Source organism: Oratosquilla oratoria, chromosome 28 (genome assembly GCF_046742065.1).
Source record: "Oratosquilla oratoria isolate Oo_2021 chromosome 28, ASM4674206v1, whole genome shotgun sequence".
NCBI lineage: Eukaryota > Metazoa > Arthropoda > Malacostraca > Stomatopoda > Squillidae > Oratosquilla > Oratosquilla oratoria.
In genome coordinates, this window is record NC_134804.1 from 2,205,208 (window position 1) to 2,277,296 (window position 72,089).

At 40.9% G+C, this 72,089-nt stretch overlaps 1 protein-coding gene across 2 annotated transcripts; it reads right to left on the reverse strand.

Moving 5' to 3' along the window:
- Positions 1 to 27,769: 27,769 nt before the first annotated feature.
- On the reverse strand, positions 27,770 to 60,332 carry pit (probable ATP-dependent RNA helicase pitchoune). 2 transcript variants are annotated; one of them, XM_076210903.1, is made up of 12 exons: positions 60,083 to 60,332; positions 52,805 to 52,895; positions 52,331 to 52,642; positions 50,865 to 51,125; positions 48,073 to 48,222; positions 46,812 to 46,976; positions 46,187 to 46,327; positions 33,925 to 34,085; positions 32,051 to 32,202; positions 29,196 to 29,364; positions 28,266 to 28,397; positions 27,770 to 28,078 (listed from the first exon to the last, which is right to left on the reverse strand). In XM_076210903.1, the coding sequence occupies exons 1-12, from the start codon at positions 60,191 to 60,193 to the stop codon at positions 27,920 to 27,922; spliced, it is 2,004 nt and encodes a 667-aa protein (XP_076067018.1). In that variant the 5' UTR covers positions 60,194 to 60,332; the 3' UTR covers positions 27,770 to 27,919. The 2 variants fall into 2 exon arrangements, with proteins under 2 accessions (XP_076067018.1, XP_076067017.1); XM_076210902.1 differs by having other exon boundaries at positions 52,805 to 52,891; positions 60,073 to 60,206.
- Positions 60,333 to 72,089: the final 11,757 nt, after the last annotated feature.

Consider the following 72,089-nt stretch of genomic DNA (forward strand, 5'->3'; position numbering starts at 1 on the left):
AAAGCAGGGAGCAGCAAGCCAGGCTCACGTATGCTGCTCCGAGGTTATCTGAATCCTTGAGTGTTGGTCCATCCTTATATACACGAGCAGGTCATGACCCGTGCTCCTAATTGGCGTGAGGTCACGTGTGCTGCGTGGTAAGTCGGAGGCAAAATGTTCTGACGCCAGTGACTCACAAAGAGAGGGTAGATGTTCCTCAATGAATCCAGTGTTATGTCACGTGGCTGGTGGAGGTAGTCATCGCTGAGGCTGGTGAGCTGCACGTGTCATCCGGAAGGAGGCTTTATTCCCACCCGTGGGCCTCAAGGAAGCTCTAGGTCACGTCTTAGCTGGGTAGACGCTAGCGTGTCCCATGAGCCCACTTGGGGGTAAGGTGAGACGCCGAGGTGAGGCGAAGGAGTGGGGACCGGAGTGAAGACTGGTGAGTGAGGATTACTCCTAACACTATGTAACCCCATGTGTGTGATTCATACATAGACTGAAACTTTAGATATTTCTTCCAAAGTCGTATATTTGTAAATAGTACAGGTTGTGAGAGTGACTGGTCAGAAGCACTCTCTGGAAGATTGCTGGTCCTAGGACCAGCCTGGGCATCCCAGGTCAAATTGATGACCTGGCATTTCTAACTTCATAGAATAAATATGTATGGTTGTGTTGGATATGCAACCATGCACATATACACACTTTCATTTGGAATAGAGTGGGTTGGTAAGTAATAGGCGATATCAGGCATCTGCCCCAATTGTCTATCATGAGATCATCACATGACAGAATCTTTTTCCGTGCATGTACACATGATGGTATGACCACCTTGTGGGGGTGTCATGGTGCGTAAGGATACAACAGAACAAAATGTAATAGAATATATAACAAGAACAAACAGAACAGAACTTAACAAAAAAGAACTGAAAATAACAGAATACAAGACAACAGAACATAACAATATAACATAGCAGAATAGAACAGGACGAGGAGGACCCAGGCTTACCCATGATGGAGCATTCCTGACTATGGTGATATACCGAGTGCTCGGTCACAACTTGAAAGTTGCTGGCTGGCCAGCAATGTGGTGGAGCACTCCCGACTATGCTAAGTGATAGAGACAGTGCTCATTCACAACTCAAAAGTTGCTGGGAGGACGGTAATGTTGTGGAGGTCTCCCAACCATGCTAAGTTATATAGACTGAGTCATACTGGCGGGCACAATTTGGAAATTGCTGGGAGGCCAGACATGTGGTGGAGCAGAACAAAGCTGATTTAACCCTCGTTTCGAAGTGAGCCACATAGGGTCAGATTGAGGCACCTTTAAACAAGGCGCTACACGGAGGCCTGTTTAAGCCCAACTTCTCAGCATGACAGAAGACGAAGTGAAGGCGAATTTTATTTAGAAATGAGGTGGCAATAGAAACCTGGGACCAAATTTCCACAACTCTGGGATCTCCCGTAAAACATGGAGGGGGAGGATATCCCAGGCTGAGGGGCTGGATGCCACCCACCCCTGCCCAACCCCAATGTTGCCCAGGAGTAGGAAGAGGAGCCCAAAGGTGCAGGCACTAGAGGTGGAAAGGCAAAAATTCAACCATAGCCTCAACTTTGGCTGTGCCCACACACAAGTCTTTGGGTCCAGGTTCCTCACATGTACCTCAAAATGCTCTGTGTATGTTTCTCTTTCTCTGGGGCAAGATTAGGCCAAATCAGCTTTACTGAAGATTTCGGTGAAAAATCCCTGGGTCCCTGCGGATATTACTTGGAGACCACTCAGGCCAAAGGTGCAGGCGCTAGAAACAGAGAGGCAAAAATCCAATCATAGCCCCAACTTTGGTTGGGCCCCACACATGTCCCTGTGTCCAAGTTCCTCACAGGTACTTCAAAGTGCTTTGTGCATGACTCTCTTACTCTAGTCTAGGGCAAGATTGGGCTCAATCGGCCGACCTGAAAATTTCAGTTTAAAATCCCCGAGTCCTTTGTGAGATTTTTGGGTTATCTTAGTCAATGGGTCTGATTGGGCCACTATCTCACCCATAGGTCAAGTCAAGGGCCACTTGCATTCCTGTGGATATCACTTGGAGACCACTCAGGCCAAAGGTGAGGGCGCTATAGACGGAAGGGCAAAATCCAACTAGAGCCTCAAACTTGGCTGGGGCCCCACACACATGTTCTTGAGTCCAGGTTTTTCACATGTACCTCAAAGTGGGATGGTTTGGACACATGGAAAGAATGAATGAAGAAAGATTAGTAAAAGAGTTGTGGAAAGCAGAAGTGGAAGGAGTGAATATGAGGAGGCGTCCTAGGATGAGATGGATGGATGGATGGGGTAAAAGGGGCATTGGGAAAGAGGGGAATGTCTGTTGAGGAAGGACAGGAGAGGGCAGGAGATAGGGGTGAATGGAGAATGGTTGTGTATGGATGATGCTGTGATGCATGAGGGGGAGTGGGTGGGGGATGGGGGTGAGGGAGTATGTATGAGAAATAAACTGACGCAGCCCAAAGGGATTTCTCCCCGTCTTCTCCTTTTCTACATGGGGGGGGATGGAGAGGGGGGTCGCCAATTTAATGAAGCAGCCTTGCTGTGGATGTGCTGTGTCTTGCAACACTGCTCCTGACCCAATGCAGTGGACAAGATGCAATGATGACCTGTCATCCAGGAGGTGCCAAGATAAGAGGGGGGGGGGAGAGGGTGAAGGGAGGTGGAGTACACTGTGGGTAAGTGTAGGGTTTCCTCCTCTTCAACATGGTGGAGCACTCCCAACCAAGGTAAAACGAATACTATAAGGTACGTTGAGCACCCCCCCCTCCGCGCACCTCCACCGTGACGTCATAGGAAATCCAGAGGGGGAGACAGTGAGTGGTGAAAGAAAATGTAATTTTTAAAGAAAATCGCCTGTATGTATGGTAAACTTTAAAATTACACTATGATGTTCACGTAATACTGAAATTACTCAGCATCACTTTATCCTCAAATTATCAGTATCTGAGATATGACCCCCAGAAAAGTTATAAAAAAAAAAATTCCATGCTTTCACATTAGGTGGATTATATTAATATGACGAGTTATTAGATGGGATGACATGTCAATTTATATGTTGATCAGGTAGATGAGGAAGATATTATACTGTTGATACACACCAACTAGCTGAATATAAACCCAGTAGTAATGACACATAAAAGCATCATATGGTTTTTATATTACATTTTGGATTTGCGTGGGTTTCCATGTCCTCTCAAGCGTGGATTTTATATATAGACTTTTATCTCCACCAAGCTCAGTTATGTTTGAACCGGATTCTTTAGTCTGTTTATTTGCAATTGAATGAAAATTTCAGAAAATGTTGCTAATAGTTACTTTCAAAATGACGGCTGCATACACATCCAGATGACCGAGTATTGTGTGTGCCACATAATTCAATCTATTTCTTTCTAAGTTCTTTATTTTTGGGTAGTGAAAAGAAATGTATATTTTTATCACCTTTCAGTCTAACGGCATTGCAGTTCTGCACTATACAAACTGTTGGCATTTTTATATGTTATTTGTCTGCCTTAGCTACCCCTTTAATCAGAGGATGGAACTTCGCTCCACACACCGGTGTGTGAGTGACTGACAGCTCTCGACACGCGGAATCCTGGTCTCGATATTTCCGTTGACGTCATCATCTACCTGCGCAGTGGAGAGGTTTTCTGTCTCTCCCCCCACCCCCGCTAACTTACCTTATAGTATTCGTTTTACCTTGTTCCCAACTATGCTAAGTGATATAGACCGAATGCTTGGTCACAGTGGCAGGCACAACTTGAAAGTTGCTGGGGTGCCAGTAATGTGGTGGAGTACTTCTGACTATGCCATGTATTTACCTACCTAGTTGTATCTTACAGGAAGGGGAGCTATGCTCATGGTGTCCCACCTTTGTATCTCGCAGTGTCTAGTTTGCTCTTAAATTCGTGAATGGTTTTTGCACACACTATTGTTTTGTCCAGCTTGTTCCAAGTGTCCACTACTCTGTGGAAAACTGTTTTCCTTCAGATCTCTTTCCATACTTCGTGTTTCTCATCCCAATTTAGCGAGTCCTCTTTATCAAGTATTTCCATGCCTTTCATGATTCTATAGTCAGTAGGTCGCCTCTCTCTCTCTTCTTTGTTCCAAAGACGGTAACTTCAATTTAGCCAGTCTCACTTCATATGACAAGTTTAAAAGTGCTGGGGCCATTTTCGTGGTTGCTCTTTGGATTCTTTCAATTTTCTTTATATTCCTTTTGGTACTGTGTGACCATAATGTCACAGCATACTCCAGTCTAGACCTTATTAATGAGACTAATATTCTTTTAATAATATCTTCGTCCAAATAAGTGAATACCACTTAGCAAGTTATAGGACTCTCCGACAATTATCTATTTGTTTACCAGAGGACAAGTTGTTTGAGATAATTACTCCCAGGTCTTTTTCAAATCCCACTTTCTTTACCTCCTTAGTTTCAATTGTATATTGTCCTGATTTTTTTTTTTTTTTTTTTTTTTTTTTTTTTTTTTTTTTTTTTTTTTTTTTTTTTTTGTTTTTTTTTTTTACTTTTACCAAACTCCGTTATGCTACATTTCTTAATGTTGAAGTCCACTTCCCACTTCTGACTCCATTTCCAAACCTTGTTAATGTGATACAGACCGAGTGCTTGGAAATCCACCCAGCAATGTGGTGCACTCCCAACTATGCTAAGTGATATAGACCAAATGCTCGGTCACAGTGGCAGGCACAACTTGAAAGTTGCTGGGATGCCGGTAATGTGGTGGAGTACTTCTGACTATGCTAAGTGAAATAGACCGAGTGTTTGGTGACAGTGGTGGGCACAACTCGGAAGTTGCTAGGAGGTGGGCAATGTTGTGGAGAAAGGGTATATGCCTTATGAATTGGCTACCTCCCTTGTTGAAGAGATAGGTAGTGTGTTTGTGAGAAGATGGATGTGTTGGCTTTGAGTGAAACTAAGCTGAAAGGGAAGGGCAAGTGTAAGTTTGGGAGTGTAAGTAGGAGGTTATCAGGAGTGAAGAGAGGGTGAGGGAGGGAAGGGGTGGCTATACTAGTAAGTGAAGAGATAGGTAAACATGTAGTGGAGTGGAAGGAGGTTTCCTCAAGGATAATGTGGATGAAGGTGAAACTGGGAAAGGAGATGTGGGTTTTTGTAAGTGCATATGGGCCTGGCATTGAGAAAAGCGTAGAAGAAAGGGAGGCCTTTTGGATAGATTTAAATGAATGCATAGAGGATTTAGGGAGAAATGTCAATGCAATAGTACTGGGAGACCTTAATGCTAGGGTGGGAAATGATCCAATTGATGGAGTGGTTGGGAAATGTGGAGTTCCGGGAAAAAATCGTAGTGGAGAGTTGATGGTGGAAATGTGTCTAGAGAGTTGATGATGGCAAATACAGTGTTTCGGAAGAAAGTCAAGCATAAGTACACATGGGAGAGGGTGGTGGAGGGAAGGGTGGTAGATAGAGCGTTGATGGACTATGTAGTGGTAAATGGGATTATGTTGGGAAGAGTTAAGGATGTACATGTGCTAAGGGGAGAGGGTGGGGGAATATCAGATAATTTTTTGGTGGAAGATAAGCTGAGAGTGGAGGATAGATGGAGAAAGAGGAAAGGGACAAAAGATAGGGAGGTGCTTAGAGTGGTGAATTCTTTAAAGGAAAAGGAAAAGAAGAAGGAGTACAAGAAGAAGCTGAAGGAGTGGGAGGGAGTGAAGGATAGAGTAGAGCTAGGTGTGGAGGAGGAATGGGGATGGTTTAAGGAGGGAGTCACAAAAGTGTGCAAGGATGGTGTGTGGAACAAGAAGGACAGGAGGAAATAGAAGGAAGGGTAGTGAATGGTGGGATGAGGAAACAAAGAAGGTTGTAGAAGAGAAGAAGCGAGCTTTCACAGATTGGTTACAAAATAGGACGAGGGAGTCATATGAGAGGTAGAAAGAAAAGAGAAGTAAAGCAAAAGGTAAAGGAGACAAAGAGGAGAGCAGATGTGAAATGGGGTAAGAGTATGACAGAAAATTTTGAAAGTAATAAAAAGATGTTTTGGAAAGAAATTAAGAGAGGAAGAGGAGGCGAATCAAGTAGAGAAGAAAAGGTAAAAGGTGCAGATGGAGAGATGATAATGGAAGACAAGGCAGCATGGGGAAGATGGGCAGAATATTTTAGGGAGTTGCTAAATGTGAAGGAGGATAGGGAGGGATGGATAGCTGCAGTGGGAAATGCTAAGAAAATGTGAGTGATGAGTGAGGAAAATGGAGGAGAAATAAGGAAGGATGAAGTGAAGGCAGTTGTTAAGATGATGAAAGCAGGTAAGGCACCTGGTCTGGATGGATGCCATGCAGAATGTCTAAAAAAAAAAAAGGAGGTACAGTGATGGTGGACTGGCTGGTGAGATTATTTAATGTTTGCTGGAGAGAGGGTAGAGTGCCGGAGGACTGGAGGAGTGCCTATATAGATCCTCTTTACAAGGGAAAAGGGGACAAGTGTGAATGTAGATGTTTCAGAGGGATTAGCTTGTTAAGTGTAGTTGGGAAGGCTTATGGAAGGGTCTTGATTGAGAGGATTAGGAGAGGAAGAGAGGGAGTAATTGGTGAGGAACAGTGTGGATTTAGGACGGGTAGAGGTTGTGTAGATCGGATTTTTGTGGTAAGACAGATATGTGAGAAAGCTATAGGAAAGGGGAAGGATGTTTTTTTGGCTTTTATGGATCTGGAAAAGGCTAATGACAGGGTAGATAGAAAGGCACAGTGGGAGGTTTTGCGGATATACGGGATAGGAGGAAAGCTTCTAGGAGCTGTCAAGAGTTTTTATGAGATTAGTAGAGCTTGTGTCAGGATTAGAAATGGAGAGAGTGAGTGGTTCGAGGTAAAGGTGGGACTTCGTCAATGATGCGTTATGTCGCCCTGGCTGTTCAACTACATGGATGGAGTAGTGTGAGAGGTAAATGCAAGGGTAGTGGGTCAGGGATTGGAGATGGTTAAAGAAAATGGGGAAAAGTGGGAGGGGAGACAGCTGTTGTTTGCGGACGACACTGCGCTTGTGGCAGGATCGGAGGAGGGATTGAAGAAGCTGGTGACAGAGTTTGTGAGAGTGTGTGATAGAAAGCTGAAGATAAATATGGGTAAAAGTAAGGTGATGAGATGTACAAGGGGTGAAAGTGGCAGTAGACTGGAAGTGAACATTAAGGGAGAGCGACTGGAGGAAGTGGATAGTTTTAGATACTTGGGTGCAAATGTGGCAGAAAGGTGGAGTGAAGGTGGAGGTAGAATGCAGATTGAGAGAAGCGAGTAAATGCCTTGGTGGATTAAAAAGTGTACTGAGGAATAGACATTTGGGAATGGATGCTAAGAGGAGACTGTATGAAGGAGTGATTGTGCCAACAGCACTGTATGGGGCAGAAACATGGAACATAGGAGAGGAAGAGAGAAGGAGTTTGAATGTGTTTGAGATGAGGTGTCTGAGAAGTATGATGGGGATTACTAGGTTGGATATAGTGAGAAATGAGGAGCTGAGGAGGAGAACAGAGGTGGAAAGGGGGTTGGGAGATAGGGTTGATGAAAGAGTATTAGGATGGTTTGGACACATGGAAAGAATGAGTGAAGAAAGACTAGTAAAAAAGGTATGGAAAGCAGATGTGGAAGGAGTGAACATGAAGGGACGTCCTAGGATGAGGTGGATGGATGGGGTGAAGGGGGCTTTGGGGAAGAGAGGAATGTCTGTTGAGGAAGGACGGGAGAGGACGGAAGACAGGGGTGAATGGAGAATGTTTGTAAATGGATGATGTTGTGATGCATGAGGTGGAATGGGAGGTGAGGTAGTATGTGTGAGCAAAATTTGACGCAGCCCAAAGGGATTTCTTCCCGTCTTCTCCTTTATATGGGGGTCGCCGATTTAATGAAGCGGCCTTGCTGTGGATGTGCTGTCTTGCGACACTGCTTCTGACCCAGGGCAGTGACAAGGTGCAGGTGTAAGGACAGGAATTTTGAAGGGATATTATTTTTGGAATTTCGTTTTATTTATCTGTTTATTTATTTGAGTGTTGACTTGAGAGACGGTTTTACTCAACCAAGAAGCAAAGTAGAAAATAGAGCCTTAATAGACCATGAATTTATTCTATTCTATGTCTGCCTATCAAGATGTGTTGGCAAAGATCCTTACTATAATCATTGAAGAAAAACATACAATAGGAGATAGCTACAAATATATTTCAGCTGATTTTGGTTCAACTGAGTTTCGAGACGACATTAGAATGTTCTCGAACATAGCGGGCGCACCGTAGCTCCGCCCACCCGTGACGTCACTAACACGTTCGGACAGAGGCGTAAACTAAGGCCATTAATTTTAAGAGTAATAGGAAAAATTCCCAACTTTCAGTTCAGGATTCCACTAGAGAAATAGTTTAGGGAGAGATTGTAGCAGCTAGGGGCTCTGTTGAGAAGCGAAATGAAGTTTTAAGAAATAATACAACAGTGAGGTTAGTAGTTTACCCATAGATACGAACACATAGCCGTCTAGTTCTTTTTGTGCGCAGCTAAAATTTTAATCTGATACCAAAAACGATTCCGATAACAGGTATGGATACGTTCTGTAAGATTAATGAAAACAAATGTCAATATGTGAGTTAAATGATATAGTGCAGATATAGTAGGTAGATAGTTATTATTATTATTAAGTTTTGAATCTGATGCCAAAAACGATTCCGATAACAGGAATTAAAAGGGTTTAAGGGAGTGTACTTCACAAACACTTTGCGTATATACATTAGCTATGAGGGTGTAATCCTTAGAGTACGATTCTGCCTGTGATCGTTCTCTAATAAGAATACGGGGTTGAAGGTAGACACAGTGCTGGAAGTAGACACAATATTGTAAGTAGACTTATACAGTGACCGGAAGGTTGTAGCGTAAATAACTACGTTTTTCCACGTGCCTGTGACCTTACTTATGATGCCCATAAGCAAAAAAAAAACTGTGTTATTAAATGTCTCGCATACCCATATATTTTTCATATTGTAAGGATCAATAGATTAGTTGGAGAAAACCACAATATACTTTTGTATTTCCTTACTATATTTTTGCTTCAGTGTAATAATTAACACATAGCAGACCTTCACTTATATTCTTTTACTACCCCCACTTGGGCATAGGCCTTTTCGCTACCCAGAACCAACCCCGAACGACCTGAGGAAAGGGGACGGAGTCAGACGTGAATGACAAGGAGCAGTTTCCATTTATAGTCAGATATATCCATATAGACGATTGGGTGGTGGCAGCGTTTACCTTGATTTTTTTATTTCCCAAATCGTTCTTATGTGGGTATCTCTGATCACTCCCATTGGAGGTGCTCTTGGTTAAACACTAATCAATCGACGGCACCACATTATTGGTGGCCGAGCGGTGGGATTTACGCTATTAACCAACCTGAAGCTCACTTATCTGTGTGTCGACTTAGACAAAGCTTGTGTACCCTGTGGATTGGCAGTACAGTCATCAGAGACAGAATAGATCCTCGGCATTCACTAAGAGTATAGAAATAGGGGATGAGATTGTGTGGGGAAGTGACGTGTTAAGGTGGAACTACACATAATTAAAGGCAGTCAGGTAAAAAATGAACAATAAAACGGAATGGGAATCCAATTCGGGAGAGGAAGAAGAGACGAGAACGAGGGTGGAAGATAGACCTGAATGGGAATCTAACCCAGGAGGAGGCAAAGAAACAGGTGCTACAAATGAACAGAGAGTCAGTGGAGAGCTATTAGAGATAATAGGTACGTTGAGGAACGTAATAGACATACAGGCACAGAATGCCCAATGCACACCCAAAACCCCAATAAAGGAGGAAAAACCAAGGATACTCGCAGACCCAAACGGCATTCCCATAGTAAAGTTGGAAGAGTTACGGGGACTTGATGCCATAGCCAAGTTCCAATTGTTCATTGAGTTGGTGGAGCGATGTAGCGACGATGACCAGGAAAGAATCCTGATTGCAAAGAGTAGGGCCAGCCCGGAATTAGCCGTAGTCATATACAACAATCAAAAGAGGGGAACCATCCACTCATGGGAGTCTTTTAAGACGGGGCTACAGAAGGAATTCGGCATCGAAGTTAACCTAGATCGAGCATGGCAGGACTTAGAGAACATGAGATATGACTGGATAGAGTCACCAGAAACATTCATACATAAGTTTAAGTACCATCATGCAGTACTCGAGACGAGAATCCCAAGTGAAAGCTTACCAAACCGGGACCAGACCATCAAAAGGAAGCTGTGGAATGGGTTACCCACAGGATCAAAGGAAAGGATTGAGGGATTCTTAAATGATGGGTACCCACTTAATCACTTCCTAAATAGATTAGAGAACGAGAGGCAGTTCTTGATGATTCAAAGGGACTCGCCGGTGAACGTGTTACATGCCAAGGAGAGGAAAAACAGCTGTACTCGAGGTGATGTCGATGTCGATGAACTCATGTATAGGATCCGCAAACTAGAGGTTCAGTTAGAGCAGGAGAAGGGGAGGAATGCACAAGAAGGTAGCGACCGTATCAGATACTGTCAGTACTGTCAAACAGCCTCCCATTGGTTAAAAGACTGTTGGAGGAAACCACCCCCTAGCCATTGTTTTGATTGTGGAAAGCTAAGTTGCAGGAGGGGAGACCCGAATTGCCCAGCCTCGATGAAGAGCCAATACCGCTCAAACTCCAAAGGTTCAAAATGACTGGATAACAGAAAATCAACCCCGGTGATCACTACAGAAGTAGGGGGCCAGCAACTAAGGGCATTAGTAGACACAGGGAGTGATCACACATTGGTGTCGGAGAAAGCATCTAAGAGGATTGAAGGAGAACTCAACTTGCGGAGGAATCCTCCAAGATTACAAGGGGTCACAGGGAACCCGCTTAGGATAATTGGAATGATAAAAACAAAGGTTAATGTGGGTAATGCAAAGGTAGTTACACAATGGATTCCTATAGTACCAGACTCATACCTAGCTACTGACATACTATTGGGATGTGACATCTTGAATCAAGCAGATTATCATTGGAACGCCAGGAAGAGAACTCTATGCTGGGGTAGGGTATCGTATCCATTTAACACCGTCAAGAGTCAACGGGGGGAGGTCCGACAGGTACGAGAGAGCCCCATTACGCTAAATGGAAATCCGAAGCATCACTTACAAGTAGGTTTGGAGGCTCCAGTATTCTTAGAGCCATATCAGACTAGATTTATAATAGTCCCAGTGAGAGAAAAACCGGGCACAAGTCTTATAGTGTATCCCCAAGCAAGTTACAGCCATAACGGTCACCCATATTTAGTAGATGTTAGCGAAGGGAGTTCAATATACGTACCACTGGTTAACAATTCTAAGAAAAGGCTGAAGTACCTGAAAGGGACTATAATAGGTTCATATGAGCTGACTAGGAACATACCCCCTCTTAGAATTAATGTGACCAGGGAAATACACAATGATCTACTACCTAATTATGAGTCAGCAAAGTTAGAAGGTACTAGGGTAGAGAAGTTGGAAGAGAAAATAAGGGAACAAAACTGGGACCATCTTACTAACAGGGAGCAGAGAGAGCTGAACGAACTGATCCTAGAGCACGAACGGCTATTTATACTGGGAAGCTATGATCTGGGGTTAATTGAAGGTCCACCCGCTCATATACAGGTAAATAACCCTCAGCCCAATAGAGCTCCTATATACCGTTATCCTGAACAGGCAAAGACAATTATCTCAGATATGCTAACGGATATGGAGAAAAAGGGGATTATTGAGAAATCAACGGCAGCCTGGTTATCTCCAATAGTCCTGGTGAACAAACCCGATGGCAGCAAAAGGATGTGCCTGGACTATAGGCGTGTGAATGAAAAACTGACAGCAGATGTCTACCCTTTGCCAAGACTAGATGAATTAGTAGAACAAGCCAGTGGTCATGAATATTATGTAACATTAGATATGAAGGATGCGTACTTCCAAGTCATGTTAGACAAGGAAAGCAGAGACCTCACTACCTTCAGTGATGGTGTATCATTATATAGATTTAGAAGATTGCCTTTCGGACTGAATTATGCTCCTGCTATATTTTCGAGGCGCATGACTGAGGTATTGAAGCCCCTGTTACGGAAAGGTTGGGTCAGGAATTATCTGGATGACCTTATTCTATGGACACCCACCTTCACAGAACTAGTGAAACGACTAGGTGAATTATTCTCAGTACTGGAACAAAATGGAGTCAAATTAAATTTAAGCAAATGTCTCTTCGGATTAAAACAGGTTACATTTCTAGGACATGTAGTATCAGCAAAAGGTAGTAAGCCATTACCGAAAAACGTGGATGGCATACTAATGATTAAAGCACCAAAGAATGTAAAGGAAGTGAGGAGATTCCTAGGGATGTGTGGATTTTATAGGAAGTACATACCAGATTTCGCAAAAATCGCGGTACCACTCACTAATCTTACAAAGTCAGATTCTGAATATGTATGGAACAGCAATCGCCAGGAGGCATTTGAGCACCTGAAGGAGAAGCTAACCAGTGCACCCATACTAGCGAAAGTACGGAATGACCAATCATTCCTACTAACTACTGATGCCAGCAACACACACGTGGGGGCAGTACTGAGCCAAGTGCAGCCAGAAGGGGGCATTAAACCCATAGGATATTTCTCAAAGAAGTTAAACCCATGCGAAACGAGGTACGCGATTACAGATAAGGAGGCACTTGCAATAGTGCTAGCTTGCAGAAATTTTCACCATCACTTATGGGGGACGAAGTTCACCATTATAACATATCACCAGCCCCTAACCAGTGTATTCAAAAGAAAGACCAAGTCTCCACGCATGAATAGGTGGATCCTAGAGATGAGAGAATACCAGTATGAGATCCAGTATGTAAAAGGGAAAGAAAACGTTGTAGCCGACCAACTGTCAAGGCCAGTTAGAATTATCACGAGAGTACCAGAAGCCACTTGGCTGGGATACGATAGACCCACTTTCAAGGATAAACAGAGAGAGAGTTCCACATGGTTAGAGTTAGTCAACTACTTAGAGGGAGGCACATTACCAAGTAGACGCTTAAGGAAGACGACCCTAGATCAGTTTGCATTGATAGACGACATCTTATATTATGCTAGAGAGAAATCAGATGGAAGCGTTCACTACGCACTCATAATCCCTCACAATTTGATTTAGGAAGCAATAAAACATGCACATGAGTTAACAGGTCATTTAGGGCAAAAGAAAACAATTAAACAAGCCGAGGAGCTGTTCTATTGGCCAAATTTAAAGGTAGATGTATGTAATTTTGTAAAGAAATGCATTACTTGTCAGAGGTTCAAGGGTACACAAGGGTTGTCACAGCAATACAAAGAGGTTCCCCCTGCTACAAAGGCAATGGAGAGAATAGGCATAGACCTAACGGATATGGTATCCAGGTCGCAGGGATATAGGTATGTTTTGACCATAATCGATCACTACAGTAGGTTCGTTAGGTTTTTCCCATTGAGAACAAAACACCACCAACACATACTACACTCCCTAACCCAGTTCTTCGCAGATTACGGCACCCCAGAGAGCATCGTAGCAGACAATGGAGCAGAATTCACCAACATGGCTTTCAAGAAGCTGTGTGGAGAACAGCAAATCACCCTACTCTACACCACCCCATACCACCCACAAGCAAACGGTGTAATAGAACGGATGCATCGAACGTTGAAGAGCATCCTGGCAACACTATGCCAGGGACACCCAAACAAATGGCCGGATCTACTACAAGCCTGTCAGAGGAAGATGAATGGAGCCACACACACCTCCACCGGACATACTCCCTATTTCGGCTTCTTCGGAAGACACCCACCCCGATTGGCCGGTCACAGAATCCCAGGTGTAGAGGGAACGGAAGATGAAACAGAGGTCGCTCATCAAATCATCCGAGAAACCCACCGTAAGATGACAACGGAGTATCGGAGTGTGGCGAACCGCAGGAGAGGCGAGCAGAAGGTTGAAGTGGGATCTTTAGTATGGATCCGGAAGGAAACTGCTATACCAGGTACCTGCCGCAAGCTGAACCCCAAGTGGGAAGGACCCTATACAGTGGTAGAGGTGGTAGCAGGACATAGTGTATATGGACTAAGAAATCCCTTCACAGGAAAGGAGACAAGGAGAGCTGCTGCTCAAGTGAAACCTTACTTTGGTTCCGAAGAGTGGTTGGTGGAGCCTGTTGAAAAAGAGTTCCACCCAGACCCGGAAGTGGAAATACTACCACCAAGGATGCGTCGTTCACCAAGACGGCTCATCGAGGAATGCTGAAGAAATCAACTGGAGCAACCCGACCAGTTGGTGCCATATCTAGTGATTTAAGGTGCTAAGATGACAGTAGTTAACTGCAATAGGAAATGTAGGGATCATATCGTGCCAGTATATGTCCAAAGAAAAACGAATGCTCGTGCAAATTAATGCAAAGATGCCCTCAATGTTCCTATATATTGGACCATAAGGCTTAAATGTAACCCACCTATACTTTTGTACATGTGTAAGGTTGAGATGTCCTAGGATTAAGGATGCATATATTTCATATGTTGTAAAAGGAAATTTCAGCAACAGCCAGGTGAAGGAACTAAATGTCAACTTAGGGGGGAGGATAAATAAGTCAATATTAGCCTAGGAGAGGGACTACAAACGATGGTTAGCGAGCACTTTCATTCGGAGTAGTATTGGAAAATGGGAAAATTCTTTAGCTCGAGTTGGGGTCATGAACCCAACTCAAATTCACAATTGCCCGCTTGACAGGGGTGTAGGACTTCAGGACCTGGTGGACAATCGCCGATTGCCCAGAGGTGAGCCCACAGAAGGGGAAGTAGTGTGCCACCCATGGGGCGAATCCACAAGAGAGAGTCGTGGCTTAGCTCGGTCGTAGCGGCTATGCATGTCCAGTCAAGTATTAGGTAAGAGGTTAATTGGGGAATCCAGCCAATACGAAGGCTGATGGAAAAGTCCACGGAGACATCCACAGTAAATTGGTGTACCCCCGGGTCACCTGAGATTCGTACACCTACGAGTGTGCTCAGGGGAGAGTGCCTCGTCAAGCTATCAAAAGGATAATCGCTCTCTGATGCAGGATGGATCTTTTTTTTTTTTTTTTCTTTTGCAGAGGGATTTGGACCACACCAAATAGAATCCTTCACGTGATGTTGCGGAATTTTTCTTACGGGGGGGCGTAGGGCCATGTAAGGACAGGAATTTTGAAGGGATTTATTTTTGGAATTTCGTTTTATTTATCTGTTTATTTATTTGAGTGTTGACTTGAGAGACGGTTTTACTCAACCAAGAAGCAAAGTAGAAAATAGAGCCTTAATAGACCATGAATTTATTCTATTCTATGTCTGCCTATCAAGATGTGTTGGCAAAGATCCTTACTATAATCATTGAAGAAAAACATACAATAGGAGATAGCTACAAATATATTTCAGCTGATTTTGGTTCAACTGAGTTTCGAGACGACATTAGAATGTTCTCGAACATAGCGGGCGCACCGTAGCTCCGCCCACCCGTGACGTCACTAACACGTTCGGACAGAGGCGTAAACTAAGGCCATTAATTTTAAGAGTAATAGGAAAAATTCCCAACTTTCAGTTCAGGATTCCACTAGAGAAATAGTTTAGGGAGAGATTGTAGCAGCTAGGGGCTCTGTTGAGAAGCGAAATGAAGTTTTAAGAAATAATACAACAGTGAGGTTAGTAGTTTACCCATAGATACGAACACATAGCCGTCTCGTTCTTTTTGTGCGCAGCTAAAATTTTAATCTGATGCCAAAAACGATTCCGATAACAGGTATGGATACGTTCTGTAAGATTAATGAAAACAAATGTCAATATGTGAGTTAAATGATATAGTGCAGATATAGTAGGTAGATAGTTATTATTATTATTAAGTTTTGAATCTGATGCCAAAAACGATTCCGATAACAGGAATTAAAAGGGTTTAAGGGAGTGTACTTCACAAACACTTTGCGTATATACATTAGCTATGAGGGTGTAATCCTTAGAGTACAATTCTGTCTGTGATCGTTCTCTAATAAGAATACGGGGTTGAAGGTAGACACAGTGCTGGAAGTAGACACAATATTGTAAGTAGACTTATACAGTGACCGGAAGGTTGGAGCATAAATAACTACGTTTTTCCACGTGCCTGTGACCTTACTTATGATGTCCATAAGCAAAAAATAAAACTGTGTTATTAAATGTCTCGCATACCCATATATTTTTCATATTGTAAGGATCAATAGATTAGTTGGAGAAAACCACAATATACTTTTGTATTTCCTTGCTATATTTTTGCTTCAGTGTAATAATTAACACATAGCAGACCTTCACTTATATTCTTTTACTACCCCCACTTGGGCATAGGCCTTTTCGCTACCCAGAACCAACCCCGAACGACCTGAGGAAAGGGGACGGAGTCAGACGTGAATGACAAGGAGCAGTTTCCATTTATAGTCAGATATATCCATATAGACGATTGGGTGGTGGCAGCGTTTACCTTGATTTTTTTATTTCCCAAATCGTTCTTATGTGGGTATCTCTGATCACTCCCATTGGAGGTGCTCTTGGTTAAACACTAATCAATCGACGGCACCACACAGGGATGATCCGTCATCCAGGAGGTGCTAAGATAGGAGGGAGGGTGGAGGGGTGTGGAGTGTATTCAGGGATGGAGTGGGTGGGAGTGATTTTATGCCTTTTCCTTTTTGGCTACCTCCCTGGTAAGGGGGAAAAAGCCTTGGTATATGTATGTATGTACCTTCCTTGTATAGAGGTAAGAGCCCTTGGTATATGAATAGATATACCAAAAGGCTTCTTTCCCCTCATAAGGAAGTTAGCCAACTAAAGAATGCACCCATTACCCACCCATCCCAGTGAGGCACTCTATGAAGGCACAAAGTTAACTTCAGTCATCATCTTTACCCCTGCATGTTGTGGGGTTAAGAGCTGCTCAGTAACATTGTAACCATTACTAACCATCACCTACCACGCATGTGATACACATGCTTGCAACATGACACTACCTCCCCCTCTAGCTGACCTTGCTTTCCCAGAACCTCCTTACCACAGAAAACATCTAACGCAGCACAAATCAGACAAACAAGATATAGATGCCCAATGTCACCAGAGAAACCCATTAAACCCCCTTTATTATACCTATCCCTATCATATTGCCCATAAGCTAACATATAACATACATAGATATACCAAGGCTTTTTCCCCCTTACAAGGGTGGTAGCCAAAAAGGAAAAGGCATAAAATCATTCCTACCCATTCCATCCCTGAATACACTCCACACCCCTTCTTATCTTAGCATCTCCTGGATGACGGGTCATCACTGCACCTTGTCCACTGCCCTGGGTCAGAAGCAGTGTCGCAAGACACAGCACATCCACAGCAAGGCCGCTTCATTAAATCGGCGACCTCCCCTCTCCATCCCCCCATAGCATAAAAGGAGAAGACGGGGAGAAATCCCTTCGGGCTGTGTCAAATTTTGCTCACACATACTATCTCACCCCCCATTCACCCGCCCATTCCACCTCATGCATCACATCGTCATCCATATACAACCATTCTCCATTCACCCGTTTTCTGTCCTCTCCCGTCCTTCCTCAACAGACATTCCCCTTTTCCCCAAAGCCCCCTTCACCCCATCCATCCACCTCATCCTAGGACGTCCCCTCATGTTCACTCCCTCCACATCTGCCTTCCATACCTCTTTTACTAGTCTTTCTTCACTCATTCTTTCCATGTCTCCAAACCATCCTAATACTCTTTCATCAACCCTATCTCCCAACCCCCTTTCCACCCCTGTTTTCCTCCTCACCTCCTCATTTCTCACTCTATCCAGCCTAGTAACCCCCATCATACTTCTCAGACACCTCATCTCAAACACATTCAAACTCCTTCTCTCTTCCTCTCCTATGTTCCATGTTTCTGCCCCATACAGTGCTGTTGGCACAATCACTCCTTCATACAGTCTCCTCTTAGCATCCATTCCCAAATGTCTATTCCTCAGTACACTTTTTAATCCACCAAGGTATTTACTCGCTTCTCTCAATCTACATTCTACCTCCACCTTTTCCTGCCACATTTGCACCCTAGTATCTAAAACTATCCACTTCCTCCAGTCGCTCTCCCTTTATGCTCACTTCCAGACTACTGCCACTTTCACCCCTTGTACATCTCATCACATTACTTTTACCCACATTTATATTCAGCTTTCTTCTATCAGACACTCTCCCAAACTCTGTCACCAACTTCCTCAATCCCTCCTCCGATCCTGCCACAAGCGCAGTGTCGTCTGCAAACAACAGCTGGCTCACCTCCCACTTTACTCCATTTTCTTTAACCATCTCCAATCCCTGACCCACTACCCTTGCATTTACCTCTTGCACTACCCCATCCATGTATAAGTTGAACAGCCAGGGCGACATAACGCATCCTTGACGAAGTCCCACCTTTACCTCGAACCACTCACTCTCTCCATTTCTAATCCTGACACAAGCTCTACTACTCTCATAAAAACTCTTGACAGCTCCCAGAAGCTTTCCTCCTATCCCGTATATCCGCAAAATCTCCCACTGTGCCTTTCCATCTACCCTGTCATAAGCCTTTTCCAGGTCCATACAGGCCAAAAAAACATCCTTCCCCTTTCCTATAGCTTTCTCACATATCTGTCTTACCACAAAAATCCGATCTACACAACCTGTACCCGTCCTAAATCCACACTGTTCCTCACCAATTACTCCCTCTCTTCCTCTCCTAATCCTCTCAATCAAGATCCTCCCATAAGCCTTCCCAACTACACTTAACAAGTCTAATCTCATTGGTCCAATATTATCTGCTGACGGTCAACTTGAATATTCAAATGAAGGAATGTGTAATATCTTAAACAATTATTTTAGCTCGGTATTCGTAAACGAAACACCTCAAAGTGAATTCCAAACTGAAACCTGTGAAAAGTCTGGGGTAAACTTACTCACTACGGTAAATATAACATAAGAAAAAATTAAAAGGTGTATAGACAAACTCAAAGTTAATAAAACACCAGGGCCTGACGGTTGGCATCCAAGAATCTTAAAGGAAATGAAAAATGAGATTGTTCTTCCATTAGAAATTATTTTCAAGAAATCCATCATATCCGGAGATGTCCCAAGAGAATGGAAGCTAGCTAACGTTACTCCCATATTCAAAAAAGGTGACAAAAAGAAACCAAATAACTATAGGCCTATAAGTTTGACTTCAATCGTAGGAAAAATAATGGAAACTATCATCAGAGATGCTATCGAATATCATTTAGAAGGTAACCGTTTGATAAATGATAGACAGCATGGTTTCAGACGGAAACGTTCTTGCGTGACTAACTTACTCGAATTCTACAACACAGTTATCTCGAATTATGACAAAAGAAACAATATAGATTTAATATATCTAGACTTTGCAAAAGCTTTTGATACCGTCCCACACGAAAGACTACTTACTAAATTAGCTTTGCATGGAATAAGTGGTAGCCTATTAGGTTGGACTAGTAATTGGTTGAAAGGTCGAAAACAGAGAGTTGTTTTAAATGGAAAAACTTCTGGATGGAAAAATGTTGCAAGTGGAGTTCCTCAGGGTTCCGTTCTTGGGCCACTTCTATTCACAATATATATAAATGATATAGACCATGGACTAAAATCTACTGTTTCCAAATTTGCTGATGATACAAAACTGTGCGGAGTGGCAAATGATCACTCAAACCAATTAGATATTCAAGAAGATTTAGATCAATTACAGCAATGGTCTGAAAAGTGGCTAATGAAATTTAACACAAGTAAATGCAAGGTAATGCACATAGGTAAAAATAACAGTACGATTACAAGTTATTTGGAAATTCGTTTACAAAAGTGGATAGTGAAAAAGATCTCGGCGTAATTATCAGTAACGACCTCAAATCATCCAAGCAGTGTATTTCAGCCTCTGAGAAAGCAAATAAGATTCTGGGATTGATTGCGCGATCTTTTGATTTCAAAAGTCCATCACTCATTAACAAGCTATATAAATCGTTAGTTCGTCCACATTTGGAATATGCTGTTTCCGTATGGTCACCAAATCTCATTAAAGACATTGACAGATTGGAAAAAGTACAATGGCGAGCCACAAAACTGATTCCAAATATCAAAAATAAATCATACGAAAATCGACTTAAGCACATGAATCTGTTTTCCCCAAAAAAGCGTAGACTCAGAGGTGACTTGATACAGGTCTTTAAGATTTTAAAGGGAATTGACATCAAAAGTGACCAAATTTTCACATTGAATGAGAATCAGACAAGAAACAATGGTCTCAAACTGTCCGGAAATAGATTCAATTTGGAAGTAGGTAGAAACAACTTTGCCAACCGTGTAGTTAATGAATGGAATAAACTTCCTGCACAGGTAGTGCAATGTAGTTCAGTTCGAAGCTTTAAGAATCATTTAGATAAATACCTAAGTAAGATGCTGTAATGATTATAATTTATGTTCTATTATTTGTTTTTGTTTTGTTATAATTTGTCTGTCTGATTTTCATTTAATATTAGTTATATGTCAATTTATTATCATTTACTATTTACCTGTTTATTTGTTATTCAACTATACCTATGCATTTATTTATGTATTTTATTTGTTATTTACATTATTATATTTTTTAGTTATTATTAACCACTTCAGTACGGGACTTAAATCTCGCGGGCAGCAGCCAATGCCAGCCGTATGACGTAACGTAATAATATTCGCATCATAAAATATAGTCACCGCTTATATCGATCGTTCTCTCTTTCACCCGCGAATTTTGAAAACCACAGAGAATGGGATTCAGGGCGCATTTGGGAGAGTGTAAAAACACAGGGGCGACTACAATAAATATAATCAAGACGCCGATATGGCAGCGTCGCGAATCCACTTGCTCCTCATGACGCCTATGTGTGCGGCACCGTATGGAAGTTTTTTTTTTTTTTTTTTTTTTTCATCCGACCTAGATATGGATCAAAAGGTCTCCTGTCGGCATGCCCCGCCTTTGTAATCCTATGTAATCTCTGAAAATACTACATTCACACTTGTCCCCTTTTCCCTCGTAAAGTGGAACTATACAGGCACTCCTCCAGTCCTCCGGCACTCTACCCTCTCTCCAGCACACATTAAATAACCTCACCAGCCAGTCCGCCATCACTGTACCTCCTTTTTTTTTTTAGACATTCTGCATGGCATCCATCCAGACCAGGTGCCTTACCTGCTTTCATCATCTTAACAACTGCCTTCACTTCATCCTTCCTTATTTCTCCTCCATTTTCCTCACTCATGACTCTCATTTTCTTAGCATTTCCCACTGCAGCTATCCTTCCCTCCCCATCCTCCTTCACATTTAACAACTCCCTAAAATATTCTGCCCATCTTCCCCATGCTGCCTTCTCTTCCATTATCCTCTCTCCATCTGCACCTTTTACCTTTTCTTCTCTACTTGATTTGCCTCCTCTTCCTCTCTTAATTTCTTTCCAAAACATCTTTTTATTACTTTCAAAATTTTCTGTCATACTCTTACCCCATTTCACATCTGCTCTCCTCTTTGTCTCCTTTACCTTTTGCTTTACTTCTCTTTTCTTTCTACCTCTCATATGACTCCCTCGTCCTATTTTGTAACCAATCTGTGAAAGCTCGCTTCTTCTCTTCTACAACCTTCTTTGTTTCCTCATCCCACCAATCACTACCCTTCCTTCTATTTCCTCCTGTCCTTCTTGTTCCACACACCATCTTTGCACACTTTTGTGACTCCCTCCTTAAACCATCCCCATTCCTCCTCCACACCTAGCTCTACTCTATCCTTCATACCCTCCCACTCCTCCTTTTCCTTTTCATTTAAAGAGTTCACTCGAAGTAGCTCCCTACCTTTTGTCCTTTTCCTCTTCCTCCATCTATCCTCCACTCTCAGCTTACTTGCCACCAAAAAATTATCTGATATTCCCCCACTCTCTCCCCTTAGCACATGTATATCCTTAACTCTTCCTATCATAAACCTATTTACCACTACATAGTCCATTAACGCTCTATCTACCACCCTCTCCCATGTATACTTATGCTTGGCTTTCTTCCGAAACACTGTATTTGCTATCATCAAATCTCTTTCTAGACACATTTCCGCCATCAACTTTCCACTACAATTCTTTCCTGGAACTCCACATTTCCCAACCACTCCATCAAGTGGATCATTTCCTACCCTAGTATTAAGGTCTCCCAGTACTATTGCATTGATATTTCTCCCTAAATCCTCTATGAACTCATTTAAATCTATCCAAAAAGCTTCCCTTTCTTCTACGCTCTTCTCACTGCCAGGTCCATATGCACTTACAAAAACCCACATCTCCTTTCCCAGTTTCACCTTCATCCACATTATCCTTGAGGAAACCTCCTTCCACTCCACTACACGTTTACCTATCTCTTCACTTACTAGTATAGCCACCCCTTCACTCCTGATAACCTCCCACTTACACTCGCCCTTCCCTTTCAGCTTAGTTTCACTCAAAGCCAACACATCCATCTTTCTTCTCACAAACATACTACCTATATTCCCTTTTATTCTCATCTGTACCACATCCACACACATTAAAAGACCCAAACCTTGGGGTGCTGGTCGAAAAACTCCCAGACCCTCTTATGCCTTTGTTTTTTCTTTTAGGAATGTCCCCTGTGGGGCTACAAGGAGAAGGATGCCTAGTCCCAATTCCCGTCCCTTTCTTCTCGCCTCCTACGATCCAAGTGGAAATACTTGGTGGCAGTATTCTTTTCTCCCACCACAGGAAAGGTAGGCAAAAAAGGAAATGAATATTCAGAGAAATTGTACAGGACAGTAACAAGGGGTTGGGGGACAGCATAACGGAGGGACAGTCATAGTATAAAAGTGTCATCATTTCTCTATGAACAGTTTTCCTCTATCACAGCCAAAATGATGTGTGGCTCTGGTCCGTAGGGGCGCCCCATATAGACCCTAAAGTATCAACTGCATGCCCCCTACATTAACCAACGATAATGTAACCACCAGGAGAGCTGGGCAGGTCAAGAGCCTACCAGCAGGAGTGCTGAGCAGGTCAAGAGCCTGCCAACTGCAGGTGTGCCTGTGGTCAAGGCACTTTACTGTACAGAAGTCCCTCAATTAACACGGATTTTATTTCAAAACCATCTCAAATGTAGAGAACCGTTTTAAAATTAGCGCAGAGTTGGGCACGCATACGCACACACGCAGCAACATCGCAAACATTTGTGGTGACTGCTTTCTATTTTACCATATACAGTCGATCCTCAGATAACGCAGTCATTATGTACTGGGAACTGCTCAAACAAGGGTGTGGGGCGAGGGGATAGCCGTGGGTGCCTGCGGTCACGTGTCAACCTCCGGGTACTGATGCTGGATGGAGGGAGGGGAGGAGAGGGGGAGTAGGGGGGTAGCCAACAAGCTTTAGCTTGTTGCTTCCACCACCCGCGCCGTGCTATAGTTTTTACCGCCCTAACCTGTTGAGGGGCTTTGCTTCCACCACTCACACCGTGTTATCGGAATTTTACCGCTTTAACGTGTTTAGTGTTTCTTGAAATTTTTACCGCGTTATCCAAAATTTGCGTACGTAATTTTTATTTTTATATGCTTAGTAGCCCATGAGTGTTGAATTCTAAGAGTTGTTTGGGTGTATATTTCATAGAATTCGAGTGATGGTGGCCAGTGACACAGGCGTCAGGACAAGCTAGCTAACGGGACGAGGGAGGGAAGACGGGAGGGGACCAGGAGGCGGCAGGGGTGTAGCTGATCAACTCGCAGTGCCTCTCAGGCGCAGACTACAATATATTTACATTGTTTTGTATATTACATAGGATACATAATAAATATTATATTTGTACAATTGCGTTTGCATTATTCTTTTTAAAAATTAATTTGTATGATGTTATAAATGAACTTGTACAGTGGATATTAGCTGTGATGTAAAGTGTTCTGAAGCTTAGGTCTACATTACCATCCTGCAAGCTGCAAAAACTACCTGGGGTACAGTATATACCGGTATTTAATATGGAATGTCAGCATACGCAGATTTGGTCATACACAGTAATTTCAGGAACCTAACCCCCGCGTTATTTGAGGGACTCCTGTATTTTGCCCACAGGGCCCATATGTAGTTTGTTATATTTACAACCAGATTCTCGTTACAAATAAATAGAAGAAACTCCGGTTTTGGTGTTTATCTCGCCCACATTAAGTCCACCTTATGAAACCTACAACAATCACCAACCAAAAATGGGGTTACAACATGCAGCCGATACTTTTTGGTTTATATGGGGTGCCTCTATGGACCTGAGCCACATATTTTATGAGGAAATATCTATTCATAGAAAAATTATAATACTTTATTATACTGCGACTGTCCCTCTGTTCTGCTGTCCCCCCATTTAAATACTCTCCTGTACCATTTCTTTGAATGTATTTTTTTTTGCTGAACCCTGTTGTGGGGGAGAATACTGCCAGTGTTCCCACTCGAGCCACTAAAGGCGACAAAATAGGGACAGGGATAGGCCTAGGCATCCTATTCTCTGTAGCCACAAAGGGGACATTTCCAAAAGTGAAGGCATAAGAGGGTCTGGGAGTTTTCCGGCCAGAACTCTAAGGTTTGGGTCTTTTAATGTGCAGTTGAGAGCAATAGGGAAGAGATAGGCAGTATGTTATTGAGAAGAAATATGGATATGTTGGCACTGAGTGAAACAAAGTTGAAAGGGAGGGATGAGTTTGAATTTGGAAGTGTAATTGGGTGTCACAAGTGAAGACAGGATGAGGGAGAGAAGGGGGTGCCTATACTAGTAAGTGAAGAGATAGGTAAACATGTGGTGGAGTAGGAGGTTTTCTCAAGGTTAATGGAGATGGTGAAACTGGGGAGATGTGGGTTTTTGTAAATGCTTATGGGTCTGGTAGTGAGAAGAGTGTAGAGGAAAGGGAGGATTTTTGGATAGATTTAAATGAGTGCACAGAAGATTTAGGGAAAAATATCAATGCAGTGGTATTGGGAAATCTTAATGCTAGGGTAGGAAATGAACCAATAGACATAGCGGTTGGTAAATGTGGAGTTTCAGGAACAAATTGTAGTGGAGAGTTGATGGTGATGCGTCTTAGAAAGTTGATGATAGCAAATACAGTGTTTAGGAAGAAAGTCAAGCAAGTACACATGAGAGAGTGTGGTGGATGGAAGGGTGGTAAATAGGGCTTTAATGGACTACATAGTGCTAACCAGAAGAATAGGAGTTTTGGATGTACATGTTCTAAGGTGTACAAAGTTGGTGTGTGGAACAAGGAGGATGGGAGGAATTAGAAGGAAGGGTAGTGAGAGGTGGGATGATGAAGCAAAGAAGGTTGTACAAGAGAGGAAATGAGCATTCACTGATTGGTTATAAAATAGGACAAGAGAATCATATGAGAGATACAAAGAAGTGAATTAAAGCATAAGATAGAAGCAAAGAGGAGAGAGGATGTGAAATTGGTTAAGATTATAACAGAAAATTTTGAAAGTAATTCAAGGATGTTTTGGAAGGAAATTAAGAGAGGAAGAGGCGGCGAATCAAATAGAGAAGAAAAAGTAATAGGTGCAGATGGAGAGATGATAATGGAAGAGGAAGATGGGCAGAGTATTTTAGGGAGTTGGTAAATATGAAAAGTAGGGAAGGAAAGGTAGTTGCAGTGGGAAACATTAAGAAAATGACAGTGATGAATGAGGAAAATGGAGAAATAAGGAAAGACGAGGTGAAAGCAGTTATTAAAATAGAGCAGGTAAGGCATCTGGATTGGCTGGGTGTCATGCCGAGTGTCTAAAAAAAAAGTAGGTACAGTGATGGTGGACTGGCTGGTGCCATTGTTTATTGTCTAAAAGAGGGTAGTGCTGGAGGACTGAAGTGGCTGTATAGTTCCACTTTACAAGGGAAAAGGGGACAAGTGTGAATGTAGTAGTTTCAGAGGGATCAGTTTGTTGAATGTAGTTGGAAGGGCTTATGGAAGGGTTTTGATTGAGATTAAAAGAGGAACAGGAGTAATTGGTGAGGAACATTGTGGGTTTAGGACAGGTAGGGGTTGCATGGATCAGACTTTTGTGGTAAGGCTGGTATGTGAGAAAGCTTTCGGAAAGTTAAGGATGTTTTTTGGGCCTTTATAAATTTAGAAAAGGCTTATGACAGGGTAGATTGAAAGGCACTGTGCGGTGGGAGGTATTGCAGATATATGGGATACGAGGAAAGCTGTTAAGAGTAGTCATGAGTTTTTACAAGTGTAGGTGAGCATGTGTTAGAATTAGAAATGGAGTGTGGTTTGAGGTAAAGGTGAGACTTCACCATGGATGTGTTACATCACCTTGGCTATTCAATTTATACATGGATGAGGTGGTGCAAGAGGGCAAGGGTGATGGGCCAGGGATTGGAGATGGTTAAAGAAAATGGTGAAAAATGGGAAAGCCAGTTGTTGTTTGCTGTCAACATTGCACTTGTGGCAGGATCAGAGGAGGGATTAAGGAAGTTAGTGACACAATTTGGGAAGGTGTGCAAAAGAAGGTAGTTGAGGATACATGTGGGTAAAGTAAGGTCATGAAATATACAAGAGAATGTGGCAGCAAATTTGAAGTGAATATTGAGGGAGAGAGACCGGAGGAAACGGAGAGCTTTAGATACTTGGGTGCAAATGCGGCAGGAAAGGGAGGAGTGGAGGTAGAATCTAGATTGAGAGAAGCGAGTAAATGCCTTGGGGATTAAAAAGTGTAATGAGAAGTAGACATTTGGGAATGGGTGCTAAGAGATTGTATACAGGAGTGATTGTACTGACAGTGCTGTATGGGGCAGAAACATGGAACATAAGAGAGGAGTTTGAATGTGTTTGAGATGAAATGCCTGAGAAGTATGGTAGGAGTTACTAGGCTGGATAGAGTGAGAAGTGAGAAGGTGAGGAGGAGAGTAGGGGTGGAGAGTTGGGAGACAGCATTGATGAAAGAGTACTGGGATGGATTGGACACATGGAAAGAATAAGTGAAGAAAGATTAGTAAAAGAGGTGTGGAAGACAGAAGTGGAAGGAGTGAACATGTGGGGGCAACCAAGGATGAGATGGATGGATGGGGGAAGAAGGGAATGTCTGTTAAGGAAGGGAGAAGACAGGGGGTAAGTGGAGAATCGTTGTGTATAGATGATGTTGAGATACATGGGAGTGGGTGGGGGATGGAGTATGTTTGAATGATATTTTTGACACAGACCAAAGGGATTTCTCCCCATCTATTTTTCTGCATGAGGGGACGGTAAGGGTAGTTGCCAATTAAATGAAGTGGCCTTGCTGTGGATGTGCCATGTCTTGCTACATTGCCTCTAACCCAGGCAGCGGGCAAAATGCAGGGATAACCCGTTATCCAGGAAGAGCCAAGATAAGAGGGAGGGAGGGGTGGTGAATAGGAGTGGAGTACATGGGGATGGAATGAGTGGGAGTAGATTTAATGCCTTTGTTTTTTGGCTACCTCCCTTGTAAGGGGGAAAAAGCCACTGGTATGTGTATTATCTTTACTTCACGTGGTTGAACTAGATATGTAGCAGTTACTGGTAACCACAGGATTGAAATCTAGGTCCACACTGTTTCAAGTAATACTGAAACTAACAAGTCAGTGCATATGAATTAGTTAACATTTCAAAATCTTTGTTGGAATATAATGTAAACACAAGATGGAACAATAGATTTATTATGATGTTTATTCATTCATTCTTTTTTTTTACAGATTCAAATCTAAGACTGACAGAACAATGAAACCTAGTAAAAATAACCAATCTACCTCAAAATGCACCTAAGTCACCTCATTTTTCTCTGTGTATCTTGTTATTTACCCACTTTTCTGAATATTTTAGTTTTTTTAATCAACTTTTTATTATGATTGTTGCCATATCCACCGCCTCCTCCTCGTTTCTGTGGTCGTTTTCCTGCAGATACTCCAAGGTCAACAAAAGGAGGAACAGGAAATCCAAAACATTTGGCAACCTGTTGGTAAAAACACTTCTCATATCAGGAATTCATTATCCAGTTTCAAAGAGATTCAAAATAATAACTACAGTAATAAATATAACATAACTGTAGAATCTACAGACAATTTGGGAAATGTGACACTAGACACAAGAGTAAGAAATTTTCTTATGAAATTAGAAAACCTAGTGGCAGACATACTAACCTGTTTAAGATTTAAAGTATTTACATTAAAAACTTCTTTCTCCTGGTGTGAATTGTATGCTCTTACATACCCCTTGAAAGCTTCCTTAGCACTTGCATGAAGGAAGTAATTCTGGGATATCAGCTTCTCCAACTACAAAGTGGAACAAAAAATTTAAGTTAAAGTTTTTGATCACCATTTCTCATATCAATCATAATGTTATTAGTTAATACTGATCTAATAAATCATTAATTAGGTTTAATGCAACTATATTACTCTATCCACATATGTGAGGGATGCATGTGATTCACCTTGGTCTTTGGATCACGGGTTGGACTCGTGATCAACAGTTATTTCCCTCCCGGAAGAGAGCTCAGAGCTCATATGACCAATCTATGGGTAATGCTCAAAGCACACACACCCCCAACTCCCCGCCCACGAGAGTTGGAGTAACAACTCAAGCACAGCGATACTGAAATTGTTTCAGCCCTGGGCAGGATTCGAACCCGGAGTGCCGTAGTGACCGACGGAGACTCTACCAACCGCACCACAGGGGTGAGTGGGTGGGTGGTTGGGTATGTGTGTGTGTGTGGGGGGGGGGGGGGTTTGATAGAGAGAGAGAAAGAGAGATTGGAGAGGGGGTTATTTTGTCAGCAAGAAACAATATTGCACTACAGAGGTGGTGAAGGAGAAATAGGAGGGTAACAAACAGGAGAGACAGAAGTTAAAGGTGACTAGCATTCTTATTTGTGGGCATTGTCTCCAAGCATAATGGAATACGGAGTGATTTCGTCTGTAGGGATGTAACTGAAGTATCTAAAATACTAACATAATATAATAAAATACACAGTCAATACACAATACAGGGGAGGGAGATGAAGAGAGTGCTCATTCCTGAAGCACTAATTTACCCCTTCTGTTACATTGTAGTCATAAATTATGATGTCCTACCTGTGGCTGAATGTTTGCAACTTTGCTCCAAGTAATGTCCATGGGATCAACCTTCACCCGGTGAGCTTTTAAGTATCTAATGAATCCTATCTCTTCGTCACGAAGGAAAAGTAATGCATTTCCTTGACCTCCTGCTCGTGCAGTTCTGCCTACACGATGAATATATTCCCTAAAAGTTTTCAAACAAATCTCATAAGTACTTACAATATATAAAGTATCCAGTGTATTTACAATTTGCAAGACAATATTTGTTAGATTATCTTTACTCACTAGCTAAGTGGGTTAGAGCAATACTATTTGTGGTGGAGATTGAAGTGATGGCATTCAAACCCTGTCTTAGCCTCCTGATAAGGGGTTTGCAATGTTAAAATAAATCTTTACTCTATTAAAAAGGACTACAAAGGTGGAGCACGCTGACAGGAGACCTTTTGGTCCATAACTAGGTTGGATGCAAAAAAATATAATAATGATAAATAATTTTTTTTTATAATAATATAGATAGTAATAAATAAAATAAACAAATGCATAGGTATAGTTAAATAATAAACAAACAGGTAAATAATAATAGACATATAACTAATACATACATATACCAAGTTTTTTTCCCCCTTACAAGGGTGGTAGCCAAAAAGGAAAAGGGATAAAATCATTCCCACCCATTCCATCCCTGAATACACTCCACACCTCTCCACCCTCCCTCTTATCTTAGCATCTCCTGAATGACAGGTCATCCCTGCACCTTGTCCACTGCCCTGGGTCAGAAGCAGTGTCGCAAGACACAGCACATCCACAGCAAGGCCGCTTCATTAAATTGGCGACCCCCTCTCCGTCCCCCCATGCATAAAAGGAGAAGACGGGGAGAAATCCCTTCGGGCTGCGTCAAATTTTGCTCACACATACTACCTCACCCCCCATCCCCCTGCCCATTCCACCTCATGCATCACATCATCATCCATATACAACCATTCTCCATTCACCCCTGTCTTCTGTCCTCTCCCATCCTTCCTCAACAGACATTCCCCTCTTCCCCAAACCCCCCTTCACCCCATCCATCCACCTCATCCTAGGACGTCCCCTCATGTTCACTCCCTCCACATCTGCCTTCCATACCTCTTTAACTAGTCTTTCTTCACTCATTCTTTCCATGTGCCCAAACCATCCTAATACTCTTTCATCAACCCTATCTCCCTACTCCCTTCCCACCCCCATTCTTCTCCTCACCTCCTCATTTCTCACTCTATCTAGCCTAGTAACCCCCATCATAATTCTCAGACACCTCATCTCAAACACATTCAAACTCCTTCTCTCTTCCTCTCTTATGTTCATGTTTCTGCCCCATACAGTGCTGTTGGCACAATCACTCCTTCATACGGTCTCCTCTTAGCATCCATTCCCAAATGTCTATTCCTCATTATACTCTTCAATCCACCAAGGCATTTACTTCTCTCAATCTACATTCTACCTCCACCTTCACTCCACGTTTTCCTGCCACATTTGCACCCTAGTATCTAAAACTATCCACTTCCTCCAGTTGCTCTCCCTTAATGCTCACTTCCAGTCTACTGCCACTTTCACCCCTTGTACATCTCATCACCTTACTTTTACCCACAATAATAAATGAAAATCAAGCAAATAATAATAGGCAAATAATAACAAACATATAAAATAAATGGCAGTCATTACAGCATCTTGCCTAAGTGTTAATCTAAATTAATCTTAAAGCTTCGAACTGAACTGCATTGCACTGCCTCTGCAGGAAGTTTATTCCATTCATTAACTACATGGTTGGAGAAGTTGTTTCTACCCACTTCCCACTCTTTTTAACTACAACCCCTGAGCCACCCCCCTTTTAAAGGGGGAAAGGCCTTCTGGTATGTATGTATTTTTACTTCTCCCATGTCAGTTAATTCACCATACCAGTGATGTATGTATCCTGACTGCCTGCCTAATTAAATTGCCTTGAGTTTCACTGAATAGAAACACTCTGTGGCTGGCAATGGTCATTATGCCCTAAGAGATCTCTTGGGGTGGGGGGTGGGCTGTGATTGGACTGTTGTATTCATATGGGACTCTTTTTATATCAATCAGTCTGTTGCCCCTGGTCTCTCTTGCAAGAAACTCATGGCTTCCAGGTGGTTCCATAAGTCGCTATGTCACTAGCTTAAGCAGGGAGAGGGGAGCAGTCACTGGTTGTCAGATCCCATATGTAAATAAGTAAAGGGATGAGTGGAGGTAGAAATTGATACCGAGATCTTGGGTCTGACCCAGAGACCAAGTGTCAGCTCTTCAAGGCTGTACCCCCCACGTGGAAGTGAGAGGTTCAACAGCCAGAATATACATAGCAAAGACCCATTCCCCCTTATCAAAGGGTGATGATGACAGTCAAGGCAAGCATCCACTATATACTCATTAAAATCCATTTAACAACCCTCCAAGTTTAGTCATCACTTCATAATGAAGCATCTCCCCTGTCCCTTGCCATGCTGTTCTCAGGTCAAAGGTAATACAAAGATAGTGAGAAAAAAAAGAAAAAGAAAGAAAAGAAAAAAAAAATCTTCCTGTTATCAAAGAATTGTATTCCAATTCTTTATTAATGGAAAAAAAATATATATATATATATATTTTTGCACTAGCAAAATGTTTGGTCAATCACAAAATACCTGAATACATATTGGAAGGCAAAGTATGGTAAATACAAAGAGCTATGATAGAAGGGGGTAACAATTAGGTTTTTGTATGGGTGTGGAATGAGTGTATGCTTTAAATCAGCCACACCTCTTATAAGGAGACAGGCCTTTTTCTATATGCATGTATTTATGTATTATTACAATCTTATGCATAATAAAATGTCATACTTTGGATCATCTGGTGGATCATATTGAACAATCCAATCTACAGCAGGGATATCCCAGCCTCTGGCTGCCACATCAGTGCATAACAGGACTCCAGTATCAGCATTGCAGAACTGGTAAAAGGTATTAGTTCGTTTCACCTGCTTCTGCTTTCCCTGAATGAAAAGAAAAAAGAAAAATAAATATGGTTGTTCATAAAATCCACACAATGTGTGAACAAGTTCAACTTTTGAACTGCAAATTTCAGTAAAAATATACCAAAATATTTTATACTGAAGATATTTCTCCTAGAGAGTTCATGACAATTTGACTAAAACTGAAGTCAAGAGGAGGAGGAGGAGGAGGAGGAGGAGGAGGAGGAGGAGTAGGAGGAGGAGTAGGAGTAGGAGTAGTAGTAGTAGTAGCAGTAGTAGTAGCAGTAGTAGTAGTAGTAGTAGTAGTAGTAGTAGTAGTAGTAGTAGTAGTAGTAGTAGCTGGAAGATTGTTCAAAGTGTGTACCCAAGAAGGAAGACTCCCAGATGATTGGAGGAATGCATGTACAGTTCCACCATACATAGGGAAGAGAAACAAATGTAGATGTAGTTGTTTTAGCAGGGCTGGTCTTAGAGCAGTCTACAAGGTGCATGGGCATGTGTTCACTAAGAAAAATAGACCCCCAAATAATCAAAACTCCACACTTCACACCTCCCACCATTCATACTCTATTACCATCACAATTCCTTGCATGCCTCACCCTTTTCCTTTTGCTCACATTCACTTTCTTCTTTCACATACTCTTTCAAACTCAGTTACAATCTGCCTCAGTCTCAGAATGAGCAACACATGCGGTGTCATCCACAAATAACTGCTTCACTACCTTTGTCCTCCCATTTTCACAAGTTCTAAACCTTTGCTAAGTTTTCTTGTATTTACCTCCCTTACCATACATGCATCTACCAAAATGCCCTTTCCCACTTATAAACTTATAAATGGGGTGACCTATTCACCCTTCACTCATCCAAAATTCTCTTTGTTATCCCTTCCATATTAGGTCCTTGTGGTTAAAGGGTCATCTCTGTCCTCTGTCCACTACTTGGGCCTGAGGCAATGCAAGACACATAGCCACAGCAGGGCCTGACAGATGAATCTGGTTTACCCTCACTGCTTTAATACATGAACTTCCCCTCATTCACCTGAAAAATTACATAGCATACCAGAAGAAATCGCTTTAAGCCACACCTGATCCTCCTCTACTTGCAACTATTCCCAACTTACACCCATATTTTGCTCTCTCTTTTGGGTATAAGGGTAATATCTGTTGAGCAGAGAAGGGAGAGGGCAAAAGATGGGTGTGAGTAGAGTGGTTGTAAATGAGTTAGAAACTAATATGGCCCAAAGGGATTTCTTCTCTCTGTAAATTTTTGAGTGGCAAAGCACATACCCAATATATGTAAAAATAACCCTTTTAATCCCCCTTCTCTCCCATGGATAAATGGTCATCCCCCTCCCCCATCACACTATTCAAAAGAAGGGCAATACAGTTATGTATCACACTTTCACAACAGAGCCCAAGAGCTAGAGCTGGTTTACTCCCACTACCCCATCATATGGTGAACATCCTCCTTGCTCTTCATACACTCAAATCAATTCACTTGCCAAGTGAGATTCTCCAAGTCACATTATCTTCTCATCCATTCACATTCTCTCTCCACTCATTGATATCTTTTGCAAGCTCTCTTTCCTATTCATAAGACATCCCTAATGAATCCAAAGCCTCCTCCACCCCATTCATTCAGCTCATTCCTGGCCTTCCTTTAAAATTCACTTCATCCACTTCTGTTTTCCATACTCCTTTTAGCACATAAACACGCATATGAAAACATCACAAGGTTTCTTACATGGATGCACATAACTGGAAGATCAATGTAATTAAGCAATTCACTGTAGAATTTAACTTCCATACACGAGCTGAAGAAAACCATCACTTTCTTCTTTTTGTTCTTTTTGATGAATGTGTACAAAACCAGGAACCGTTTGTCACTTGGCACGACCAGATATGCTGAATGTGAAATGGAAAGAATATTAATGCTTCACAACTAAAACTACTGTCTTATGGTAACGACTTGTTTCCTGGGCAAAGCAAGTCTCCTGCAAGAGAGATGTGGAGCAACAGATTGACAAAATTAGGCAACATACTTCATTTCTAGTACATAATACAATCAGCAATTATCTACAAGGAAAGGTGGCTAGGCATAAGAGAGGAAACATCTCAACCTTTTCAGTCCCATTCACCCCTTTCCACTTAACCATGTGAAGGTTGCCTGGTTATAGTCCAACCCCAATTTCCCAACTCTAATTCACCCATGCTTATTTTATTATTACTAATAAATGCTCTGGAGATTAAAAAGTGAGACATTTGGGAATGAATGCTAAGAGATTGTATGATTGTGCCAACAGCACTGTATGGGGCAGAAACATGGAACACACAAGAGGAAGAGAGAGTTTGAATGTACATACATACATACATATACCAAGGCTTTTTCCCCCTTACAAGGGAGGTAGCCAAAAAGGAAAAGGCATAAAATCATTTCCACCCATTCCATCCCTGAATACACTCCACACCCCTCCACCCTCCCTCTTAACTTAGCACCTCCTGGATGATGGGTCATCCCTGTGGTGGGGGAAAAGAATACTGCCACCAAGTATTTCCACTTGGATCGTAAGAGGCAAGAAGAAAGGGACGGGGAGTGGGACTAGGCATCCTTCTCCTTGTAACCCCACGGGGGACATTCCTAAACGAAAAAGTAAAGTTTGAATATGTTTGAGATAAAAGGCCTGAGAAGTATCATAGGGGTTACTAGACTGGATAGAGTGAGGAACAAGGAGGTGAGGAGGATAGCAGGGATGGAAAGGGAGTTGGGAGATAAGGATGATAAAAGAGTATTAAGATGGTTTGGACACATGGAAAGAATGAGTGAAGAAAGATTAGCAAAAGAGGTGTGGAAGGCAGAGATGGAAGGAGTGAACATGAGGAGACAACCAAGGATGAGATGGATGAATGGGGTAAAAGGGGCATTGGGAATGAGGGAAATGTCTGTTGAGGAAGGAAGGGAGAAGACATGGATGAAAGGGTAGAGTGTTATATGAATTTCTTCGCAGATGATGCAAAAATACTAAAGAAAGTAAGAACAGAGGAGGATTGTGAATCATTACAGTCAGACCTGGACAAAATCTGGAAATGGACTCAAAAGTGGGAAGTGAACTTCAATATCAAGAAATGTAGTATAATGGAGTTTGGAAAAAGTAAAAACAGAATATCAAAAAATTATAAAATTGGTGAAGTCAAAAAAGTGAACTTGGAAAGAGACCTTGGAGTAATAATCAGCAAAGACATGACACCAGACAAACATATCAACAAAATAGTCAGAGAAACCTTCAACCTATTAAGGTCAATGAAAGTGGCATTTGACTATTTGGATGAAGAAATTATTTAAAAAAATATTAGTTACATTAATAAGACCAAAACTGGAATATGCAGCAACACTATGGACACCCAGTACTAAAAAGAATATAAAGAAATTAGAAAGAATAAAGAGAGCAATGACAAAGTTGGCAGCAGCTCTTTCCAAATTAATATACAAACAAAGATTATCCAAATTGGAATTACCAACACTGGAGCAGAGAAGAGAACAAGGAAATCTTCTGACTATCTATAGAATCATGAAAGGAATGGAAATCCTTGATAGGAGTGATTTACTAAAATGGGACAATGAAAACAAGAGGACATGAAAAGAAACTCAAAAAGGATAACTATAGAAGAGATCTGGAAAAAAAAAAAAAAAAAACTATTAAGGTCAATGAAATTAGCATTTGACTATTTGGATGAAGAAATGGTTATTTAAAATATTAGTTACAAACTGGAATACGCAGCAACACTATGGACACCCTTTACCAAAAAGAATATAAAGATATTAAAAAGAATAAAGAGAGCAATGACAAAGTTGGCACCAGCTCTTTCCAAATTAACATACAAACAAAGATTACAAAGGATTACAAAGGCGGAGCACACCGACAGGAGAACTTTTGGTCCATATCTAGGTCGGATGCGAAAAAAAAAAATCATAATAATAATAAAATAATAAATAAAAAGTATAGCAATGTAAATAACAAATAAAATACATAAATAAATGCATAAGTATAGTTAGATAATAAACAAACAGGTAAATAGTAAATAATAATAAATTGACATATAACTAATAATAAATGAAAATCAGACAGACAAATGATAACAAAACAAAAACAAATAATATAAAATAAATTATAATCATTACAGCATCTTGCTTAGGTATTTATCTAAATGATTCTTAAAGCTTTGAACTGAACTACATTGCACTACCTATGCAGGAAGTTTATTCCATTCATTAACTACACGGTTGGCAAAGTTGTTTCTACCTACTTCCAAATTGAATCTATTTCCGGACAGTTTGAGACTATTGTTTCTTGTCTGATTCTCATTCAATGTGAAAATTTGGTCCCTTTTGATGTTGTCAATTCCCTTTAAAATCTTAAAGACCTGTATCAAGTCACCTCTGAGTCTACGCTTTTTTAGGGAAAACAGATTCATATGTTTTAGTCGATTTTCATACGATTTATTTTTTATATTTGGCATCAGTTTTGTGGCTCGCCATTGTACTTTTTCCAGTCTGTCAATGTCTTTAATGAGATTCGGTGACCATACGGAAACAGCATATTCCAAATGTGGGCGAACTAACGATTTATATAGCTTGTAAATGAGTGATGGACTTTTGAAATCAAAAGATTGCGCAATCAGTCCTAGAATCTTATTTGCTTTCTCAGAGGCTGAAATACACTGCTTGGATGATTTGAGGTCGTTACTGATAATTACGCCATATTGGAATTACAAACACTGGAGCAGAGAAGAGAAAGAGGAAATCTACTATAGATCTATAGAATTGTGGTGCCACCAATAATGTGGGGGTAGTAAAAGCATGTATATAATGTGGTGCCGTCGATTGATTTAGTGTTTAACCAAGAGCACCTCCAATGGGAGTGATCAGAGATACCCACATAAGAACGATTTGGGAAATAAAAAAAATCAAGGTATACGCTGCCACCACCCAATCGTCTATATGGATATATCTGACCATAAATGGAAACTGCTCCTTGTCATTCACGTCTGACTCCGTCCCCTTTCCTCAGGTCGTTCGGGGTTGGTTCTGGGTAGCGAAAAGGCCTATGCCCAAGTGGGGGTAGTAAAAGAAAATAAGCGAAGGTCTGCTATGTGTTAATTATTACACTGAAGCAAAAATATAGTAAGGAAATACAAAAATATATTGTGGTTTTCTCCAACTAATCTATTGATCCTTACAATATGAAAAAGATATGGGTATGCGAGACATTTAATAACACAGTTTTTTCTTTCTTATGGGCATCATAAGTAAGGTCACAGGCACGTGGAAAAACGTAGTTATTTACGCTCCAACCTTCCGGTCACTGTATAAGTCTACTTATAATATTGTGTCTACCTTCAAGCACTGTGTCTACCTTCAACCCCGTATTCTTATTAGAGAACGATCACAGACAGAATTGTACTCTAAGTATTACACTCTCATAGCTAATGTATATACGCAAAGTGTTTGTGAAGTACACTCCCTTAAACCCCTTTTTCCATATCTGTTATCGGAATCATTTTTGGCATCAGATTCAAAACTTAATAATAATAATAACTATCTACCTACTATATCTGCACTATATCATTTAACTCACATATTGACATTTGTTTTCATTAATCTTACAGAACGTGTTCATACCTGTTATCGGAATCATTTTTGGCATCAGATTAAAATTTTAGCTGCGCACAAAAAGAACGAGACGGCTATGTGTTCGTATCTATGGGTAAACTACTAACCTCCCTGTTGTATCATTTCGTAAAACTTCATTTCGCTTCTCAACAGAGCCCCTAGCTGCTACAATCTCTCCCTAAACTATTTCTCTAGTGGAATCCTGAACTGAAAGTTGGGAATTTTTCCTATTACTCTTAAAATTAATGGCCTTAGCTTACGCCTCTGTCCGAACGTTTAGTGACGTCACGGGTGGGCGGAGCTACGGTGCCCCTGCTATGTTCGAGAACATTCTAATGTCGCGTCGAAACTCAGTTTAACCAAAATCAGCCGAAATATATTTGTAGCTATCTCCTATTGTATGTTCTTCTTCAATGATTATAGTAAGGCTCTTTGCCAACACATCTTGATAGGCAGACATAGAATAGAATAAATTCATGGTCTATTAAGGCTCTATTTTCTACTTTGCTTCTTGGTTGAGTAAAACCGTCACGACGTCCATAATACCCAGTCTCTCAAATAAATAAATAGATAAATAAAATGAAATTCCAAAAATAATATCCCTTCAAAATTCCTGTCCTTACATGGCTCTACGCCCCCCCGTAAGAAAAATTCCGCAACATCACGTGAAGGATTCTATTTGGTGTGGTCCAAATCCCCCTGCAAAAGAAAAAAAAATCCATCCTGCAAAAGAGAGCGATTATCCTTTTGATAGCTTGACGAGGCACTCTCCCCTCAGCACACTCGTAGGTGTACGAATCTCAGGTGACCCGGGGGTACACCAATTTACTGTGGATGTCTCCGTGGACTTTTCCATCAGCCTTCGTATTGGCTGGATTCCCCAATTGACCTCTTACATACTACTTGACTGGACATGCATAGCCGCTACGACCGAGCTAAGCCACGACTCTCTCTTGTGGATTCGCCCCATGGGTGGCACACTACTTCCCCTTCTGTGGGCTCACCTCTGGGCAATCGGCGATTGTCCACCAGGTCCTGAAGTCCTACACCCCTGTCAAGCGGGCAATTGTGAATTTGAGTTGGGTTCATGACCCCAACTCGAGCTAAAGAATTTTCCCATTTTCCAATACTACTCCGAATGAAAGTGCTCGCTAACCATCGTTTGTAGTCCCTCTCCTAGGCTAATATTGACTTCTTTATCCTCCCCCCTAAGTTGACATTTAGTTCCTTCACCTGGCTGTTGCTGAAATTTCCTTTTACAACATATGAAATATATGCATCCTTAATCCTAGGACTTCTCAACCTTACACATGTATAAACGTATAGGTGGGTTACATTTAAGCTTTATGGTCCAATATATAGGAACATTGAGGGCATCTTTGCATTAATTTGCACGAGCATTCGTTTTTCTTTGGACATATACTGGCACAATATGATCCCTACATTTCCTATTGCAGTTAACTACTGTCATCTTAGCACCTTAAATCACTGGATATGGGACCAACTGGTCGGGTTGCTCCAGTTGATTTCTTCAGCATTCCTCGATGAGCCGTCTTGGTGCACGACGCATCCTTGGTGGTAGTATTTCCACTTCCGGGTCTGGGTGGAACTCTTTTTCAACAGGCTCCACCAACCACTCTTCGGAACCAAAGTAAGGTTTCACTTGAGCAGCAGCTCTCCTTGTCTCCTTTCCTGTGAAGGGATTTCTTAGTCCATATACACTATGTCCTGCTACCACCTCTACCACTGTATAGGGTCCTTCCCACTTGGGATTCAGCTTGCGGCAGGTACCCGGCATCGTAGTTTCTTTCCGGATCCATACTAAAGCTCCCACTTCCACTTTTTGCTCGCCTCTCCTGCGGTTAGCCACATTCTGGTACTCCGTTGTCATCTTGTGGTGGGTCTCTCGGATGATTCGATGAGCGATCTCTGCTTCATCTTCCGTTCCATCCACACCGGGGAGTCTGTGTCCGGCTAATCTGGGTGGATGTCTTCCGAAGAAGGCGAAGTAGGGAGTATGTCCAGTGGAGGTGTGTGTGGCTCCATTCATCTTCCTCTGACAGGCCTGCAGTAGACCCGGCCATTGGTTCGGGTGGCCCTGGCAGAGCGTTGCCAGGATGCTCTTCAATGTTCGATGCATCCGCTCCACCATTCCATTCGCTTGGGGATGGTATGGGGTAGTGTAGAGCAGGGTGATTTGCTGTTCTCCACACAACTTCTTGTAAGCCGTGTTGGTGAATTCTGCTCCATTATCTGTTATGATGCTCTCTGGGGTGCCGTAATCTGCGAAGAACTGGGTTAGGGAGTGTAGTATGTGTTGGTGGTGTTTTGCTCTCAATGGGAAAAACCTAACGAACCTACTGTAGTGATCGATTATGGTCAAAATATACCTATATCCCTGCGACCCGGATACCATATCCGTTAGGTCTATGCCTATTCTCTCCATTGCCTTTGTAGCAGGGGGAACCTCTTTGTATTGCTGTGACAACCCTTGTGTACCCTTGAACCTCTGACAAGTAATGCATTTCTTTACAAAATTACATACATCTACCTTTAAATTTGGCCAATAGAACAGCTCCTCGGCTTGTTTAATTGTTTTCTTTTGCCCTAAATGACCTGTTAACTCATGTGCATGTTTTATTGCTTCCTGAATCAAACTGTGAGGGATTATGAGTGCGTAGTGAACGCTTCCATCTGATTTCTCTCTAGCATAATATAAGATGTCGTCTATCAATGCAAACTGATCTAGGGTCGTCTTCCTTAAGCGTCTACTTGGTAATGTGCCTCCTTCTAAGTAGTTGGCTAACTCTAACCATGTGGAACTCTCTCTCTGTTTATCCTTGAAAGTGAGTCTATCGTATCCCAGCCAAGTGGCTTCTGGTACTCTCGTGATCATTCTAACTGGCCTTGACAGTTGGTCGGCTACAACGTTTTCTTTCCCTTTTACATACTGGATCTCATACTGGTATTCTCTCATCTCTAGGATCCACCTATTCATGCATGGAGACTTGGTCTTTCTTTTGAATACACTGGTTAGGGGCTGGTGATCTGTTATAATGGTGAACTTCGTCCCCCATAAGTGATGGTGAAAGTTTCTGCAAGCTAGCACTATTGCAAGTGCCTCCTTATCTGTAATTGCGTACCGCGTTTCGCATGGGTTTAACTTCTTTGAGAAATATCCTATGGGTTTAATGCCTCCTTCTGGTTGCACTTGGCTCAGTACTGCCCCCACGTGTGTGTTGCTGGCACCAGTAGTTAGTAGGAATGATTGGTCATTCCGTACTTTCGCTAGCATGGGTGCACTGGTTAGCTTCTCCTTCAGGTGCTCAAATGCCTCCTGGCGATTGCTGTTCCATACATATTCAGAATCTGACTTTGTAAGATTAGTGAGTGGTACCGCGATTTTTGCGAAATCTGGTATGTGCTTCCTATAAAATCCACACATCCCTAGGAATCTCCTCACTTCCTTTACATTCTTTGGTGCTTTCATCATTAGTATGGCATCCACGTTTTTCGGTAATGGCTTACTACCTTTTGCTGATACTACATGTCCTAGAAATGTAACCTGTTTTAATCCGAAGAGACATTTGCTTAAATTTAATTTGACTCCATTTTGTTCCAGTACTGAGAATAATTCACCTAGTCGTTTCACTAGTTCTGTGAAGGTGGGTGCCCATAGAATAAGGTCATCCAGATAATTCCTGACCCAACCTTTCCGTAACAGGGGCTTCAATACCTCAGTCATGCGCCTCGAAAATATAGCAGGAGCACAATTCAGTCCGAAAGGCAATCTTCTAAATCTATATAATGATACACCATCACTGAAGGTAGTGAGGTCTCTGCTTTCCTTGTCTAACATGACTTGGAAGTACGCATCCTTCATATCTAATGTTACATAATATTCATGACCACTGGCTTGTTCTACTAATTCATCTAGTCTTGGCAAAGGGTAGACATCTGCTGTCAGTTTTTCATTCACACGCCTATAGTCCAGGCACATCCTTTTGCTGCCATCGGGTTTGTTCACCAGGACTATTGGAGATAACCAGGCTGCCGTTGATTTCTCAATAATCCCCTTTTCCTCCATATCCGTTAGCATATCTGAGATAATTGTCTTTGCCTGTTCAGGATAACGGTATATAGGAGCTCTACTGGGCTGAGGGTTATTTACCTGTATATGAGCGGGTGGACCTTCAATTAACCCCAGATCATCGCTTCCCAGTATAAATAGCCGTTCGTGCTCTAGGATCAGTTCGTTCAGCTCTCTCTGCTCCCTGTTAGTAAGATGGTCCCAGTTTTGTTCCCTTATTTTCTCTTCCAACTTCTCTACCCTAGTACCTTCTAACTTTGCTGACTCATAATTAGGTAGTAGATCATTGTGTATTTCCCTGGTCACATTAATTCTAAGAGGGGGTATGTTCCTAGTCAGCTCATATGAACCTATTATAGTCCCTTTCTGGTACTTCAGCCTTTTCTTAGAATTGTTAACCAGTGGTACGTATATTGAACTCCCTTCGCTAACATCTACTAAATATGGGTGACCGTTATGGCTGTAACTTGCTTGGGGATACACTATAAGACATGTGCCCGGTTTTTCTCTCACTGGGACTGTTATAAATCTAGTCTGATATGGCTCTAAGAATACTGGAGCCTCCAAACCTACTTGTAAGTGATGCTTCGGATTTCCATTTAGCGTAATGGGGCTCTCTCGTACCTGTCGGACCTCCCCCCGTTGACTCTTGACGGTGTTAAATGGGCACGATACCCTACCCCAGCATAGAGTTCTCTTCCTGGCGTTCCAATGATAATCTGCTTGATTCAAGATGTCACATCCCAATAGTATGTCAGTAGCTAGGTATGAGTCTGGTACTATAGGAATCCATTGTGTAACTACCTTTGTATTACCCACATTAACCTTTGTTTTTATCATTCCAATTATCCTAAGCGGGTTCCCTGTGACCCCTTGTAATCTTGGAGGATTCCTCCGCAAGTTGAGTTCTCCTTCAATCATCTTAGATGCTTTCTCCGACACCAATGTGTGATCACTCCCTGTGTCTACTAATGCCCTTAGTTGCTGGCCCCCTACTTCTGTAGTGATCACCGGGGTTGATTTTCTGTTATCCAGTCATTTTGAACCTTTGGAGTTTGAGCGGTATTGGCTCTTCATCGAGGCTGGGCAATTCGGGTCTCCCCTCCTGCAACTTAGCTTTCCACAATCAAAACAATGGCCAGGGGGTGGTTTCCTCCAACAGTCTTTTAACCAATGGGAGGCTGTTTGACAGTACTGACAGTATCTGAGACGGTCGCTACCTTCTTGTGCATTCCTCCCCTTCTCCTGCTCTAACTGAACCTCTAGTTTGCGGATCCTATACATGAGTTCATCGACATCGACATCACCTCGGGTACAGCTGTTTTTCCTCTCCTTGGCATGTAACACGTTCACCGGCGAGTCCCTTTGAATCATCAAGAACTGCCTCTCGTTCTCTAATCTATTTAGGAAGTGATTAAGTGGGTACCCATCATTTAAGAATCCCTCAATCCTTTCCTTTGATCCTGTGGGTAACCCATTCCACAGCTTCCTTTTGATGGTCTGGTCCCGGTTTGGTAAGCTTTCACTTGGGATTCTCGTCTCGAGTACTGCATGATGGTACTTAAACTTATGTATGAATGTTTCTGGTGACTCTATCCAGTCATATCTCATGTTCTCTAAGTCCTGCCATGCTCGATCTAGGTTAACTTCGATGCCGAATTCCTTCTGTAGCCCCGTCTTAAAAGACTCCCATGAGTGGATGGTTCCCCTCTTTTGATTGTTGTATATGACTACGGCTAATTCCGGGCTGGCCCTACTCTTTGCAATCAGGATTCTTTCCTGGTCATCGTCGCTACATCGCTCCACCAACTCAATGAACAATTGGAACTTGGCTATGGCATCAAGTCCCCGTAACTCTTCCAACTTTACTATGGGAATGCCGTTTGGGTCTGCGAGTATCCTTGGTTTTTCCTCCTTTATTGGGGTTTTGGGTGTGCATTGGGCATTCTGTGCCTGTATGTCTATTACGTTCCTCAACGTACCTATTATCTCTAATAGCTCTCCACTGACTCTCTGTTCATTTGTAGCACCTGTTTCTTTGCCTCCTCCTGGGTTAGATTCCCATTCAGGTCTATCTTCCACCCTCGTTCTCGTCTCTTCTTCCTCTCCCGAATTGGATTCCCATTCCGTTTTATTGTTCATTTTTTACCTGACTGCCTTTAATTATGTGTAGTTCCATCAAAGCTATACACCTTAACACGTCACTTCCCCACACAATCTCATCCGCTATTTCTATACTCTTAGTGACTGCCGAGGATCTATTCTGTCTCTGATTACTGTACTGCCAATCCACAGGGTACACAAGCTTTGTCTAAGTCGACACACAGATAAGTGAGCTTCAGGTTGGTTAATAGCGTAAATCCCACCGCTCGGCCACCAATAATGTGGTGCCACCAATAATGTGGGGGTAGTAAAAGCATGTATATAATGTGGTGCCGTCGATTGATTTAGTGTTTAACCAAGAGCACCTCCAATGGGAGTGATCAGAGATACCCACATAAGAACGATTTGGGAAATAAAAAAAATCAAGGTATACGCTGCCACCACCCAATCGTCTATATTGATATATCTGACCATAAATGGAAACTGCTCCTTGTTATTCACGTCTGACTCCGTCCCCTTTCCTCAGGTCGTTCGGGGTTGGTTCTGGGTAGCGAAAAGGCCTATGCCCAAGTGGGGGTAGTAAAAGAAAATAAGCGAAGGTCTGCTATGTGTTAATCATTACACTGAAGCAAAAATATAGTAAGGAAATACAAAAGTATATTGTGGTTTTCTCCAACTAATCTATTGATCCTTACAATATGAAAAATATATGGGTATGCGAGACATTTAATAACACAGTTTTTTCTTTCTTATGGGCATCATAAGTAAGGTCACAGGCACGTGGAAAAACGTAGTTATTTACGCTCCAACCTTCCGGTCACTGTATAAGTCTACTTATAATATTGTGTCTACCTTCAACCCCGTATTCTTATTAGAGAACGATCACAGACAGAATTGTACTCTAAGTATTACACTCTCATAGCTAATGTATATACGCAAAGTGTTTGTGAAGTACACTCCCTTAAACCCCTTTTTCCATATCTGTTATCGGAATCATTTTTGGCATCAGATTCAAAACTTAATAATAATAATAACTATCTACCTACTATATCTGCACTATATCATTTAACTCACATATTGACATTTGTTTTCATTAATCTTACAGAACGTGTTCATACCTGTTATCGAATCATTTTTGGCATCAGATTAAAATTTTAGCTGCGCACAAAAAGAACGAGACGGCTATGTGTTCGTATCTATGGGTAAACTACTAACCTCCCTGTTGTATCATTTCGTAAAACTTCATTTCACTTCTCAACAGAGCCCCTAGCTGCTACAATCTCTCCCTAAACTATTTCTCTAGTGGAATCCTGAACTGAAAGTTGGGAATTTTTCCTATTACTCTTAAAATTAATGGCCTTAGCTTACGTCTCTGTCCGAACGTTTAGTGACGTCACGGGTGGGCGGAGCTACGGTGCCCCTGCTATGTTCGAGAACATTCTAATGTCGCGTCGAAACTCAGTTTAACCAAAATCAGCCGAAATATATTTGTAGCTATCTCCTATTGTATGTTCTTCTTCAATGATTATAGTAAGGCTCTTTGCCAACACATCTTGATAGGCAGACATAGAATAGAATAAATTCATGGTCTATTAAGGCTCTATTTTCTACTTTGCTTCTTGGTTGAGTAAAACCGTCACGACGTCCATAATACCCAGTCTCTCAAATAAATAAATAGATAAATAAAACGAAATTCCAAAAATAATATCCCTTCAAAATTCCTGTCCTTACAGAATCATGAAAGGAATGGAAATCCTTGATAGGAATGATTTACTAAAATGGAACAATGGAAAAACAAGAGGACACAAAAAGAAACTAAAAAAAGATAACTATAGAAGAGATCTGGAAGAAGAAGAAGAAGAAGAAGAAGAAGAAGAAGAAGAAGAAGAAGAAGAAGAAGAAGAAGAAGAAGAAGAAGAAGAAGAAGAAGAAGAAGAAAAAAAAAAAAAAAAAAAAAAAAAAAAAAAAAAAAAAAAAAATAGCTTCCCACACAGCATGCTGGATACCTGGAATAATTTAGATAAGGAAACAGTGTGTGCAAATACTATTCAAGATTTTAGGAAAAAAAAAAATTTGAAAGATACAAAGACGGTTTACCGTGAGAATAGATCCCTTCTCGTATAATACAACTAGGTAAATACTTACCTTGTTCAAGACCTTCTGCTGTTGCTAGATTTTTGTCAGCTGCCACATCAACTTCAACTGGTTGGGACTTTAGGGCTAAATTTGCTAGATTATTTGTTCTTTGGTCTTTAGTGGCACTGAACAACATAGTCTGCCTTCTTTCTGTAAAATGAAACACCATTGCAACTATTAACCAATCTGTTTCAGACAATATTCTTATAAGAAAGACAACTTTCATAAAACAGGAGGAATAAGGGTACACGGATCAATTAATTCAATATAAAAAATAAAAATGTAATACAGACCAGAATATCTGTAGCTTATATTAATGGACCAGAAAAATTATTACGATAAAAAAAAAAAAATCACAAAAAAAAAAAATATTGCTAATCAATCAATTAGCTGCCCTTGTCTCTCTTGCAGTTCTGCAAATATATGGAATGTGAGGAAGGCTGTTGACTATTGTGAGGAGTACTTATGAAGGAGGAGAGAAACAAAGTGTTTTAATGTGAAAAAAGGTGGGACTCTTAACTCCTCATGAATGAAGGATCATTCTTGCCCCATGACAATACAGCAAGACAGCTCCTCCACAACAGGGCCTGGCAGCCAAAGACAAATATCAAAAATAAAAAAGAATACATCTTACTTGGCAAAAGCCTAAGAATCTGCTTCATTTCTTCCTCAAAACCAACATCAAATATTCTGTCAGCTTCATCAATGACAAGACACACAAGATTCTTGTATACAAAATGGGGTGTGTTTTGTAAATGATCTAATAGCCTTCCTGGTGTTGCCACCAGAATGTTTACCCCTGCATTAAAAACAAAGCAAAAAGTGATCAGTGAGAGAAATGGGTTCAATCCATCAGAATATACAACAAGATGCAAGTATATAACAATATGGCCAACTACTGGGTCAATAATGAAGAGGAGAAGTGATTGCATGTAAGCTATATCTATATTTCTATATACCAATTGCTTTTTCTCCCCCTTACAATGGAGGTAGCCAAAATCAAATACCCATTCCCACCCACTCCATTCCACTCCGATCCACCACCCCTTTCCTTCTCTCATCTTGGCTCCTCATGGATGATGGGTCATCCCTGTATCCTGTCCACTACCCTGGGTCAGAAACACACAACATATCCACAGCAAGGCCACCTCACTTAATCAGCACCTGCCCCCCCACCCCATCTCCTCATGCAGAAAAAGAGAAGACATGGAGATATCCCTCCAAGCAGCATCAAAATATCACTCACACATGATCACTCCCTCACCCCCATCCCTTCCTTGCATCACAGTATCATTTATACACAGCCATTCTCCATTCATCCATATCTCCTGCCTTTTCCCTCCCTTGCTCAACATTCCCCTCTTGTTCAATGCCCTTTTTACCCCCATCCATCCATCTCATCTTTGGTCATCCCCTTCAAGTTCACCCACTCCAACTCTGCATTCTACATCTCCTTTACTAATCTTTCGTCATTTATTCTTTCCATGTGTCCAAACCATCCCAGTACTCTTTCATCAGCCCTATCTGCCATCTCTTTTTCCCACCCCAGATCTCCTCTTCACCTCCTCGTTTCACACTCTTTCCAACCTTGTAACCCCTACCATACTTCTCAGACATTTCATCTCATGCACATTCAAACTTTTCCTCTTTCCCTCTCAAATTCCAATTCTCTGCCCCATACAGTGCTGTCAGCACAATCACCCTTTCATATAATCTCCTCTTTGCATCCATTCCTAAATGCCTGTTTCTCATTACACTTCTAAGTCCCCAAAGGCATTTACTTGCTTCTCTCAATCTACAATTTACTTCCATCTCCACTCCTCCACTCCATTATTTCAAGTTTTCCTAACAGTTTGGTATTGTACAATAATATACACTTGGGACCTACTACTAACCTTTATTCAACTTTTCTGCTTCACCTTTACGATTGGCACCACCCATAATAAGACCATATGTTTGGGAATGATGCTGCATTACTTCCCTCACAACACCAAAAGTCTGCATAGATAGTTCTCGTGTAGGTGAGACAATGATGACCCCAGTGCCTTCAGAAGCAGAAAAAAATAGAAACCACAGCAAAGTCAGAGTTGAATATATTTTCATATAACAAATGTTACCTTGTTTTGTGCATAAATAACTTTCAAGAAATAACAATAAGCTAATATTCAATTACAAGTTAAATTATACAAGAGCCACAACATATACACATTTAAGACATTAAACACGACTGTGTGAAAGCCACAACATATACACATTATTAATATATTTGGGACCAATTATGGGTACCTGCTACTGGTGATCCTGCAAAATGAATGTCAGAATCATTTCCCTGCTGCCCATTTTCAAAACCTGCTTCTATAAACTCCATCTGAGGGTGCAGCCCCAAGAGGCTGACACAAGTCTCCAGACCAGGTCTAAGATTTCCATAAATATTAATTGTATTTCCTCCATCTCTTCACATAGGGTGAGCTGACAACTGATTATCCCCCCTTCATTCAAAAAGATGGTGCTACAGAAAACTGTCCCACAATAATACAACAAAAGAAAGTCTGAAATTTCTTTTCAGTGAGATCTATGGGAGGACACAAAGACCATTACCAGCTACTGTGATGATCCAGGTTTCTAGTCAGTGAAACTCATGGCAGCAATTATTATCAAGATACTATTTTCAAGAGCTTAAGCTATACTCGCAATACCTGTTCTAAAACATGTGGTGGTGTTGGTATTTTATTATTATTATTATTATTATTATTAATAATACATACATATCATTATTAATAATACATACATATGCAGGGATGCCCCGTCATCCACGAGGTGCTCAGATAAGAGGGAGGGTGGAGGGGTGTGGAGTGTATTCAGGGATGGAATGGGTGGAAATGATTTTATGCCTTTCCCTTTTTGGCTACCTCCCTTGTAAGGGGGAAAAAGCCTTGGTATATGTATGTATGTACATACATACACCAAAGGCTTTTCCCCCTTACACGGGAGATAGCCAAAAAACAAAGGCATAGAAACCACTCCCACCCATTCTATCCCCTACATACTCCACTCCCCTCTACCCTCCCTCTATCTTGGCACCTCCTGGATGATGGATCATCCCTGCATCACACCCACTGCCCTGGGTCAGCAGTGTCACAAGACACAGCACATTCACAGCAAGGCTGCTTCATTAAATCAGTAACCCCCTCTCTGTCCCCTTAGGCAGAAAAGGAGAAAGATGGGGAGAAATCCCTTCAGGCTGCGTTAATTTAATTCTCATACATACTCCCTCACCCTTTCTCCCTCATGCATCTCAGCATCATCCATACACAACCATTCACCCCTACCTTGTCCTCTCCCATCCTCCTCAACAGACATTCCCCTTTCCCAATGCCCCTTTCACCCCATCCATCCATCTCATCCTAGGTCACCCCCTCCTTCCACCTCTCCCTCCCACACCTCTTTTACTAGTCTTTCTTCACTCATTCTTTCCATGTGTCCAAACCATCCCAATACTCTTTCATCAACCCTATCTCCCAACTCTTTCCACCCCTGTTTTCTGCCTCAACTCCTCATTTCTCACTCTATCTAGCCTAGTAACCCCTATCATACTTCTCGGGCATCTCATCTCAAACATATTCAAACTCCTCTCTTCCTCTCTTATGTTCCATGTTTCTGCCCTGTACAGTGTTTTTGGCACAATCACTCCTTCATAAAGTCTCCTCCCAGCATCCATTTCCAAATATCTACCTCCCATTACACTTACATAAGAACATAAGAATAAAGGAGACTGCAAGAGACCATAAGGCCTACACTATGCAGCTCCGTATCCATCACAACCTGTCATCCCCATCCATAAAATTGTCTAATAGTTTTTTAAAACAACTGATAGTTTCAGCGCTTACTACATGGTTACTAAGTTTATTCAAATTCATCGACCACCCTATTAGTAAACCAATTCTTGCCTATTTCCTTCTTAAATCTAAATTTGTCCAGTTTATACCTATTACTGCGAGTCCTGCCCTGTTGTTTTATTATGATGACCTTGTTTGCTTCACCCTTGTTATAGCCTTTGATCCACTTGAACACTTCTATTAGATCACCCCGCACTCTGTGTCTTTCCAGAGAGTGTAAGTTTAGGTCCCTAAGTCTCTCTTCGTAAGGCAAATGTCCGAATCCATGTATTAAAAAAAAATAATAATAATAATAATAATAATAATAATAATTACCTCAAATTTCACTAATCAGAATCCCATAGCCCCACAGTGGATGTCATCAGTCCCTAGTCTCTCAGGGTAGAAACATATTACTGTCTGTATTATGTCAGTGTTAGATAGCTTCTATGTCACCAGTTGTAAATAGGGGAGTTGCCACTTGGCAAATTTCCTTATGTAAAAATGTAAAAGAAATACAAGTCAAATTAACAGAATGAAATCTTGGGCCTGGTCCAGATACGCAGTGTCTGCCCCATGAGGCTGCACCTCCTAATGAAGTGATAAAGTTGCGGAATTTTGAAAGTGGGTAAAAATGATTATTTCTGATGTCTCCCTTGAAGGACCACAACTCATTATTGGTCACTCATAAGTTTTTCTTCTAAACTATAAATGGAGAGGATAAAGTGGCAAACTAAGTTCCTATACGAATGCATATAAAACATATTAAGTTAAAATAATCAACTACTGCATTAAGCAAATCTATATCTTACCATTCCTGGGTTTGAATTTAAGTTTTGAAATTAGCTCAATTGCTGGAATAACAAATGCTAAAGTTTTTCCTGCTCCTGTTTTTGCTGTGCCTCGAAGGTCTCTTCCTTCTAGAAGTTTGGGGATAGCCTTAGCTTGAATTTCAGTCATGTCTTTGAAACCCATTTCCTCAATAGCTTTCATAGTTTCTTCTGAAACAGATTCCTGCAGACTCTCAAAAGACCAATTTGTTGAAGCATCATAACCAAGAGTGCTTGCTGCATCTGTTCAAAGGAAAACAATTCATTCAATTCACCTCTAATGGTGGTGGTTATGGTGGTGGTTGGGGGGGGGGGGCATGAAGATAAATAAAATAGATTGTCAACAGCCAGGATTACAGTACCAAAACAGTAAAGGACGAGTTACTTAAGATTACCACTTAACTACCAAAGGGGTTCAATGGAGATGAATAAAACATCCTAAAAGCAGCCATATCGAAAGTAATGGTATTTCCCAGTGTGGAAGGGTTAACTGAGGGACTACAACCCCTTTGTTATCATAAGAGTATAAAGATGAACAAAAAGTGTGGCAGAAGCTAGAATGAAAGTGAAGGTATTGCAGAGAAACTAGTTTGTAGGTGACCAGAAAAAAAGAGCAGGTGTTGCCCAGTATGGAAGGGTTTATTCAGGATGGTCTACAACCCCTTTACTACTGTGGAGGTGCCACAGATATAAATGAATCAATTGCTCAATCTGTTTTCCTGGTCTTCTCTTGCAAAGGGCCAGCTCTCATGAAACAAGCCCAGAGTTACTACAGCCTAATGGCAGTTGAAATTAAAGAAAGTCTCCCTCTCCATTGTAAAGGGTTTAACTGAGATGGGCTGCACTCCCTTCACTAGCAAAGTGGTGTCAGAAAGATAAACAAGTATGGCAGCAAAATTTCAAAGGCACCTCCAAGAGTGGGATATCTTAATCTAGATGGGCAATGATACCTTTGCTATGTGGTGCTACAGAGATGAACACTAAAACCTGGCAACAACCAGTGGCTAAGTGAGGGTTTAACCACGATGAGCTACAACCCTTTCATTTCTGAAGATTGTCATAGCGATGAATATTAGCTAGAATGTAAATGAAGGTGCCATGGTGGCTTTCTGGGGGCTGTGGGTCCCAATCAAAAGAGAACCAGGGTAATAGATTGTTCCCCCATGTAACGGTAGAAGTGCCACTCACTTTGAGAGGCGTTAAGCTATCCCTTTACTACTGAGGAGCAAATATGGAGATGAGTGAAGGATAATGGATGTAGTCAGAATAACAACAGAAAAAAAAGAGTAAAGTAAATAAATACAAATAAGTGGTAGTTGTCAGATTAACCTACAAAGATGGTGATTAGTCACAAATGAAATGTGAGTGGAGATGTCATAATCATCATAATAAAGACCGGAATATATGCTATACTACAGAAATTTCAGGACCCAAGCTAAATTTCTTACTCTGGGTTTCTTCACTTTCATATCCTGTTTCTTCACTGTCCTCCCCATTAGCCTTAATGCTAACTGATTCTTCACAATCATCTGCCTCAACGTCAGTTGGTTCTAGTTCATTTGTAATGGGTTCCTTGTCTTCCTTTTGCACAACACTAGCATCAGTATTTTTTTTCTTTTTCTTTTTTTTATTATCACTTCCACTGACACTTTTAATGGTTTGGTCTGTCTTGACCTTTTTCTTGGGTTGTAAATCTTCATTTGCTCCTCCGTCTAATGCTTCTTCAACTAACTCTAGTTTCTTTTTTTTCTTCTTTTTTCCTACAAAATGAAAATTTACCATCAATGTAGTTTGTAAAGCATGAGAAAAATAATAATGCATTTTTTTTTATCAATGGCATTGTACAATGCAGACATGACAGTAAATGGTGTTATAATTATCAGATTATAAACAAAATAATAACTAATTTACATTCAACTTACTTAGTTCTGCCAGTTCCTCATATTCTGACTCCTCTCCTAAATGTTTACTGATTAACTGTTCTGTTTCATCATGATCTTTCTGTATCTCTGTGAGATTAGAAAAAAAATCCTTTAAGAAATACATTATAATAGACAAAGATATTTAAAATTAATATTTGGCCTATTAGATATATCTACAAATCTAATCAAATATGACACCCTTTTCTAAGAAAATAAATAAATAAATAATAAAAAACAAACAAATAAAAAATTACATAAAATAAATATACATACATATACCAAAGGCTTTTTCCCCTTTACATGGGGTGTAGCCAAAAAGAAAAAGGCATAGAAATCACTCCCACCCACTTCATTTCCCATATATTCCACTCCCCTCCACCCTCCTTCCTATCTTGGCACCTCCTAGATGACGGGTCATCCCTGCATCCTGTCCACTGCCCTGGGTCAGAAGCAGTGTCACAAGACACAGCACATCCACAGCAAGGCCGCTTCATAATTTCGGTGACCCCACCTATCTGACCCCTCATGCAGGAAAGGAGAAGACGGGGAGAAATCCCTTAGGGCTGCGTCAAAATTTTCTCATACATACTTCCTCACACACCATCCCCCACCCACTCACCCTCATGCATCACAGCCTCATCTTTACACAACCCTTCTCCATTCACCCCTATCTTCTGTCCTCTCCCATCCTTCCTCTACACACATTCCTCTCTTTTGTAAAGCCCCTTTCACCCCATCCATCCATCTCATCCTAGGACGCCCCCTCATGTTCACTCCTTCCACCTCTGCCTTCCACACTTCTTTTACTAATCTTTCTTCACTCATTCTTTCCATGTGTCCAAACCATCCTAATATTCTTTCATCAACCCTATCTCCCAGCTCCTTTTCCACCCTTGTTCTCCTCCTCACCTCCTCATTTCTCACTCTATCTAGCCTAGTAACCCCTATCATACTTCTCAGACATTTCATCTCAAACACATTCAAACTACTCTCTTCCTCTCTCATGTTCCATGTTTCTGCCCCGTACATTGCTGTTGGCACAATCACTCCTTCATATAGCCTCCTCTTAGCATCCATTCCCAGATGTCTATTTCTCATTACACTTTTTAATCCACCAAGGCATTTACTCGCTACTCTCAATCTACTTTCTACCTCCATCCCCACTCCTCCCTTTCCTGTCACATTCGCACCCAAGTATCTGAAACTATCCACTTCCTCCAGTTTCTCACCCTTGTAAAGGGGAAAATCCTTTGGTATATGTCAGTGGTTCCCAACCTTTTTTTTTCAGTTTTACAATTATACGTACTAAGTTAACCTTAATCCTAATGCCGGGTACCATGATGTTTTCTTGATTTTATTTTATTCTATTTTATTTCTATTTTTTTTTGTCAGCCCTCCATTACCCCCGAAATTTGTTATCTCCCCCCCCAGGGGGTAATTTACCCACAGTTTGGGAACCACTGGTATATGTATTATCCATAAAGAAAGAAATTAGGAGAGAAAGAGGAGGTGAATCAAGTACAGAAGAAAAGGTAAAAGGTGCAGATGGAGAGATGATAACAGAAGAGAAGGCAATAAGAGGAAGATGGTCAGAGTATTTCAGGGAGTTACTAAATGTGAAGGAGGATAGGGAGGGAAAGGTAGTTGGAGAGGGAAGTCCTAGAAAATGACCATGATGAGTGAGGAAAATGGAGGAGAAATAAGGAAGGATGAAGTGAAGGCAGTTGTTAAGATGATGAGAGCAGGTAAGGCACCTGGGCTGGATGGATGTCATGCAGAATGTCTGAAAAAAGGAGGTACAGTGATGGTGGATTAGCTGGTGAGGTTATTTAATGTTTGTTTAACCACTTCACTACGGGACTTAAATCTCGCGGGCAGCAGCCAATGCCAGCCGTACGACGTGTCGTAATAATACTCACATCATAAAATATAGTCAAGGCTTATATCGATCGTTCTTTCTTTCACCCGTGAATTTTGAAAACCACAGAGAATGGGATTAAGAGCAGATTAGGGAGAATGTAAAAACACAGGGGCGACTACAATAAATACAATCAAGACGCCGATATGGCAGTGTCGCGAATCCACTTGCTCCTCATGACGCCTATGTGTGCGGCACCGTATGGAAGGGGCTAAGAGAGGGTAGAGTGCCGGGGGACTGGAGGAGTGCCTATATAGTTCAACTTTACAAGGGAAAAGAGGACAAATGTGAGTGTAGTAGTTTCAGAGGGATTAGTTTGTTAAGTGTAGTTGGGAAGGCTTATGGGAGGGTCTTGATTGAGAGGATTAAGAAAGGAACAGAGGGAGTAATTGGTGAGGAACAGTGTGGGTTTAGGACAGGTAGGGGTTGCGTAGATCAGATTTTTGAGGCAAGACAGATATGTGAGAAAGCTATAGAAAAAGGTAAGGATGTTTTTTGGGCTTTTATGGATTTGGAAAAGGCTTATGACAGGGTAGACAGAAAGGCACTGTGGGAGGTATTGCATATATACAAGATAGGGGTAAAGCTTTTAGGAGTTGTCAAGAATTTTTACAAAGTAGAGCTTGTGTCAGGATTAGAAATGGAGAGAGCGGTTGAGGTAAAGGTGGGACTTTGTCGGGGATGTGTTATGTCACCCCACCTGTTAAATTTATACATGGATGGGGTGGTGCGAGAGGTAAATGCAAGGGTGGTGGGTCAGGGATTGGAGACGGTTAAAGAAAATGGAGAAAAGTGGAAGATAAGCCAGTTGTTGTTTGAGGACGATACTGCCCTTGTAGCAGGATTAGAGGAGGGATTGAGGAAGTTAGTGACAGAGTTTGGGAAAGTGTGTGAAAGAAGGAAGTTGAAGATAAATGTGGGTAAAAGGTGTTGAGATGTACAAAAGGAGAAAGTGGCAGCAGACTGTGAGTATTAAGGGAAAGAGACTGGAGGAAGTGGATAGTTTTAGATACTTGGATGCAAATGTGACAGGAAAGGGAGGAGTGGAGGTAGAGGTAGAATGTAGATTGAGAGAAGCAAATGCCTTGGTGGATTAAAAAAGTGTAATGAAAAATAGACATTTGGGAATGGATGATATGAGGAGTTTGAATGAAGGAGTGATTGTGTCGACAGCACTGTACGGGGCAGAAACATGGAACATAAGAGAGGAAGAGAGGAATTTGAATATGTTTGAGATGAGGTGTCTGAGAAATATGATAGGGGTTACTAGGCTGGATAGCGTGAGAAATGAGGAGGTGAGGAGGAGAATGGGGGTGGAAAGGGAGTTGGGAGATAGAGTGGATGAGAGTATTGGGATGGTTTGGACACATGGAAAGAATGAGTGAAGAAAGACTAGTAAAAGAGGTATGGAAGGCAGATGTGGAGGGAGTGATGAGGGAGCGTCCTGGGATGAGATGGATGGACAGGGTAAAAGGGGCTTTGGAAAAGAGGGGAATGTCTGTTGAGGAAGGGCGGGAGAGGATAGAAGACGGGTGAATGGAGAATGGTTGTATATGGATGATGTGATCCATGAGGTGGAATGGGTGGGGGATGGGGGGTGAGGGAGTATGTGTGAGGAAAATATGATGCAGCCCGATGGGATTTCTCCCCGTCTTTCTCCTTTTCTGCATGAGGGGACAGAGAGGGGGGGTCACCGATTTAATGAAGCAGCCTTGTTGTGAATGTGCTGTGTCTTGTGACAGTGCTTCTGACCCAGGGCAGTGGACAAGATGCAGGGATGATCTGTCATCCAGGAGGTGCCAAGATAAGAGTGAGGGAAGAGGGTGGAGGGGAATGGAGTGTGATAGGGATGGGAGTGGTTTTTATGCCTTTGTTTTTTGGCTACCTCCCTTAAAAGGGGGAAAAAAGCCTTTGGTATAAGTATGTACAATAATAATCATGCCATCAGCATTTGACAATGACCCAGATGATCTTTAGAATTTGAGGTGCATATATGAGTTAGGTTACATATGTTAGGTTAGGTTACAACTTAGGTAAGTTAAGTTAGAATAGACAAACTTATCATCCTTTTCTTTCTTCAACCTTGGCATTTATCAAAACTAACATGGCATATCATTCAACTATCACGACTTTGTTTATTAATGAATTGGTTTTAGCAACTATTATCATTGATTTCCAAGAAAATCACATATTACATTGATATATTATAATATACAAAATTAATAATCAATTTTCTATTGCTATATCACACAGCTTGCACTTCTAAAAAATTACAATTTAATTTTCTGATGCTATATCACATAAGTGTGCACTTCACAAAGAATATCGCACTTGTACCCACATTTGCACTGAAGTTCACAAAAGATTGTTTTTACATAGTGTAAACAGGCACTGGAATGCTCTTCCATCTCAGGATCACTCGCACAATTCAAGAACAAATTCCTTACTATTTTAGGGGTTGAACTCTTCAGCTACATCTAAACATATCTTACAAACATCCCACAATCAACAGTTTTTACTATCTAGAAAATACAGTAGCCATACACCCAAAGTAGTTTTCTATGCCAGATTCCAGATAGTTTAAATTATTAGGGATACACTATATCAGCCAATTCATTAAAAAATTATGTCCTGTTGTTCTATAATTGGCTGGAGCATCCCTAGTTATCTTGGTTTGGGCCATTTCCTTTCCTATGTGTCAGTGGCTGCTTGAAGATTTAGGCCATGCCAGATAAGCCTAGCAAAGTGTGCAATTCTGGAGATTTACAAATTCCTAGGCTATTGGGCAATGTAACTTTTATGGGTCAATTTATAGTTTCACCCAACCATAGAATTTGATATGTGGCTTATGTGTTTCTGGTGAGAAATGTTATGATATGAATGATGGTGCACATCATTTATGTCACAAATGCGTACTTTTGAAGTAATTAAGTACTGAAGTTATGCACTTATGTGTACATCTCACGAACGCATAAGTGTGGGAAATTGGGGTTTTTGGATGGAGAACACTAATAAATGGTATAAAATGAACAAAACAAAAAAAAATCACATTTTAGGGCCGGAGTCCCGCCTAACACGAGCGGTAGCCATGTTTGTTTTTCCCAACGATTCGAAAAATGTCTCGCTAGATCAGCTACATTTAGCGAAGTCAACTCCAGCCATGCAAGACTTCTTAACTATAAACTAACATTACCTCCGTTAGGTTAGGTTAGGTTAGTTTACGGTTACCAGCTCTTGCGCGAGCGGCTTCCCTACATCTAGTGGTTAGTCACAAATATTTACAATCGTTAGTAAACAAACATGGCGCCGTGCACGGTACCCACCGAAACGGGATATTTTTGTTTTTTTATGTGTTTCTTCCGTCTTCTTCATTTTATACCTGTTTTGCAATGTGCATTACTCCATTTATTAGTCTTCCCCACCCATAAACCCCGATTTCCCACACGTGCCCTCACATTGTTCTGGAGAGGTACACATAAGTGCATAACTTCAATACTTAATCACTTCAAAAGAACACATTTGCGACAGAAATTATGTACGCCATCGTTCATATCACGACATTTCCCACCAGAAACACATAAGCCACATATCAAGTTCTATGGTTGGGTGAAACTATAAATTGTGTTTCTTGTGATATGAACAATAGTGTACATCATTTCCATCGCAAATGCGTACTTTTGAAGTAATTAAATATTGAAGTCATGCACTTATGCCTACATCTCCCGAACGATCTGGGGGGACGTGTGGGAAGTCAGGGTTTTTGGGTGGGGAACACTAATAAATGGAGTAATGTGCGTTGCAAAACAGGTATAAAATGAACAAAAACCCTTTAACCCCTTCCATACGGTGCCGCACACGTAGGCGTCATGGGGAGCGAGTGTATTCGCGAGGCTGCCATATCGGCGTCTTGATTATATTTATTGTAGTCGCCCCTCCATAATGACATTCTTTCTAATTCTTTTGTAATCGCATTTTCTATGGTTATCAAAACTCACGGGTGAAGAGAGAACGATCGATATAAGCGGTGACTATATTTTATGATGCGAATATTATTACGACACGTCGTACGGCTGGCATTGGCTGCTGCCACCGAGATCTAAGTCCATGACGCCTACGTGTGCGGCACCGTATGGAAGGGATTAAAAACATATAAAAAAAAATTAAAATTCACATTTTAGGGCCGGAGTCCAGCAGTAACCATCTTTGTTTTTACCAACGATTCGAAAAAGGTCTCGCTAGATCTGTTACACTTAGCAAAGTCCACTCCAGCCGCGCAAGACTTCCTAACCGTAAACTAACGTTACCTCCGTTAGGTTAGGTTAGGTTAGTTTAGTTTAGGCTAGATTAGGTTAGTTTATGGTTACCAAGTCTTGTGCGAGTGTCTTCCCTAAATCTAGCACTTCTACTCACAAATACTTACAATCGTTAGTAAACAAATATGGCGCCGCGTGCGGTACCCACCGATATGGGATTTTTTTTTTTGCATTTCTTTAGTCTTCTTCTTCATTTTACACCTGTTTGGCAACACGCATTACTCCATTTATTAATCTTCCCCACCCAAAACCCCCGATTTCCCACACGTCCCCCCTCATTGTTCGGGAGATGTAGTCATAAGTGCATAACTTCTATACTTAATTACTTCAAAAGTACGCATTTGCGACGGAAATGATGTACACCATCATTTATATCACATTTCTCACCAGAAACACATAAGCCACATATCAAATTCTACGGTTGGGTGAAACTATAAATTGACCGTAACAACTTGCAGTGCAGCAATACTGAAATTATTTCCGCCCTGGGCAGAACTCTAACCACTGCAGCTGCGCCACATGTTTGCATGATTATGGGATCTCATCAAAACTGTCAACCCCTTCAAGCCTAGCTTCATATATTCCTGAAACAGGGTTCCCCTCAACTAAACAAGATAATGTTAAATGTATAAACCTACCACCAGTAAGCACCCTGAATTACTTGAGAACACCCTCGGAAGCTGTGCTTACTGCTAACACTGTGTGACTGTGCTTACTGAATACTGCTAACACAGTAATCCTAGGTGCTGTTACTAACAGCACCTAGTAGGTGCTGTTAGTAACAGCACCTAGGATTACTGTACTTGTGGTATGACGCACATTTGTGTGATTTTGGAGTCACAAAAGGAGGGGAGTTATCACAAGGATTCCTTATTCTTCAGTAATTTTAAGCAATATTGTTCCCTTGTTGAATAAAACTGCCTCGTCAATGAATGTACCAACCCACAAGGTTAACAAAGCAATCCTTGATGTACTCAACTTTACATTGATTGTTCAATTCCTCAGTACCATTAACTTAGAGCAAATTTCAAACTAACCTGTACAGTAACAATGCTTGTTCATTTCCTCAGTTCCATTAACTTTAAGCAATTTCAGTCTCTTTTTCTGAGCTTTCTTGATTTTCCTCATCATGATCTGTTCTGGTAATGGTGGCGGCATTTTGAAATTACTTTTTCACTTCTTATTGCTGGATAGAAATAATTACACACAGGTTTGCACATCCAATTACTCCGTTTTTTTTCTCGCGATCTTATTATTCCTCCGTCTGGAACCACTATCTTCTAAGCGTGGACATCACTTACTTCATCACACATGTAAACAAGCAAATTATAAAGATAAAAATAATAACAGGATATCATATATTGATAGATATTCTTGAATAGAAATAATAAATTGTGCTAGTATAACATAGAAACCTATTATGATATGAAAACCAAGATACATGAGTAGAACTATGCGATTTTCAACATTATAAGTGGTAATATCAAACCCATTTTTGGTGGAAAGTAGGTCGAAACACGATTGCCAGATTGGGCTACAAGTCGCAAATTGGGTTACTTTTGAAAGCTCGGCTCGACTTAAATTTGAGTTTTGCTACTTTCGACATTTTGGGCTACTGTTGAAGTAAGTTGGGCTACTAATGAGAAGACTGGTAGTTATTATTTCTGCATTCATGAAGACTAATATAGTTGTGATTATTTCTGCATTTAGGAAGTAATTTTGGCATATTTTTGGCGACAGCTGGCTTTTTTTTTTTTTTTTTTTTTTTGTAAAACCAACCAGGCAACCCTAGTCCGATTTGAGACTGCTACGTGAGATGAAAATTAACAGGAACGTATTCAACGTGCTAGATCGCCCCGCTCGCTTCTCGGCCAGCACAAGATCTAAGAATATAAGGTCTAACCACTTCCGACCGAATTTCGAGGGAGTTGGCGCATCGGGCCCGTGAACGTCACCTGGCTGTTCAAAGTGGTGTTAGCGGGTCCTATAGCTGTCAGTTGAAGCTGGTCCGTCGTTGGAAAATGACGTTGCCTTCGCTCGCACCGCTCCTCGCAATTAGTTATATTCTGACAAATATTATATAAAATATATATATATATAAATATATATAGAATATTATAGTTCCTGTCTATATATATGAATATATAATATATATATATATATATATATATATAATATATATATATATATATATATATATATATAAAATATTATAGTTCCTGTCTTCCTTGGCGTTTCACAGTTTTCTTCAGTGTATCACAAAGAGAAAATGGACTCAGCCAAATGACGTCAGAAGCTGCGCAGAAGAATTCTAACGGTCTGACCTGTATATTAAGACCTTGGGCCCGCAGACGCACAGTACGAAATATACGTACGTATTCGCAAGATCTATATATACCAGGTCTAACCATTTCCGACCGAATTTCGAGAGTGTTGGCGCAGCGGGCCCGTGACATCACCTGGCTGCTCAAAGTGGGGTTCGTGCGTCCCGTCGCTGTTAGTTGTAGATGACTTGTTGTACGGGCATGTCGCTACCTCCGCTCGCACCGCTCCACGCAATTAGTTATATTCTGACAATGAAGATCTATATATACCGGTATATATAGATCTTGACAATATGGCTTATTATACAATTAAGGGTTGTGGCTCAAACCGAAGAGGAATTAAACCAAATGTTAATTTTCATCGTATCCCTGCAAATACACGCACATGTGAACGTGTACACATATAAGCACACACGACGATATCTCCCCGTAAAATAAAGTATATAAACCCACACACACACGCACACACATACACACACACACACATATGTGAACGTGTACACATATGAGTACACACGACGATATCTCCCCTTCCGGTAAAATAAAAATATATAAATACACACACACATATTATTCTTGTGTCTCGGTGGCGTTATCGGTTGAGAGTCAGGCTAATAGTGTCAAGGTATCGGCGGTACCTGGTTCGAAGCCCGTCCAGGTTTAATTATATTTTTCAGTCTCGCTGCGCTTCGAGTCGTTACTCCAACTCTCGTGGGCGGGGAGTTGGAGATATGTGTGCGTGTAAGTTCATAGATCGGACATGCGAGCTCTGAGCTCTCTTGCGGGAGGGAAATATCTGTCGATCACGAGTCCAATACGTGATCCAAAAGACCAAGATGAATCACACACACATGTGAATATGTACACATATAAGCACACACGACGATATATCCCCTTCCCATAAAACACACACACACACACACACACACACACACACACACACACACTGATAATAGCAATGAGCTAGGGAGATAACGGGGGGGAAATATAATAGTTCCAGTCTTCCTTAGCGTTTCACATTTTTCTTCAGTGTTTCACAAAGAGAAAACGGAAGCAGCCAGATGACGTCAGATGCTGCGCAGAACGGCTCAAGCGGTTAGACCTGGTGTATATAGATCTTGCGTATTCGAATATAAAAATGAACAGGAACGTATTCAACGTTCTAGATCGTCCCGCTCGCATCTCGGCCCGCAGAGGCTCAGAACGAAATGTACGTATTCGATTAGTCAGCCTATGTGACGGCCGATTGAGGATCATAGTGTTGTGAGCTCCATAAATCTAGAAATGAAGAGGTGGTCAAACTACTCGAAAACGTTCCAGTCTGTCTGATTAAATGGTCCCCTTTTTAAAAATTGGTTAGCGGAAGTGAAAGAGGATGGAAATAAGGCACGTTGTAAAGTTTGTAGTACGGACATGAGAGCTCACAGAACGGATTTGTTATCATTTTAAAAAACACAGTGAGTCGTTAAAACAAACAAAATGTATCGAAAGTGACAAGCCGATGAGCATCAAGTCTGTTCTATCAAAGAAGGAAGATAAACTTAACAAATTTGAAATTCGTCTCTGTGTATATGTGGCATGTCATTATTCTATTCAGTCAATTGATCATCTGAGTGAACTCTTGAAAGTAGAAATGCCATCAACATCAAGTGCGAGCTCCTGCAATTTGCGGTTACATAGAACGAAGTGTAGTACTCTAATTAAGAAAGTCATATCACCAACCCTGCTTAATGAACAAGTTGAGGATCTAAAAATGTCTCTATTCTCTGTCATCATAGATAAGTCAACTGATATTGCCTGTGAAAAGCATTTGTGTGTTTGTGTTAAATATTATAATGCTAGATGCAATAGGATTTCATCTCAATGTCTAGAACTAATTTCAGTCACAAGCACTACTTCTGAAGCCTTGTATCAACATCTCAAAGATTGCTTTCGTAGTATTGGAGTTGATTTGAGGCAGTGTTTTGCCATTGGCACAGACGGGGCATCAAATCTGTGTGGACTTCATCACTCACTTTACACTCTGATGAAGAAGGACATTTCACATTTGATTCTTATTAAATGCACATGTCACTCTTTGCACTTGGCCTGTTCTCATGCATCTGCTGAATTGCCTTCCAACATCGATTTCATGATTAGAGAAAGTTACAGCTGGTTTCACAGGTCCTCACTAAGGAGAGAAAGTTATCTAGAGATTTACAAACTGATAAATGATGGAAAAGATCCCTTACAGCTGACCCCTTTGTCAGGAACACGATGGTTAGCAAGGAGTAATTGTGTAAAGCGGCTTTTAGATCAGTGGGATTCTTTAAAAACTCATTTCGAAATGGCTTCATCTTCCTGTGATAGATATGTTGCGAGACAACTATTTTCAATGTATTCTGACCCTACCAACAAGCTTTATTTCACATTCCTGAAACCAGTCCTAAATGATTTTGAAAGGATCAATTTACTGTATCAAAAAGATGAAGCAGATCAGTGCAGCCTCCACACTGAGTTGGAAATTTTTACTCTTGGTATGCTTGGAAGAATTTTGCATCCTGAGCATGTAAGGCTTGATGCTAATTTGAATTTTAGCTCCATTTACTTGCCCCTAGAGAAAGTAGACTTTGGCTACGAGTTTACTAAATTTCTGACCATTAATAGACAAAACAATGCTGTAACCGGAGAAAACCTAGTAAGTGTTCAACAGAGATGCCACAATATTTTAGTGAGAGCTTGCAAAGAGCACCTTGTTTGCATTCCTAATAATGCTGAAACTTTGAGAACGGTGAAGTACTTGTCACCTAGCATATGCCTTAGCCACACACGGCCACCATTTTCAGAACCTCCAAATAGTATTAGCTGACCAAGCAAAGCTTCGTGCGATTGAAAGCCAGTGGCGTCTACTGTTAACCCTTGACTGGGACAGAATTTGTGAAGGACAAGTTCTAATATCCGGATCGTCATTTTGGACCAAAGCTACAACTGTCAAGAATGCTGTTGGAGAACCCCATGCTGTTTGATCTCGCTAAATTTGCGCTGAAAGTATAAGGGTTGATTCACACTATCGGTCCGGTCGCGCTCCACTCTCGCTCCGCTCCGGTTCTGAGGTATTCAGGGTTGATTCACACTATCGGTCCGGTCGCGCTCCGCTCTCGGTTCTGAGGTCACACTATCGGTCCGCTCTCGTTCACGTCATCCCCCCTCCCTCGACACCAGTAGAAGTCTTACCATCAGTTACGAAGGATGTGTGACTTTTCTGACGCCGAGTTGGCAATAATCGCTATTGCACTTGATGAAGAGGAAGAAGGAAAAAATATATATATAGAAAAAGAAAGAGATTGTGGGTTCATCCTATGTTGTAAGATAGGAAGACTGAAGGAGAATTTCATACTCTGTATCCTCGTCTTATTGATGATGAAAGTAAATTCCACAGCTATTTCAGAATGAACAAAGGAACATTTGAGAAAAAACTATCCAAAATTGAGGATGACTTGAAATGTACAAGAAGATGCTGCACTTCCTGGCACTGATGTGCTTGCACCATACGTTATAGTGGGAGATGAGGCTTTCCCGCTGAAGAGAAATTTGATGAGGCCCTACCCAGGTTCACAGACCGAACATAAGGTAGAGAAGAGGATTTTTTAATTAGATTATCTAGAGCCAGGAGGATAGTTGAGTGCACATTTGGTATTCTAGTGCAAACCTTCAGAATATATTTAAGGAAACCCAAAGCTATGCCTTCTAACGCTAATGCAATCATTACAACAACATGCATACTTCACAATCTGATACACCCAAATGCTGTTGCATTACCAGATACTGTTGTCATGCCTCCATCAAACACAGTACGTCCAATGAGAGGAAGAGGGGGAAAAGCTACAAAGGAGGCTTTTGGCGCGAGAGAAACACTGAAAGATTATTTCAGCTCCCCAGCTGGTTCAATGCCTTGGCAAAATGATAAAATATAAGTAGACAAACAAACTTGTGTAGGAATATTTGTTGAGTGAGCTAAGGAGATGCATTTCCGCAGTGGATAATAGGTTGTTATTATACATATGGAATTTCTTTCTTCGGTTAACAATGTGTATATTTTTCTCTCAGTACCTTGGTTTCACCTCCCCTTGTCACCACTGTCACTTAAATTTGACTTGTAATATCACTCGTCTCAAGGCCCCTTGCCTCTCGTTACGTGAGTTTCACTAATATTCAAGTTCCTCTTAAGCAGTAGGCCCAATGCCTTCTTTTTCCTGTAGTCTCACTATTTTCTAGGCCCCATGCCTATTCCTCTCGTCCTTTGGGTTAATAAAAGGGTGGTGAATTTTCTTTCTTCTTTCACTGTAATTTCACCTTCTGCTTACACTCGGGATCTCTTTCTCTCGTCTCTACATCGTCTCCTGATCCTCTCTCGACACCCCCTCTATATCTTCTCTCTATATCTTCTCTCTGACGAGATCCCGTATCCTACGCTAAGCTATCTTCGTCTGACGTCACTAATTTTTCTAAACCAATCTCCAGTTACTTTTCAAATAAATGTCACTCCTTATGGGCGTGACTTTGAATTCATGCACCAATAGTTTTTTTCTCCTTCTCCACCTTGCACCAATCCAGAAAGCCATTACAATGCCACTAGCAAAAATTGTTTACCTCAGCATTAGTCAAACGAAGGTAACCTGCGCTTACAGAGTTTGATTACATAATCGAATATAAAACAGTCACCACCATCGGTGTGTTTACATAGACAAAACGTCGCCCTCACATAGACATAACATCGCCCTCGAGCAGGCGTCGAGTCTGAATTATTCTAATGCCCTAGCTCATTTCCATTCGTACACTACCGGCCTCTTACACTTGGCAATATGATAAGTATGCAAACATTATCACTGTAGTGCAGCGAAGTCAGGTCATACAGCTCTGGTTTACCTTTTGACTAATTCTATTAGCATTTCATCTAAATCCACAAAATTAAAGTAAGTTTTGTAGGTTATATTTTATTCAGTTGGTGCTTATGAATATCCTCGCTGTACGCATTGTCATTGTATCAGTGATAAATAAAAAGAAAATGTATTTTTATCATTTTTCTAACTTTCTCATGATCCCATTGTGGTGTTTCCTTTGGATTATCCATGGTTTGGTAGGACAGAAGGTAACACTACTTGCTTATATGAAGGCTGAATCTCGACTGGAGTGGAGCAGGAGGAACAGGACCGTGGCAACTGAGTTCACACTGGCGCTCACGGTCCAGCCACACTCCGGTCTCGCTCCAGTAAAAATATCTTTTGACGGAACCGTGACCGGAGCGAGACTGGAGCGAGAGCGCCAGTGTGAATGCTTCCATTGAAATTAATGAGACAATATTGGACCGGACCGAGAGCGGAGCGGGAGTGGAGCGCGACCGGACCGATAGTGTGAATCAACCCTAAAGCTCACCAGTCAGTAATGCTCTGGTTGAACGGGTATTTTCGAGAGTAACCTCGGCTAAAATTAAATTGAGAAATCGAATGAAACTAGAACTTTTGACACCAATCTTAAGAATTAAAAGTTACCTTTAAGAAAACGAGACTTGTTGCTCATCATTTGAACCACCCTTGTCTATGATAAAATATGATTCATCAATATACAAACATGAAGTTGTGAATGTAGCTGAAGAAGAATTATTTGATAATCTGTCATTGTAAAGACATGTTATGTGTACACAGCCATAATTGTGCATCATGCAGTAAACCTTGGTGAGTTACCCTATTATTCATTTAGTATGAGTAGTGTGCTCTATATGTTTAAATGTGCAGATATGAACATAGAATCAACCATACATGCATACACAGTATTCATATATATATATATATATATATATATATATATATATATATATATATATATATATATATTCAAGCAGTATTAAAGCCGACTGAGACTTTAAGTTATGTTAAAGTTCAACGAAATTGCGGGGCAAGGAGACAAAGTAGCGTCGGTGATTTTAATAACAGAACGTTTCGTAACTTCGAGTTACATTATCAACTGAATATAAATGTGTTTCTATATGAGCATATATACATTTACATAAGGGTTACGGGGAAGCTCACAAGAGTGAAGACACTTTGAGCCAATCAATGGAAGATTAACACAGTATGTGGACTCAGTATGGGGCTCTCGTGGGTGGATATATGTGTTTCTTTGAGGGGAGAATCAGAAAATTACCACTAGAAGTTGATTGTGGGTAAATATATATATATATATATATATATATATATATATATATATATATATATATATATATATCACAACTAACACTACAGTCGGACGAAATAGTCCAGTCAAAATGTGGCTGAACCTCAAACAAATTGCTAACAAAGGTTTTTAACTTGCATATTGGGCATGAATAACCTCTCTTTCAGATGAACAAAAATCCCACTAGACACTTGACCACTTCTCACACTGTATTTATGTTGGTTTATCCTTGTTTGTAAGTCCTTGCCAGTTTGTCCAATGTAAAATTTTTGACAATGCAGGCAAGGAATTGTGTATACACAACCTTCAGTGTTATGTGGAGAATTTTTAATTAGAATATTTTTAACTGTGCTATTGTTTTTAAAGACTACATTTATGTTGAATTCCTTAAGTATTTTTGGTAGTCCTGCCATACTCTCATGAAAAGGAAGCACTAGTAAGTTCTTATTACAAAAATTATTTTTCTCTTGTGGAGTTTTATAGTAAGTTTTTATGGCCATAGTGTGTGAATTGTCTATCAAATGCTTTGGATATTTTAAGTCTGATGCAATGCTGTATATCTTGCTCAACTCGTTATTCAGAAATTCAGGGCTGCAAATTCTGTATGCTCTGAGGAACATTGAACTAAAGACAGAAAGCTTAGTTTTTTCACTGTGAGCAGAGTAATAATGAACGTACGATAAATTATTGGTGTTTTTCCTAAATACATCATACTTAAAATATCTTCCGCTTCTGTGTAGTAAAATATCTAAAAATGGTAGCTTATTATCTATTTCAGTTTCAATGGTGAATTTTATTGATGGAACCAGATCATTTAAATTACTGAGAAAAGAATCTAAATTGTGATCTACCGGCCAGATGCATAAAATGTCATCCACATAACGTTTCCACAAAACAGAAGGGGGAAGAATCTTGGGCAACAATTCCCTCTCAAAAAACTCCATGTATAGGTTGCTGAGTAATGGAGATAATGGATTACCCATTGCCATTCCAAACTTTTGTACATAGTATTCTTCATTAAAAACAAATTTTGCATTAACTATGCATAACTTAATCAATTCAATGATGGTTTTGGGAGGTAGTGGCATATCATGTTTAGATAGTTCAATTTCAAGGTACAATAATAAATCTAAAACTGGAACAAGGGTGAAGAGACTAGTTACATCATAACTAACTAGTTTAAAGTCATAGTTAATGTTTAGATCTTCAAGAATACTAATGAGGTGCATATTATTATTAATATGTGAATTGGAATAGCACAGTTAAAATATTCTAATTAAAAATTCTCCACATAACACTGAAGGTTGTGTATACACAATTCCTTGCCTGCATTGTCAAAATTTTTACATTGGACAAACTGGCAAGGACTTACAAACAAGGATAAACCAACATAAATACAGTGTGAGAAGTGGTCAAGTGTCTAGTGGGATTTTTGTTCATGTGAGGGACCAAGATCATTTGATTGACTGGAAGAATGCTAGTAAAATAACTTCTTGTAATTCCTTTATTGAAAGGAACATAATTGAATCAAGCCACATAAAGCAAACTTTTGACCAAAATATCAACCTAAGCCTAGGTATGTACAGGCTTGATAACTTTATTTCAAAGAAAATCGTTACATGTTTTCCTGGCCGGACATTTGGTCCATCTGTGACCTGAGGACTGTTGGCAATTTTCTCAGGCTTGTGTGATACTTTTTCCCGTGTTCCCTAATTTTGTCTTTACTTCTGTGTATATACTGTCTGTATCTCATTTTCTGTATTCCCTTGATGATGTCTTAAATAGACGAAAATGTTCGGACTACGTTTCTTATTTACCAGTGGTTTTTTCTGCAAATCATATTCACGTGTCTTTTGTGAAATACTGCAATATATATATATATATATATATATATGTATATGTATATATATATATATATATATATATATATTGTTACGGGCTGGCTGGTTAGTGAAGAGACGTTACGTATAACGGATAAGTGCTTAAGAACCAGCTCACTTCTAGAAGCCACTGTAGGACTGAACTATCTGGTCAGGGCCTAGATAATTCGTAAGACTAGAAGTAAAGGTAACAAAGAAGATTCCAGGAAAGGAATATTAAACTAGCGATAAAACTAGTAAACGAAATTATTAATATCAGGGAAAATATTTACAGGCAATCAACACAAAAGAGAATGGGCAGTAGGGTCAATGGGACCGTACATGATTATGAGAATATGGAAATTATCGTTCAAATAAGAAACACAAGATACGTATACAATATGGTACTATCTAAGTACACAGAGATCAGGAACATGCATCAAAATAAGTAATAAGTACAAATATAAGTAAAGTAATGCAATGTATATCAGACACGTAATGTAGGCAAAAAGGGTGATCACTTCACACCAATCGTCTCATGAATCTAAACCTTCTAGTTTTTATCAAGAGATCAATATGTGGGAAATGACGACGAGTGAGCGATTTCAACCGCTTATATACCATTGGACCGGAAGCGGGATACTTCCGGTTTAAGGGTGCGGGTGGGGAGGAGGGTAAGTTAACACGTCAACATGGGTAGTTTTAGGACCCTCGACTCGCTTGAACAATCTATTTATTTAGTAACTGTCAAATCTGTGCGCTCCGAACTATTCAGGATTTCGCTTGTCTATTTGTTCTACAAGAGTGCGCACCTCTCCGCACGTAGGCAAGATTACATATAGTGGACGGGCGTTACTGCTTAACATTGTTACAATACCTACATAGACAAGAAATATGAACATAGTTATGTAATACAAAGGAACACAATTCTATAACATAATTACACATATGACGTAATATCTAATATTACGTTACAATATATATATATATATATATATATATATATATATATATGTGTGTGTATATATATATATATATATATATATGTGTGTGTGTGTGTGTGTATGTATATATATATATATATATATATATATATATATATAGTAGTATACGTTACCCACTAGCGGACAAAAGTCACATACCAAAACCCCGACATCGATTTTTCTCGACACATTTTCTACGAATTTTCTCGACACCGTTGACCCCTTTCCGCAAGGTTAATTTTGGTAAACTTTTTTTTATCCGAGAGAGAGGTTATTCATGCCCAATATCCAAGTTAAAAACCTTTGTTAGCAATTTGTTTGAGGTTCAGACAAAAAATCAGCTAGATTGACTGTATTAAAAGAAAGAGTTGCGTAAGCGAAACTATATATTTCGATTGCTAACTGCAATCCTCTTCAGTAGTACAAAGAGGAAGGAGGATGCTATCTTAAATAGCAACCTCTTACAAAAGAAAGGGAACTTGGAAAATAATAAACGTCACTACCACAACCCTATGTGACCTGAGGATGACATGAAGTTGGGTCAGGGGGAGGGGGAGGAAGCTTATTGACAATATTTTTAGTGATGAATAGTCCTGATATAATGTCTGGGGTCAATTGACCCTTGGAAATATTCATCATGGGCAGATATTCAATTAATGTGGATTCCACCATTTTCCTTCTGAAACCCACAGCCTGATTCATAAATAAGGTCAGATTTCTCCCAGTCCATCCGGTGATTAAATTTACTTACGTGTTGAAACACGGCTGACTTTTCTTGGCCATACTTATTCGACCTCTTGTGTTCATTCAGTCTTGTCCTTAAGTCGATTAAGTATGGCCAAGAAAATTTAGTCGTGTTTCTACATGTAAGTAAATTTAATCACCGGATGGACTGGGAGATACCTGACCTTATCAGGCTGACCTTATCAGGCTGACCTTATCAGGCTGTGGGTTCAGAAGGAAAATGGTGGCATCCACATTAATTGAATATCTGCCCACGATGAATATTTCCAAGGGTCAATGGACCCCAGACATTATATCAGGACTGTTCATCACTCATCAAGCTTCCTCCCCCTCCACCTGACCCGATCTCATGTCATCCTCAGGTCACATAGGGTTGGGGTAGTGATGGTTATTATTTTCCATGTTTCCTTTCTTTTGTAAGAGGTTGCTATTTAAGATAGCATCCTCCTTCCACTTTGTACTGCTGAAGAGGATTGCAGTTAGCAATCGAAATATATAGTTTCGCTTACGCAACTCTTTCTTTCGTCCGACTGTGGTGTTAGTTGTGATTTACAAATGTGTTACTACATTTTTCACCAGTAACCAACTTTTATATGGATCATATTGAAGAATAGATATTCTGGCAGCAGCAGCATCCAAAACCAGAAATCTACGCAAGATACGTGGACGATATTTTCATCAGTGGCAACACAGAAGAAGAAGTCGTGAACTTAATTTCCAAGTTCAAAACAAATTCCTGTCTCAACTTCACCCACGAGATAGAACAACACAGCAAGCTCCCTTTCCTCGACATTTTGGTCCGTCGTGAAACCGCTTCCTTTTCTACGGAAGTTTATACCAAATCCACCAACCTCGGATTTTGCCTTAACGGTGCAAGCGAGTGTCCTGAGCGGTATCGACGCAGCGTCATCAACGCCTTCGTCAAAAGAGCCCT

Bases quoted from the DNA above. Each gene is read 5' to 3' on its own strand.
- pit (XM_076210902.1), bottom strand. From the start codon at position 60,193: ATGCCGCCACCATTACCAGAACAGATCATGATGAGGAAAATCAAGAAA. The intron at 46,977-48,072 runs GTTAGTAGTAGG...TTTTTAATGCAG, and splicing joins AGCAGAAAAGTTGAATAAAG to GGGTAAACATTCTGGTGGCA. The intron at 46,328-46,811 runs GTAAGATGTATT...TTCATTTTACAG, and splicing joins GATTCTTAGGCTTTTGCCAA to AAAGAAGGCAGACTATGTTG.